Source organism: Microcebus murinus, chromosome 8, assembly GCF_040939455.1.
Source record: "Microcebus murinus isolate Inina chromosome 8, M.murinus_Inina_mat1.0, whole genome shotgun sequence".
NCBI lineage: Eukaryota > Metazoa > Chordata > Mammalia > Primates > Cheirogaleidae > Microcebus > Microcebus murinus.
In genome coordinates this window covers 62,438,257-62,510,345 of record NC_134111.1, presented here as the reverse complement: position 1 = coordinate 62,510,345, position 72,089 = coordinate 62,438,257, and the positions used below count along the sequence as shown (strand labels likewise).

At 37.4% G+C, this 72,089-nt stretch overlaps 1 protein-coding gene across 1 annotated transcript; it reads right to left on the bottom strand.

The window, feature by feature from the left end:
- Window positions 1–45,127: 45,127 nt before the first annotated feature.
- ZC3H15 (zinc finger CCCH-type containing 15) lies at window positions 45,128–68,449 on the bottom strand. Its single transcript, XM_012779482.2, has 10 exons — window positions 68,173–68,449; window positions 58,092–58,193; window positions 53,528–53,639; window positions 52,707–52,859; window positions 52,178–52,269; window positions 50,738–50,920; window positions 49,245–49,391; window positions 48,979–49,080; window positions 47,781–47,904; window positions 45,128–45,952 (listed from the first exon to the last, which is right to left on the bottom strand). Exons 1-10 carry the CDS (start codon window positions 68,245–68,247, stop codon window positions 45,762–45,764), a joined length of 1,281 nt encoding a protein of 426 aa, XP_012634936.2. The 5' UTR covers window positions 68,248–68,449; the 3' UTR covers window positions 45,128–45,761.
- Between the last annotated feature and the right edge of the window lie 3,640 nt (window positions 68,450–72,089).

Here is a 72,089-nt window from a genome sequence, read left to right as displayed (position 1 = left end):
AATCCCAAGCATAAATTGTTGGACTTTTACCAGAAGTGGGGTAAGTAGATGTTGGACAAGTTTACTACATTTCCCATTATTTTATCTTTCCATGTGTTGTAAGCACTGTTGAAATGCTACTATATTATACATGGTGGGAATCTTGAGAAAACATACTTTTGCTTTGGCATTAGATGTGAAATTTCCTTATGGTTAAAAGCGTAGATATTCCTAGCAGGACTGGCTATTCTACTTATATAATGCAGGTTGTTTTTAGTGTTCATCGTCTCACACACACACACACACACACACACACACACATACACACCCCTCTCCTATCTCCCCATTACTCTACAAGCTGCTACAAGGCTACAAGGTAAAGGTCTAGCTGGGTTCTCTACATAATGTCAGTATTAATAAATGATTTTGTTCAATGATTCATTCTCTTAAGGGCTTTTTTCCAGTCAAATTGGACACAGTCAGAAGCATTTGAACTTCCATTGGCTTCAAAACAGGAATTATAATTCTTTGGCAAGTGTGAAATCATCATAACTCATGTTCCTTAGAAACACATTTTGAACAACATCCTGCTGATGGGAAAGATGTATATAATTCCCCAATGGAGCAATTGCTCATTCAACACTTAACGTTTTAAATGGAAATAGAATTTCAGGTAATTAAGTTTGATCATTTAGCAGGTAGGCCTATACTATTACTCTTTTCAACATAGACAATTTTTCAGAACAAGACAGTGACATTTTTTGCGCTTTCAGTTGTAACCAATGTGTAAATTCGCCAGTTGAGAAGTATCCTCCATATTCAAATCCTCCATATTTAAATCCCAGGCAGTGAACCTGAGCTCCGATCCTGAAGGCAGGAGGGTGTGTGTCTGGAGAGGGGTCTGGGAGTTAAGAAAGAGAGAGACAGACAGAGAGACAAGCAGAGGACGACAAAAAAGGACCAATTGTCTGGGGGATGTGGAGTTCAGCTGATATAAGAAAGTGTCGGCCGGGCGCTGTGGCTCACGCCTGTAATCCTAGCTCTTGGGAGGCCGAGGCGGGCGGATTGCTCAAGGTCAGGAGTTCAAAACCAGCCTGAGCAAGAGCGAGACCCTGTCTCTACTATAAATAGAAAGAAATTAATTGGCCAACTGATATATATATAAAAAATTAGCCGGGCATGGTGGCGCATGCCTGTAGTCCCAGCTACCTGGGAGGCTGAGGCAGAAGGATCACTTGAGCCCAGGAGTTTGAGGTTGCTGTGAGCTAGGCTGACGCCACGGCACTCACTCTAGCCTGGGCAACAAAGTGAGACTCTGTCTCAAAAAAAAAAAAAAAAAAAAAAGAAAGTGTCAAGGAGCAAACTCAGGTATGAATTTAAGAAGAATAAGCAGAAAGACTGATTCTAGATAAGAGGCAATAGCAAGTAAAATAATAGGAAATATTATTGTTATTAATATCTGTATAGCACTCATTGTACACTAAGCATAATGTAAGTGCTTTATACAGAAAAGTGTATTCTTCTTTCTTAGACTACACTGTAATGAGGGTAGCAACTGTGTTTATTTTACATAAAGCCCTTGCTCAATAAGTATTGTCAAATAATGACGACACTGGATTTGACAAAACAAAGCAGATAGGGTAAGGGATGGCAGGTTGGTGGCAGATAGAGAGAGTTCCCTGAGCAGCCCGGTGAAACTGCTGACGCTTCATATCGGGTGCCCCAGGTCTTGGTTGAGGCTGAGGAGGGGTGTTGGAGACTAAGACCCTCCACATTCCAACGACTTGTCCTGACTTGTCCTATGCACGGAAAATAGCCTAAGACGAAAATAGCACCCAGCCCCCCAGCTATAGTTCCGAGAAGAATGCATTCCATGATGTGCTTGCTCCAGGGCATGCTACCTGCAATTGTTCCCAACCCCCTGCCAGGTTGGGGTTGAGTGATCCATCACAAACAGCTTTCAGTGCCATTGAGATGCTGATTGGGGCTGATTAGCCCACACCCAAGCCTCATCATCCCCCCACTCTATTTTTCTGTTTCTACTTCCTTGTTTCTGTATATAAAACCTACTAAAAATCCAAGTAAAGTAGACCTTGACAACCCTTTGCTTGGTCTCGCTCCTTTCTCTCGCCCATCTCTTTCAGGCACGGTCCCCCTCGCCCCCGAGAGTAACAGAAGGTCCCGCGGGCCAGGACAAGTGGCGCCCAACGTGGGGCCCAAGGTACGGACCTTTGTCGGGTGACGCCGCGGAGTGCTCTTCGGCCGAAGGAAACCCTACAGAGACCCTCGTTCTGCCGCTCACAGAGTCAACGGTCTGGTGAGTAAATTTTTACATTGTCGCCCCATCGAGATGGGCCATTCATTGTCTAAAGAGGCCGTTTTTATCAAGGATCTTAAGGCCTCACTCAGAGAGAGAGGAATTAGAGTTAAGAAAAAAGACTTAGTAAAGTTTTTTGTGTTCATTGATCGTGCTTGTCCTTGGTTTATTATTGGTGGACCTGAGATTCACCCACACAAATGGCAAAAAGTAGGTAGAGATTTAAATGATTTACTTCTAAATCAGGGCCCAGATGCCGTCCCTGTATCTGTTTTTTCGTACTGGGGACTAATCAGAGATATTGTTAAAGGGGCAGATTCAGACCCCAATAAAAAGCAGCTGCTCTCAGTAGCAGAATTCTGCCTCTGACCCGTGTCGAGGTCCGCTTCGAGAACGTCTTTAAAGACGGCCGAAGGGCCAGCTTCTCCTAATAATTTCAAGAGACCAACATGCCCTTCCCCTTGCCCCTCAGTTTGTATTAATATGCCCCCTCAGGACCCCTCAGTTGAGCTCCAAACATCTAGAGAGGAGCCCCCGATTAGTAGGCAAGACACCAAGACCCTCTATCCTCCCTTACTCGAGGGTACAGCCCCTCATGCATTTAATTACCCGGTATTCAAAAAACAACCCCTCCGAGAGTCCCTCGACCCCGCAGAAGAGGCAACCCTCAGAGAGGAAGCGGCCCAATATCACGATCCCAAATGGCCGCCTCCTTACATGCCCCAGATTTACGCACCTTCATTAATGCCTCCCCTTACAATGCCCTTGCTTTTGCGTGCCAAAAAAGACTTAAGTCAAAGGGTTACACAATTAAGAGATGTTTTACAACTTCAAAAAGAGTTTGCCGAGCTTTCCAAAGACTTGTCCTCCCTCCAAGATACGCTTAAAGATTCCATCTTCATTAGCCACCCACATCATGAGACCGCCCAGTCACATGCCACCTTAAATAAAAAATCCTTAAAGTCCTCCCATAAAGCCCTAGCATTCCCGGTAGTTACCAGGTCTAATAGGCGAGGAGACCTTACCGCCCCTTCTTCTAGCCAGTCCCCGCCCCAAGATTCAGATAATGAGGATACGGAAGGGAGAGAAAGGGAAAGTGAAGGTGATGACCCCCCGGAGGAGGCAGTCCCGGGGCCCACTGCAGAGCTCACTGAGTTCCGCAGACTAAAACTTAAGACTTTAAAAGAACTGAATTCTGCTGTTAGGACGTATGGGCCCAATGCACCCTTTACCTACTCCCTCCTAGAGGCAGCCTCGGGAGGCGGCTACCTGCTCCCCGGAGAATGGGTCAAACTAGTACAGGCGGTCCTTTCACGCAGATAGTTCCTCTCATGGAAAGCCGACTTTCTCGACCGCTGTCAAACTACGGCTGCTAATAATTTAAAAAACCCCAATTCTGCCTCTTGGACCCTTGAAAAACTTAGCGGACAAGGGAAGTTTGCCACTGAACAGCGCCAAAGGAGACTCCCGATAGGGCTTTTGTCTCAGACCGCCGCAGCCGCTTTCGGCGCCTGGCGAACACTTCCCTCTAAGGGATCTGTCCTTACTCCTCTGACAAAAATCACCCAGAGAGCTCAAGAGGGCTTTAGTGAATTTGTAGGTAGGTTTTTAGAATCTGCTGAGAGGACCCTCAGGCAGGAGGATGGCGATAATAAACTCATTAAACAATTGGCCTATGAAAATGCCAACAGCACCTGTAAGGCCATCCTCAGGGGCAAACTTAAAAATAAAGACCTTAATGACATGATTAGGATGTGTAATGATGCTGACCCCTTCGCCCATAAGGTGTCGCAGGCTGTGCAGCTTGCGGTCGGGGCTGCCATTCAAGGCACTGCGGCACAGAGAGGCCGTTTTAAGTGCGGTCAGCCAGGCACTTTGTGAGACAGTGTCCCTTAGCCACCTCCTCTGCTGCCCCTGACCTTAGTGGACCACCAGGCAGGCCAACTTGGCCCCCTTCCCTCTGTCCTCGCTGCAAGAGGGGATACCATTGGGCTAATGAGTGCCGTTCTAAGACCAATGCCCATGGAAATCCCTTGCCCCCCCTTTCGGGAAACGGCCTGAGGGGCCAGCCCCGGGCCCCTCGCCCTATTCAATTTCAGTCGGCCTTGGGGAACAGCCGACAAGAGGATCCCCAGCCCCTAGACTCCTCCGAGCAACCAAAGGGAGCGCAGGAGTGGACTTGTGTGCCTCCTCCGACACAATATTGAGACCTGAGGATGGTGTTCAAATTTTGCCTACTGGCTCCTTTGGACCCCCACCGGCTAACATGTTCTTTTTTATTTTGGGCCGAGCCTCCTCCACTCTTGCAGGGCTCATAGTCCACCCTTCCATAGTAGATGGTGACTTTACCGGGGAGATTAACATCTTAGCCAGAGCGCTTACAGGCCCTGTGTGTGTCTCTAAGGGACAGCGCTTAGCTCAGGCGTTACCCTTGCCCCTTAATACATCCTTCCCAGCCATCGCCTTTAACCGAGGTGCTTCCTGCCCTGGCTCTTCTGGTCTCTATTGGGTCCAAGCTATCACCAAGGAACGGCCCACCCTGCGGCTAAAATTAGATGGTAAACTTTTTGAGGGCCTTCTTGATTCTGGCGCTGATTCCACAGTTATTGCCCAGGATGCCTGGCCCCAATCATGGCCACTGCAGCCTTCCCTTACGCACTTACAAGGTATAGGACAGTCTAGAGATACTCTCCAGAGCTCAAAAATTCTGACATGGGCAGACTCTGAGGGAAACAAAGGCACCATTCAACCCTTTGTAGTCCCAAACCTGCCTGTTAACTTATGGGGGCGTGATATCCTTGCACAAATGAATGTCATTATGTGCAGCCCCAATGAAGTTGTAGCCAGCCAAATGCTTAAGCAGGGATTCCTCCCAGGGCAGGGCTTAGGCAAAGAAGGTCAGGGACTAAGAGCACCCCTGACCACCCGCCCTAGGTCAGACAGATCAGGACTAGGGTTCAAAGAACATTTTTTGTAAGGGCCACTGATCCCCCTGCACTTCAGGCAGATAAAATCACTTGGAAAAGTGACTCACCTGTCTGGATCGATCAGTGGCCCCTCCCATCTAACAAGCTAGCCGCAGCTACAGCATTGGTGCAGGGACAATTAGCTGCCGGACACATAGAGCCCTCTACTTCACCATGGAACACCCCCATTTTTGTCATTCAAAAAAGGACTGGCAAATGGCGGCTGCTACAAGACTTACGGGCTGTTAATCAAGCAATGGTTCCCATGGGGGCACTCCAGCCTGGTTTGCCTTCACCTGTAGCTATCCCCAAAGGCTACTATAAGATAGTCATTGACCTGAAAGACTGCTTTTTCTCCATACCATTGCACCCAGATGACTGTAAGCGCTTCGCCTTCAGTCTTCCGGTAGTAAATTGTATAGGACCCTCCCTGCGTTTCCAGTGGCGAGTATTGCCTCAAGGCATGGCCAACAGCCTTTGCCAAAAATATGTAGCTCAGACAATTGATTCTTTTAGAATTCAACATCCTCAAATATATATAATTCATTATATGGATGACATTCTTTTTGCCGGAGCCGACGAGGCAAACTTACATCAAGTTACTATGCAGGTTGTCTCGGCCTTACAAGCTCGAGGCCTCTGCCTGTCCTCTGAAAAGATTCAGGTCTGCCCCCCTCACCTGTTCCTAGGTTTTGAATTATTCCCCAATAAGGTCCTCTCCCAAAAAGTACAGATCAGGAAAGACTCTCTTCAATGCCTTAATGATTTTCAGCGTCTTCTAGGCGACATTAATTGGCTTCGCCCATATTTAAAACTCACCACAGGACAGTTAAAACCCCTATTTGATATCCTGCAGGGAGATACTGATCCAACCTCTCCCCGCTCCCTAACTAAAGGGCAGCAAGCACTTGATTTAGTCGAGCAGGCCATAAATGCCCAGGCCATTGGCTACTTCTCTGATTCCCCCTTGTACTTCATTGTCCTCCCCACCCCCTTTTCGCCCACGGGACTCTTTTGGCAGGGCAAGCCTCTTTTTTGGGTTCACCTATCGGCTTCCTCCCCTAAAGTCCTTCCCACCTACCCTTACTTAGTAGCTAAGATTATTTGCTTGGGGCAAGAAAACTCCCTTAAGCTCTTTGGAAAGGATCCAGATATCATAATACTCCCTTATAATGCTTCTCAAATTCGGTGGCTAATACAAAATGATGATGATTGGGCGGTTAACTGTACGTCTTTCCAGGGCAAACTAGATAATCATTACCCCCCTGATAAACTAATCCAGTTCCTCTATCGGACACCTGTAATATTTCCCAAAAAAACAAGAGTCTCCCCCATTCCAGGAGCTATCTTAGTCTTTACCGACGGCTCCTCCTCAGGCACCGCGGCCTATAGCATTAATGGCCAGGTCCACAGTTTTCCCACCAGATTCTCCTCTGCTCAACTTGTTGAGTTAGCAGCCTTAGTCGCAGTCTTCAAATACGTAGATCAGTCACCATTTAACTTGTATACTGATAGTTCTTATGTTGCTCATGCTGTCACCACTTTGGAAACTATGCCTCATATTCGGCCCTCCAACAATACCACTCAAATGTTCCAGCAACTACAAGGACTCATTCACTCCCGTTCTGCGCCCTTTTTCATAGGCCATATTCGCGCCCACACTGGCCTTCCTGGGCCTCTAGTAGCTGGACATAATCTTGATCAGGCGACTCGCGTTGCAGGCGCTGTTCACAATATCACTGTTGATCCTGTCTGGCTGCACGCCAGGCTCATGATTTACACCATCTCAATGCCCATACCCTCAGGCTTAAATTCTCCATTACTAGAGAACAGGCCAGAGAAATCGTCCGCCAATGCAGGGCTTGTTTTACCCTTCTCCCTGAGCCACACCTAGGAGTCAACCCTCTCGGCCTGATCCCTGGGGAGCTCTGACAGATGGATGTCACTCATTACCCCTCTTTCGGAAAGCTTAAATATGTACATGTCTCTATAGATACTTGCAGTGGATTTATCTTTGCTTCCCTACAAACAGGCGAGGCCACCCGCCACGTTATTAGTCTTATGATAGCCTGTCTCACCTCCCTCCCTCAGCCTAAAGTTATTAAGACTGACAATGGCCCGGGATATGTCAGCTCCAATTTCAAAAGTTTTTGTGCTCAGTTAGGCATTAAGCATGTTACAGGCATTCCATACAACCCTCAGGGCCAAGGTATTGTAGAGAGAGCTCATCAGACGTTAAAAAATACGCTCTCCAAACTACAATCGGGAGGAGGAATTTTGTACCCTTTGACAGGTAATTCCAAAACCCTGCTTAATCATGCCCTGTTCATTTTAAACTTTCTCACCTTTGACACTGCCGGTAAAACGGCCGCCGACCGCCTTTGGCACCCATCCACCACAGATACTTATGCACAGGCCTTATGGAAGGAGCCGCTTACAGGCAAATGGCTGGGGCCTGACCCTGTCCTCATATGGGGAAAAGGACATGCCTGCATCTACGATACCCAGGCAGGAAACGCCAGATGGCTACCCGAGAGAGCGATTAAGTTATATAACCCACCCAGGGAATCCCCTGAGAAGAATTCTTAATTCTGTTCTCTTCCAGAAATACAATGACTCCCCGAGAGAAGACGCTGATCCTCCTGTGCCTAGTTTTGGCCACGGTCAAGAACACCGCCGCAGCCAACATCCACCAGGTCTACAACTATACATGGCAAATAATTAATGAGGCAGGAGACATTGCCAATTCCTCCTCGCACCTCTCCGCCACTACACCATGGGATCCACTAGAAGTCGACCTATGCGTGTTGGCCCTTGGAGCCCATGACTATTGGGGCACGCCCTCACATTTTGCACCACAGGTAAAACCCATTAACACAGGAGAACGAGACACCAGTTCTCGGCCAGGCTGTAGCTCTGGGGTTCGAAGAACCTATCTAACCATGGCCCCTATATATGTTTGCCCTGGGGCTCATCGAGACCGCTCTCTTGCTGCAGCCTGTGGCTATGCCCCTGACTTCTTTTGTGCCTCCTGGGGCTGTGAGACTACGGGCATACCTACTGGAGCCCCTCCTCCTCCTGGGACTATATAACAGTCAAAAGAAAATCCCCTTCCCCATACCACCTCAACAGCAGTCCGGTCCCCTTTAAGAAAGAGTGTAGGCCGGGCGCGGTGGCTCACGCCTGTAATCCTAGCTCTCTGGGAGGCCGAGGCGGGTGGATTGCTCGAGGTCAGGAGTTCGAAACCAGCCTGAGCAAGAGCGAGACCCCGTCTCTACTATAAATAGAAAGAAATTAATTGGCCAGCTAATATATAGAGAAAAAATTAGCCGGGCATGGTGGCGCATGCCTGTAGTCCCAGCTACTTGGGAGGCTGAGGCAGGAGGATTGCTTGAGCCAGGAGTTTGAGGTTGCTGTGAGCTAGGCTGACGCCATGGCACTCACTCTAGCCTGGGCAACAAAGTGAGACTCTGTCTCAAAAAAAAAAAAAAAAAAAAAAGAGTGTAGCAACCAATGGTGCAACCCCCTGTTAATTTCATTCACCGAAGCTGGAAAAAAGGCTTCTTGGGACCAGTCCAGGGAATTTGAATGGGGGCTCAGACTTTACATATCTGGGAGAGACATTGGTCTCACATTTAAAATCAAGTTAATTAAAAGCCTCCCCAGAGGTCCTACGGTCGCATTAGGCCCTAATAACAACCTACACCCACCACGGCCTCGCGGTCCCTCCAGGGGCCTACCCTCCTCCCCAACTGTGTCCCCTCCTCTGCTCAGCACCTCCCTATACCAACCTACCCTGCCCGAGGGGCCCCCTTCCTCGGCAGAACTAATTCTCTCCTTAGTCTACGCCTCTGTCAGGACCATCCGAGAGGCCAATAATTCAGAATATCAGGAGTGTTGGGTATGCTACTCCCCCCGGCCTCCCTTCTATGAAGGCGTCGCTACTTTTGGTGAGCCATTATTTACTAATGACACCAGCAGACTCAGATGGGGTCTAGAGACCCATGATGGCCTGATGCTCAGCCAAGTCACAGGCCTAGGTCTTTGCCTTCTTAGCCCAAAAATGCTCCCTCCCGCACCCTTAGAAAAAATATGTAATCAGTCAATTACTGTCAACTCCACTTTTCAGTATATTCAGGCATCTAACACCTCTTATTTTGCTTGTTCCTCCGGCCTTACCCCGTATGTAGTCTCTGCAACGTTTCTTGAGCATAGAGAGTATTGTGTGTTAGTCATGCTCTTTCCCAGACTCACTGTACATCCTGCTAATGAGTTACTTCAGTTTTGGGAGTGCGGCACCACAATGCCCCGGGTAAAGAGAGAACCCATCACGGCCATAACACTCGCAGTTGTTCTAGGCCTTGGTGCCACAGGGGCTGGAACAGGCATAGCCTCTCTAGTCACCTCCAACCAGCAATACCTGCAGCTCTCTGCTGCCATCGATAATAATCTCCGAGAGCTACAGCAGGGCCTAAAATATCTCAAAGAATCCCTCGCTTCGCTTTCTGAGATAGTGTTGCAAAATAGAAGAGGTCTAGACTTAGTGTTCCTCCAAGAGGGAGGCTTGTGCGCAACACTCAAAGAAGAATGTTGCTTTTACGCAGACAAAACAGGTCTGGTAAAAGATAGCATTAGAGAGTTAGACAGAGCCTAGAAGATAGAAAAAAACGGAGAGAACAAAGTGAGGCATGGTATCAAAATTGGTTTTCCACATCTCCCTGGCTATCCATATTGCTTCCCAGTGTCTTAGGGCCGTTTGTAGGTTTCTTGTTGCTTCTCACTTTTGGGCCTTGGGCATTCAAAAAATAGCGCCCGGCCAGAATGAAGCTTTAACTCACTGTAAAATTTAGTATATGTTGCCACCACTACCACTACAACCATCATTATTATATTCTTGTACAGTTCTACATTCCTCTATATTCAATCAATTCTCATCTATTCTTATTTATTTATTTTTGGAGACAGAGTCTCACTCTGTCACCTGGCTAGAGTGTAGTGGTATCATGGCAGCTCACTGCAACCTCAAATTCCTGGGCTTAAGCAATCCTCCTGTTTCAGCCTCCTGAGTTGCTGGAACTACAGACACGCACCACCACGCTTGGCTAAGTTTTCTATTTGTGGTAGAGATGGAGGTCTCTCTTTTCCTCAGGCTGGTCTCAAACTCCTAAGCTCAAGCAATCTTCCCACCTTACCCTCCCAGAGTGCTAGGATTACAGGCATGAGCCACAGCACACGGCCTACTTTCCATCTATTCTTTGTTTCATAAATCTGGTTGATTATTAGTTGAAGACAGATTATCCTTTCAGCTTTCATGATTTTCTTTAAGGTCAATCCTCATGTGCCCACATAAAAGGACTTTGGCTGGAATAACACTTCAGATCTCTCTGTCCTTTCACTTCTTTCCTGGAGGAAGGGTGACTTATTTGATTGGTGGGTTTTGGAAAAGACACTGGGTCTTTTCCAAAGACCACAGACAGTGGATCTGTCACTGTCCTGAGCAGGTACATTCTGGTCTGGATCTCCACCATGCAGTCAGGCCTGGCCCTTGAGGAAGACTTTAGCTTGTCTAGTTCTTCCATGACAGGGTAGATGATAAGCCTACTGTTTTAGAGGTAAACCATCAAGTCCTTTGGTCATATTTTCAAATCTAGTTTTGATCAGTAATAAAGCTGATATTTCTCTAGAAAATTGACTATGATAGTATTTTTCAGCTGGTTTTAACTTAGAAGAAAAATAATATTTTATTTATCAGATTTCCAAATTCTCAAAACCTATTTTGTGTAAAGTTCTGGGAGGTTACTGTTAGGTTATTAAGTATGAAATGTCCAATTTCCTTAAGCACTAAGTTTGACAGTTGGTATTTCTGACATTTCACTTTGAGACTTCTTGTTTTATTTTTACTGTGAAGGTATATCCTCAGTCTTTCAAATACATGGTTTGGCTTGTTGATTATATTTCAAAAAATTTTTAGAGCAATTTTTGTGAAAGTATGGGTAAATAAAAAATCTGTGTTATTTTCAAATATAAGTTCTGTTGTGGAACCAGTGCAAAGCAGACAGCTTGAAATATCAACCAGGTGTTTGGGAAGGATGTGGCTAAGGAATGCACAGTACATCGATGCTTGGGGAAGTTCCATTCTGGTGATTTTAATCTTGAAAATGAGCCACATGGGTGACCTGAGATAATGATGAACTGAAAGCTATAGTGGAAGCAAATCCATCTTAACCTACACATGAATTAGCAGCAAGGTTTGACTTTCCTATTCCAACAATATGGGACCATTTGAAACAAATCGGCAAGGTAAAGAAGCTAGATAGATGGGTTCTGCATGAATTAAATGAGTGTCAGAAGAGAAATCTCGAAGTTTGCCTTTCTTTGCTGTCATGACATAAAGGCAAACCATTTCTACACCATATTGTTTCATGTGAAGAAAAATTGATTCTTTTTGAAAATTGCAAGCATTCAGCACAATGGTTGGATAAAGATGAAGTGTGGAAACACAATCCCAAACCGAATATTCATCAAAAAAAAAAAAAAACTAATTCAATTCTGAGGTTGAGGGATGAAAGTAATTAGGGTAGAGATTCAGTTCCAGGGTTTGATTCTAAGGAGAGATTAGTGATCCAGCAGTAGGTGTAGAACGATACTAGTCACAGTACCAAGGAAGGTGAAAATTACAAGAAAGGGGGGAATGTTCAATAGTCTTAAATGGTACATAAAGGCCTGAGAAGAATTGTAGGCTTTGCCAATTACGAGGTAATGGGTGACCTTTGAGAGAACAGTTTTAGAAAGAAAACCAAGGGTGGAATTGAAATTCCAAGAATCTGAGGAATGAGTGGGTGGTAGGAAAAATGGAACTATGATGGTAGCCTACTTTTTAAAGCTGTTTTCCAAAGAAGAGAATAAAAAACAGAGCAGAAGCTGAGAGGGTAGCAAGGTCAAAGGTAGAATCATTATAAGGAGGGAGAATATTCGTAGAAACTCAAACAGGCAGAGCAAATAAAGACACCACGCAGAGAGGTCCTTGGTGGAATAAGATCCTAGAGGAAGCTGGGAAGCCTGGAATAGAGCCCACAGTCTCTCATCTACCATGGAGGCAAGACTAAAGGAAAGGGGAGAGCAAAACTAAAATTATCAAGAGATATTGAGGTAGAGAAAATGAAATTGCACAAAGCCTACATCAGCTGTCTTGGCTCTTACTGGTAAATGAGAAAGTGACTAGTATATTCTGAGAGAGCACTAGGAATAGGGTAAGAGCCGAAAGACAGGAGAACCATAAGGAAGGCTGAGTGTTGACTATGGCTGGATATAATCACTTCTGGGCAGTAAGGAGAGCTGAGCTGAAATTAGACAAATTAAATTGCTATAGACCCAAAGTACTGACTTTCTTTAGAAATGTTAGGTGTCGAGGGAGTAAGAGCAGGGAAGGCATATTTTTCTTTACATTGACCCTAAAAATGCTAAGACGATGAGAACAGAGAAAAATGGCAAGGGATGCTGTGTGGTAGTGAAGAGCATATTATTGACATGACAAATGTGCTCAGAAAAGAGAGAATAAACTGAAGAAAAGAGAGAGTTCAAGGCATAAATGAACACCATTAGGATTAAAAATAGGTTCAGTGATCATGAAGAAAGGGAGGATTTGAAGTTGAGGTCAGCATGTGGATTTTCAAGGGTCAAAATTTTGGAAATGAACCCACATCAAGTAAGACTTCAGTCTAAGGTGGTCTTTCCAGGGGGTAACCTAGGAGAGTGGAGTTTCTGCTTCAGGAGGTCCAAAAAGCAGTGAGGAAAGGCATGTAGGAACACGAGCCACTCGGTATTATTACCACATCAGCTTTGCAGTCAGAAGGTTGGCTCCAAGTCTCAGCTCTACCACTCTCTCTAGTTGGGTTACCCTGTGCAAGTTACTAAATTTTTGCACGTCTGTTTTCTCATCCACAAAATGGAGGTCATATTAGTTCCTACATTTTATAACTGCTGTGAGGATTAAATGGGATATTATATGTAAAGTGCTTTGCATTCGACACCTAATAAGGGCTCCAAGTATAGTTTTTATTAATATTTAGTGTTGTTTTCAGTATCCTCAGTACCTCAGTGTTTACCCTTGGGAGGGTGACATGGGTTAAGGTGGAGGGGAAGACTGTGCATGGGTTACATACATCTATGAAGATATCAGGTTTAGAGGGTAGCAGATGACTGGGTAAGGAAGGTTAGAAAACCTAATAAAAATGCCTGCAACAACAGACATCAATAATCTTGGGAAAAGAAATCCTCAGGTAGAATTGCTCCAAAGTTTATGGCTATTGGCTGAATGATATCCTGATAGATGTCAGATTCCTTCTCTGCATGTTGCTTGTCTTCTTAGGCTATTTCCTGTCATGGCTCCAATGTTGTGCCTGCAGTTTTAGGTGTCCTTAGGGAACAAATTTGGAAGATCATTAGCAGCTCTCTCTACAATATGAGTAGGCTAGCACCTACTGACTTCAGTTTGGGGAATAAGGCAGCAGAGAAGTATTATTCCATATGTTGTCATACAAATGATGCCACCATAGGTGCCCTTGTAGGTACCTCATTATGCATACGTGAAGTATTTTCTGGGACGAATAGGGAGATTGAAGAACTGCTTCCAAAGAGTGTACATTTTAAACGTCGTAGATACTTTCAAAAGACATTATCACTTTACGCTCTAGTTGGTAGTATATATATAAAAAATATGGATTTTCTAACTTCCTACCCAAATTTTGATAATATCAAACTTATAAATATTTTAAAATCTGGCAGATGAAAAATCTATCTCATTGTTTTTTCAATGTGCATTTTTCTGGTTACAAATGAAGTTTAATATCTTTTCAAATGTTTGTGAATCATTTGCATTTAGTTTTTAATTTAAATTTTAAAAATTTAAGTTTTTATTGTTTCCTGCTCATAAATTTTGCTTGTTTTCTATTGGATTTTTCTGTTTTCTTAATTTGTAGAAATTCTTCATACAGAGTCTGAGCACTAATCCTTTGATTGCTATCTATGTCCATCCTTTGTGTTTAGCTTTGTGGAAGATGTTTATTGTAGGAGACAACTTTTAATTTGCATAAAATTTTTGCACTTTTGGATTCTTGGGCTTTTTTTACTGACTAACTGGTAGATCAAACTAGTTGTTTAATCTCCAGGGTTGACTTTTACCAAAGTCAATTATATGAAGCTCTTTAAACATTTAAAGGATGAGATGAAAAATCCTCAGCTGCTCAAATATATTCCAACCCATGAGTCTGATGTCATACTTGAAATCCCCCACATCAGTCATTCCTGAAGGACTTTCTGGGAAGTTGGATTTTAACTAGGGTGTTATTATCTTGTTGAGAGAGGATATGAGCCTATTGACACATTAACAGTGATTATGTTCTTTGATTAAGTGTTTTTCCATTCTTTTTTAGCGAGCAGAGAAAGAACATGGAAAGAATGAGATATACAGGTACAGTAAGGAATGTTTGAGACACAGCACAAGGTCCATGTTATTGAAGAAATGTTATGGAGGGCTCTGGGCAGTGAGGAGGCAGTTTCAGGGAAAATTTTCCCTTTTTCAGGAAGAAAGAAAAAGAGACAAAAAGGGAAGATGATTAAAACAAACTTTGATTCCTACACCCCAACACAGAGTTCTGTTAGTCCTCTAATATTTGGGTTATATGATATCAACATCAAAATGTGGTAGTTTTCCACTGAAATAAGATGGTACTTTGATTATTCCCTTACTAAGCAAGCTTAAATGAGCAGTTCTACAGCTGTGATTCAATAGATCCTTTTGAACATTCCTCATAAGAGAGTCCTGTGATAGAGAACGTCAAGTAGATTAAAAATGAGGAAATTACAAAGAAAGTGGCATAAACGGCTGGTCCTTTGCCATGTGTTCAGTTGCGAGTATTTATTCCATTTTTGTAAGTGGTTCTAGTCTCTGAGAGAAAAATATTTAAAGAAAGCAGATGTTGATGAGTCACATTTAAGCTCTTATAGTTTGAAACACATTTTTTATTTGCACACGAAGTAGTTGCTTAGAAGGTGACTGGCTAAAGTCCTCAATCAAAACACCAAATGATGGATTTTCTTGTGTTGTCAATACCAAAGAAGCTGGATTATATAATCTCTATCTAATTTTTGTATTCTGCACTTTTTTAAATGAGCTTTATGCCTTTTTTTTTTTTTTTTTTTTTTTTTTTTTGCTTTCTTCCCTGGATATATAGCCCTAAGTGATATAACCCCTAGCTTCTTTCCCTGCTGACTACTTCATTTAGTCACTGTTCAACCATTCACTGTGAAGAAGTTAGGGAGCAGATAAAACTTTGAAACTGTAAGAATGGGAGCAATATTCATTTATCATTTAATATATATTTACAGATTGTTTACTGTGTATCAGACTAACCACAAGTAGGCAGACTAACCAAACAATCATAAACACAATCACAAAGTTCAGTGCTATGAAGTTTCTGTATAACAAAGGACTGAAGACCTGATTTAGCAGTCAAAAAAACCTATCTCAGAAAGAACCAACATCTCGTTGAGATCTGAAGGAGGAAGAGGGGTTTTAAAAAAAAGAGTGGGTCGTTTGGCCATGGTAAAAGTCTTCCAGGCAGAACCACAAGCACTCACAGGGCTCCTATAGCTGTAGGGAGCAGAGTGTGTTCAGGAAACTTGGAGGCAGGGTGATGCAACCCAAGGTAGTTAGGAGGGCTTGGCAATGATTTGGATAACTAGAGATAGTTCTCCCTCAGATTCCTTGCCCTTCCCTTCCTCCAGCCCCCTTTCTCCTAGTAGATAAGAAACACTTCAACTAGGCATGGTTTTAAGCACTTTCCACGTATTAACTCAACTCCAAGTCAACAACAACCCAGCTAGTATATAGCAGAAAATGTGAGCTTATGATCTTCCTTGAGACATCTCTGCTTTGCCTTTTTTCCACCACTCAGATACTGGCTATCCTTAAGACAGTGGAGAGTTTTTGTAGGGATAAGCCCAGAGTCATGTAAAGAAAAAAAAAAAAGGATGGGGTATACAATCCATTCATGTGTTATTTATTTAATTGTGGTGTATAATATTTGTTGAGTACATATTATGTCAAATATTTTTATAAACATTTTATATATTACTTTATTTAATCCTCACATCCAACCCTATTATGCTTATTTTACAAATGAGAAAACCAAGAGAAAAATCCAAGAATGTACAGCTAGTAGTAGTGAAGGGAGGTGGGAGCTGATCCTGGCAGTCTGGCTGCAGGGGCCATGCTTTCAAGCATCAGACTTCACTTGCTCGTTTGTATGCCTGGTAAATGCCTTGTTACCTCGTACCTATTCTCGCCTTCCTTCTCCAATAAAGTTTTTTTTTTTGAGACAGAGTCTCACTTTGTTGCCCAGGCTAGAGTGAGTGCTGTGGCGTCAGCCTAGCTCACAGCAACCTCAAACTCCTGGACTCAAGTGATCCTCTTGCCTCAGTCTCCTGAGTAGCTGGGACTACAGGCATGTGCCACCATGCCTTGCTAATTTTTTCTATATGTATTAGTTGGGCAATTAATTTCTTTCTATTTATAGTAGAGACGGGGTCTCGCTCTTGCCTCCCAGAGTGCTAGGATTACAGGCATGAGCCACCACGCCCGGCCTCCAATAAAGTATCAATACCTTATGATACGGTATGAAAGAAAGATTTTCATGACAAACATGAGATAGTCGCTGAGTTAACAGGAAAATAGAGAAACTCTGATGGAACTCTGTAAGGGCAATAAACACTGAGGCTGCCTTTCTTTTGACCAAAAAAAAAAATGCGAGTGAGAATATGGAAGTAATTTTGTGGCCAATGAACACGGAACACTTAAGAGATGCAGCAAGCTGCCATGTAACTCGAGACTCCTGAAACTAGTAGTATGAAAACAGCTCTCAGGCTGCTTTTGAACAGGGATTATAGTCAATCCTACAGCACTAAACTAATTATAGCAGAAAAAAAAAAAGAAACCAATTTCAACAAAGTTACAGAATTTTTCTGATTTGCAGTAAGTATTTGTCATTTTCTTGGCATATGTTTTTCCTTTCATCGTTGAAAAATCGTATGAGAGATGACGTGTTTCAAGTCTGCCTCACTCTCATTTGGATTCAAATCAAATTCCACAGTGTTCTTTTGGATAAAGCAGTTTCCTTGAAATTAAAAGGAGTTTCCTTTACTTTTATTGTGACCTAAAGAAGCAGGGTTTCAGTTCGTTAATCATCACCCTAATCACTGCTTTGTATCTATCCCCAACTTTCCTGAAACTTTCTTCCTCTATCTTACTGTCTTAGCAGATAACAAATCACTCCTATTGAACTTTCTATTGGCCAACCACTGGTCTAAGCACTTTACACCTATTAACTCAACAACTCTCCATGAATGTATGGCAGAGTGCATGGGCCCAGATGCAGGAAGGTTGGGAGAGAGAGTGGTGGAAGCGCTTTCTCTTCTTAAATGTTTCTAATCTCTCTGTAAATTGGAAACAAGTCTGTACTCATTTTACAGATGAGGAATTTGAAGCACAGAGGATAAAGTTTGTATAAGACCATGCAGCTGCTATGTGGCAGACCTGGGATTTAAACCTGGGCTGTCTGCCTTCAGAAACTGTGCTCTTAGCCATCATGTACTGCTACAAAATCCTCCCTGGTCCAATTCAACTCTGTCCCTCCCCTTGCCTGTACCTGGGCAGCTGAACATAATGGAAGAAAAACAACGATGTTGATTGTTCTCACTTGAAATTCATGGATTGGCATAGCCCTGGGAGCCTACTGTCAGGCTCCAAGTCAATTTCCAACTCAATTAATTTGTTGATTATCTTACACCTTTCCCCTCCTCAAACCTCTGCTGCCATGTCTCCCATCCTTATTCTGCTGATGACTTGTTTCCCATTTTGTTGAGAAAATGGAAGCAATCAGGAGAGAATTTCCACGTGCTTCCACCACCATGTCTACTAACCTACTTGCACTGGGTCCCATATCCCATATATTCTGCCTACCCTTTTACTATGGATGAATGTCTATGCTCCCATCTAAATTCAACAGCTTCTTATGCACCGGATCCCACCCTCTTACCATCTCCAGGATATTTCCCTCCCTTTCTCTCTCTCTCTCTCTCTCTCTCTTATTAATCCTTTCTCCTATATCATCAATTTTCCTACCCCTAATAAATCATTCCCAATCAGTATACAGATACACTGTAATATCTCTTATCTTAAAATAAGAACAGACTCTGGTTTCTGGTCCAGCATGTAAGGGACTTGAAAGTTGTCACTCTGTCCTACAACAAGTGGAAAGCCACACAAACTGAAAAATAAACAACTCTTCTTAGATCCATCAGAGAAATGTGGTCACAGGGCAACTGCTACCCCCAAAATTGGAGAGACAGACAGGTGAATACACAGAATCACAACTTACCAGAACAGAATTCCCAAAGCAGACACCTCGAAGGGAAGCAATGCCTGTGTAGAACCTGAACTGTCATTGATGAATTGCTGGAGGCTCAGTACAGTAGACAATTTGAAAATTCCAAGAGGACTCAGTAATAGAAAGGTCCCTACACTTTTGGTAGTTTTACCTCCAGGAGCTCAATCTGGTTCTTTGAGCAAATATTGAAGAAAAATTACCTCGTGCTTCAAGCAGGGCGAAGAGAAAAGGAGCCATTTTTAAATATGCTAGAGCATTCTGTTCTTAACTGCAAGACAAATTATTTTACCAGAGTTTAACCTCAGGGGGCTTTAATCAGAGCATAACTCACCTACGGGAAGAGAAATACTCAACTCCAGCTAACTCTAGCCATCCTATCCCACCTAAGGAAGAAAAACTGTGACACACTTGTTAAATATATAGTTCAGAGGTGCAGGCTTTCTAAAAGACCTAATCACAGGGCTGTTGAATGCTGCCCCTCCCCCCCTACTTCACATCACATTATTCAAGGCCTTTACTTCAGCTCCTTTAACCCAGTACATCCTGTACAGCTACCAAGAAAAAAAAATTACAAAATATGTTAAATGGCAAAACAAACAAAAAACAATTGAACAAATAAAGCAAGCCTCAGAACTAGACTCAGAAACGGCAGAGATGTTGAAATTACTGGGTCAGGAATTTAAAGAAACTGTGATTAATATGATAAGAGCTCTAATGCATAAAGTTGATAGTATTTTAAAAAAAATGGGTAAAGGCCAGGCATGGTGGCTCACGCCTGTAATCCTAGCACTCTGGGAGGCTGAGGTGGGAGGATCGTTTGAGCTCTGGAGTTCGACACCAGCCTAAGCAAGAGTGAAACCCTGTCTCTATTAAAAATAGAAAGAAATTAGCTGGACAACTAAAAATATATAGAAAAAACTAGCTGAGCATGGTGGTGCATGCCTGTAGTCCCAGCTACTCGGGAGGCTGAGGCAGTAGGATTGCTTGAGCCCAGGAATTTGATGTTGCTGTGAGCTAGGCTGATGCTATGACACTCTAGCCCCATGCAACAGAGTGACTCTGCCTCAAAAAAAAAGAAAAAAAAAAAAAAGATAGGCAATATAATCAGAGAGATGGAAATTCTAAGGATAAAAAAATCCAAGAGATCAAAAACACTTAAACAGGACTGATGAATGCTTTTGATGAGCTATTTAGTAGATTGGACATGGCTGAAAAAAAACTCTGTGATCTTAAGGATTTGTCAATAGAAACTTCTAAAATGGAAAAATAAAAAGAAGAAAAAAAAGACTGGAAAAAAACAAACAGAATATCCAAGAACTTATGGGACAACTATAAAAGGTGTAACATATTTGTAATGGGAATACAAGAAGAAGAAAGAAGGAACAGAAGAAATAGCTAAAACAATAATGACTTAGAATTTCCCTAAATTAATATCAGACACCAAACCACAGACCTAAGAAACCCAGAGAACACAGTAGATTAAATGCCAAAAAACAAATAAGCAGAGAAAAACCCAAAACTACAACTGGTCATATATTCAAACTGCAGAGAATCAAAGGTAAAGAAGAAGTCTTGAAGGAAGCCAGAGGAAAAAATACCTTCTCTATAAAGGAGCAAAGATAAGAATCACATCTAACTGATCAAAAACCATGCAAACAAGAAAAGAGAGGAGTAAATATTTAAAATGTTGATGGATGAATGTTTATCGCACCACAATTCACAATTGCAAAGATATGGAATCAAGCTAAGTGCTCATCAATTCATGAGTGGATAAAGAAAATGTAGTGTGTATAAACACACACACTGTATGTATATATTAACACACACACACAGAGACACACCATGGAGTACTACTCAGCCATAAAATGGAATAAAATAATGTCTTTTGCAACAACGCGGATGGAACAGGAGACCATTATTCTAGGTAATATATCTTAGGAATGAGAAAACCACCACCACATGTTCTTTTCTCTGTGTACACTTAACTTTCTTGGTGATCTCATCTAGTCTTGTGGTTTTAAATACTATCAAGAACTGAGGCTACACCACTTCAAAATACCTCATTTACTGGGTTGAAGTAAGGATTAAATAAATTAATATAGATTAGGAACTTGAAACTGCCTGGAATAGAGTACTTTATATAATCAGTTATAAACTTGCAAGCTGCCTAATAGGTATTTCAAATGTCACAAGTTCAAAACCAAACTTCCAATTTTTCTCCCTTAAGCTCCTTCTCCTGAACACTTTCCTCACATACTTAACTATTGCTTCCTATCATGTTCCCTATCTAGTCTACGAGAAAATCCTGGTGGTTCTACTATCAAAATATATTCAGAATCCAAATTCTTCCCAATACTTTCATCCTTGTCCAAGGTACAAATATCTTCTACCTTCTCTATTGCAAACGTACTAAACAGTCTCCCTGCTTTCTCCTGTTTTCCTTTGGTCTCATTCAACACAGCAACCAGAGTAATCTTTATAAAGTGGGGGATCATGTGACTCCTTGTCCAAAATCCTCCAATGACTGCCCATCTTACCTGGGGCAATAGCTAATGCCCTATAAGGCCCTGTCTGTATTAGTTGGCCTTGTGCTCATTTTCTGATCATACCTCTTACCACACTCTGTGTAGTTCACTCTTTCTTTAGCCATACTAGCCTTCTTGCTGCTTCTCAAATATACCAAGTGTGCTCCTTCCTCTATTACTTCTGCTTCTGATTTACCTCTGCCTGGAATGTTTTTCCCCCAGATAAGCTGCTCAAATGTCTGCTTATCCCTGCTTGCCTTTTCCAGTATCTCTCCCTCAAAGAATTTTCCTCCCTCCTGCATCATCAGAGCCACTAGGAGACGACCTAGCCTGTGGATAAGCCAAAACCACAAAACCAGGTTCTTGGTGAGATCTTTTGAGCATCTAGATCAAGCCTTGCCTAATGGTAGTTCTACTCTTGGACTCAGTTATATAAGTAATCATTCCCTTTAGAGTTTATGATGCAAGTTCTTCAAACAACTGGGAAGGTGTGTATGAAAAATATTATTATTAGTATATTTTAATCATTTATTATGTTGATATTAATGTGGTAGACCACATAATGATTTATATTAGAAAGAAAAGTATAATTTATGTAAATGAAGGATAGAGAAATGTATGGCTTAATCTTTTCTTCTGGCAACGTTATTATGTATTAGAACATCAAGGAAAGAAGAGGGCAAGGAGACAAAAGAAAAGGGAACAGACAGTTATAAATGGTACATGCTAAGTGCTTCACATACATTTTCTTTTTCAAAACCAAGCATCCCTGGGGTGAATTTTTTTTCTCTACATTTTACAAATGAAGAAGGTCAGAAGGCTAACGTCATCCAGCTATTAAGGGGAGGAGTCAGGATTTGTGACTTAGGGCTGTTACTCCAAAATCTATCCTCTTGCCATGTCACCATGCTGGGTTTGCTCTTTAAATCTTTCTACAATAAATAAGTGTTGTTTATTGAGTCAGTGAGTGAAGCCAGAAACCAAGTGGAAAAAAGAGTTCTTTTCAGTCTGCAAATGTCAAGGGTGATAATATGTAGTTGTATTCTTACCACTGAGCTTAAAATCTTGCAACTCAGCCTTTTGTAAAAATGAGAGGGAAGAAATTTTCCACCCGTTCTTCTAACTAATTAAAGAATGATAAAATGTTACTGCACACAGTCGCAATATCTCACCTCTTTCCTGGAACCCATTCTATGAGAGAGAGGAATATGAATCAACTATAAATAGAATATATTAGCTCATCTGTTCTAACCAAAAGCAATGAAATTTAGTATCGTGGGTAAGGGGAAGTTTAAAGGTATCCCTGAATTTGCTTTCTGGTGGGAAAGAATTTTGAAATAGTATATGTTTAAGAAATTATGATTATTTACTCTGACATTGTGGTTTAAAGTGTATATCATATTAGAAATATTTAAAGAAAGACGGTTTGATATTTGTTCCAGGAGAGATTAACCTTAAGCTACAGGAAAAAAAAAATCTAGTTAATTCGTTCAAGTCAACATTATTTATTACGCGTCTATTTGTACTTTGAACTCTGCTGGAGGCTATATACAAAGAAAGCATGATGCACTCAAACTACTCCATAGGCCTAGAAATCCTTGTGGGACCCCTCCCCCTCCTTCCTTCGTGAGTTCCCAGGCAATGCAAAAGCTATTTGGGATGACCTATATCCTGGGCACAAAGAAGTCATTTAAGTTGACCAGTTCACACTGGTTCTTGGAGCAAGGAGAACCACAATAAGAGCACGGTATTCTTTTTCAATCCTTTGCATAACCAACCTACATTTAATCCTTTAAATATCTTCCAAATTAATGTCTTACACATTAATTGCTTTTTGAATCTGTGCCAAAATACTTTACATATTTCCATTACTTAGAGGTATTTAGAAATGGATATAAAAATCTTCCGATAATTTTTCTGAATACATGTATATTTAAGAAGTCAACATTCTGGTTTTTTTGTTGGCACAGCTGTTCTACAGGTTTATTGTTGACATTCTAGCTACTTTAATTTGATATCCACGTTTTCCTTTAAGGCTCAATGTTTTGTTCATTTGTTGTTGAAAATGTTCTCGCCCCCATTCAACTTTGGTGCTATGCCAAGAACATGTTTTAATCTATATAAATCTTTTGTTTGTTTTTGTTTTTGCTCTCTCAAGAATTTGCAATTGTAGTCAATCTCCATTTGGGGCCACTAGTGTGCTGTACTTTCCTTTCATGTAACAAGGAAGTTGTTCATGGTATTATATCATACAGTTAGAAGATTCCAAGAAAAAGTTTATTCAAGTCCAAATCAACCACACCTTTCAATACACATATACAGCAACATCTGTACATGGACGGGAAAAACACTTGGAAAATAAGACTACAATACAGTTTCGGGAGAAGGGATTTCACATAAGCTATGAATTTTTACTTCTGAGGCCAAAAGGGCCCTTCTGCCTGCACTTCTATACTCCAATCCACTTTGGGCTTTTGAGGGCCCAGAGTGAAGAAACTCTTATCAGTGCTGGCAGCCAAGCCTTGATTGTATGGTTTCTGGAATTTGGGTGGAGCATCTATGCTTGTTGTGAATGTGCCAAGACATGAGGCAATTTTTAGGCACTCTAAGAAACAAGGAATCATGACTACTAGGTAATTTTATTTTTTCTTCTTTATCACAGGACATGCAACTTTTGTCAATTTGTGGTCTGTGTAGAAGTTGGATGGCCCAGATAAAGAGTGTAAGGAGAGAGAAACCTTTCTTATTCCTATGTTCAAACATGGAACTCCAAAATATATTTATAGTAATACCTTCCACTTTAGTGAGAAATATTAAACTCCAATATGTCATTTTACTACTTTTCAGAAAGAAAAACCTCAGGTAATGGTCGAAAGAACTAGACAGTTGATAGAAATTAACTTGAAATTAAGGTGAACTCTGGAAATAAGTTTTTTCATTTTCAGAGTGAATACATAAAATAATTAAAGAATAAATTTTCTGTATTAATACTGAACATTTGTAGCTTACTCTGTTGTTTCAAATATTTGATTAAACAAATTGGTATTAATTCTTTTTTCTGGGTTATTTAAATCAATAAATATAAGAGGATTTGGTCGATGCAGTTAACTAAATCTATTTAATAACTTATGTTCTAAGTATGGGCTAATATCTATCAAATTATAAGCATATTAGACTGAGATGTTATTAATAACAATTAGGTTTGAAAGTTATTGCTGAATAATTCATTAAGGATCAGGGGAAGTTGAGGCAGTGGGATATGTCCACCTTTTAGGAATCAAACTCAGGCCCTTTCTAAAGACATAAGAGTCAATAATAGAATTAACTCAAGTTATTGCTGGGCTTGATGAAATTGATTGCTAAAGATCACCATTTCTAGTAACTCTGGAGACTCAGTAGGCAGCAGGGGCTTTGCAGCCACTGGAGCATTTTAAGAAGCAAGAGCTGACTAGCTCTTTCTTTGTTGTGTGAACTATTTCTTGAAATATCTCAGAAATGAGCTCTACTGCAGTCTTCATTTCCCTGCTCAAGCCACCTCAGGACTTCAAATCTCACTTCTAGCTTTACTTAAAGGCCAGAAGTATGAGATTTATTTGTCATTAAAAGCCTTAGTAGAATTCAAGATTCCGCTTGGTCATTATAATTGATCATTTTGGAAAGAATGCCACGCCAAGAATATTCCTTTAATTTTAGCAATATTATTTGACTGAGAAAGCTTGCTTTTCGATTTTTAAGGTCTTGAATCTTAATTACAGTTTCCTTATGCCTAGAATGTTTTTAACCGTTAAATCAGAAATCTCTCACCACTCCTCCTATCTTCATGTTCCAACTATACTGAAATAGTTTCAGGCTCTTCAAATGAACTGTGCTCACTCACACTTCTGTACCTCTGCTAATGCTGCTCAAATACCAACCCTCACTTATTCATTTGACCAATTTTAACTTGCATTTCAAGTTTTAAAGTATTATTTCATCTTGATCCTCCTTGTTTTGGTTAGGTGCTCCTCTTACATGCTCTCACAATACATGTGTGTATCATTTTATTATACTGTATTAAAACCATCAATTTTTCTGTATTCCCCATTAGACTGGGGCCTCCTAGAGACAGCATTTTGTTTCTAATTCCTGTTATCCTCAATATCTAGTATAGTGCTTGGCACATGGTAGCTGTATAAACAGTGTTTGTTAAATAAATGAAAAGAAATAAGGCTGGGTGCTACAGTGCATGCCTGTAATCCTAGCACTTTGGGAGGCTGAGATGGGAGGATTGCTTGAGGCCGGGAGTTTGAGGCCAGCCTGAGCAAGAGAGCCTGTCTCTACAAAAAAACAGAAAAATCAGCCAGGTGTGGTGGTGCATGTGCCCGTAGTCCCAGCTACTCAGGAAACCAAGGCAGGAGGATCACTTGCACCCAGGAGTTTGAGGTGCCCAGGCAACAGAGTGAGACCCAGTCCCAAAAAACAAAACAAAAAAACCCCCAAACAACAACAAAAAACAAGAAATAAGTTGAGATGTTTAACAAAGGAACAAAACTGTAGGAATTTGACTTTTTCTTCTCCATGTTTGACAAAATGAACTAGAATCATTGCTAAGTAGACACAGCACCCAAATAGCCAGTAAATCCCTTCTCTTATAATGATTTCAAGCGAATTACTCTCTGTACCAACAAGTTTTCCATGTGAAGCACACGTTAGCTTCACACAGTTAACACTGCATATAATAATAGTACATTATTATTATATTTTAAAAATCAGCTGACTTTAAGATCCAAATAGTACATTATTAATAGGAGCATTTTGATCATTATAATTAAAAAGTTCTAGTTATAAGACCTGCTGTAAAGATATTAACACCAAGAAGGAAGGAATAAGTAGATAGAGGAATGTAATGAATGGATTCATTCAATGGCTAATCTGGCTTGCTTTAGGAGTTCACTGGTATCATTCATTACACAATCCTTTTGCTCACCGAGAGTTTGGAATTCATTTTGAATGAATCTGTTGTGCCTTGGTCCAACTAATTCGTCTTGAAGATACATTGTTCAGAAGTGAGTAGTTGAATAGACTCAGATATTCTTCTAATCAAATCATAGTAATATTGATTTTTATATTGGTAATCACAATAGCCCCACAGTATACTAGCTAAGGGTAAGAGCTACTCATAAAATAATGTCTTTATCAAAGGTCTTAAGACCAATTGGGATTTGAATTCTGCTTCTGACATTTACTATGTGATCTTGGGTCATTTTCTTAATCTTTCTGGGACTCATTTACCTTTTATGTAAAATGGGGATAATGGGACTCAGATCATATGGTTGTTGTGAGGAACACATGAGATTATCATGTAAAAAATTTAGCATGGTGCCTGGGACACAGTAAGTGCTCTATTATAGATATAAAGTGCTTCTATCATTATCAACATCATCATCATCATCACTACTGCTGCTTCTACATGTGACTATTATTCCTCCTCAATTCTATAGGGTTTGAACCCCAAATAAAGAAAAATCCAATCTAAACTTAATAATTAAGCAAATCCAAAAAAAAAAACCAACAACAAAAAACCCCAAAAACCTTTCAAAGTACTTTCATTTAAGTATCTAGTAATTCTAGTTTTTGGGGTTTTTTTCCTCTGATTTTGTCCTCAGAATAATTTTTAGTTTATTTCTTCGTAATTAATTCTAGTATCTTCAGTTTTCATAATTATGATGTATTTATAATAAAATATAAATCTAAATATATTTACTTATATATATGCTATAGAAATATTTCAATAATTTAGGCATGAAGTCATATTTTAAGAATTTAGGCATGGTGCCATTCTCTATTAAAATGATGTGAATATAGTTTTTAAGACAGAAAAATATTTATGTTATAATGTTGAGTAAAAAAAAACTGTAGTCATAATGGATAAAAAATATTAACTGGTTATTTATAAGTTGTGGGATTTGGTGGTTTTTATTTTCTTTTTTATACTTTCTATATGTTTCAAATTATATACAATAAACACATTTTAAGCTTTTAAGACTTTTTTAGGTAGTAAAGATATTCATCTTGTCTTTCATGTGTACATATATACATATATGATTTTTTCATATTTTAGAATATATACTCCTTCTAAAAATGATACAAAAAAGAGGTATAAAACAAAAAGTCAATTCAGCATATAAAATCAATAAATGTAATACACCATATTAACAGAATGAAGAAACATAAACCACATGATCATTTTGATTGATGCAGTAAAAGCTTTTGACAAAATTCAATACTCTTTAATAATAAAAATACTCAACAAACAAGGAATAGAAGAAGACTACCTCAGGATAATAAAAGTCATATATGAAAAGCTCCCAGTTAACATCATACTCAGTGGTGAAGGACTGAAAGATCTTCCTCTAAGATCAGGAACAAGGGAAAGATGCCTACTCTCAACTATTCAACACAGTATTGAAGTCGTAGCCACAGCAATTAAACAAACAAACAAAAAGAAATAAAAGGCATGTAACTTGGAAAGGAAGAAGTAAAATTATCTCTTTTCACAGGTGACATGATCTTATATGTAGAAAACTAAAGATTCCACAAAAAATTATTTAAAAAACGTAGTAAACAAATTCAGTAAAGTTGCAGTATACAAAATCAACATGCAAAATCCAGCTGCATTTCTATATGCTTGCAATGACCAGTCCAAAAAAGAAATTAAGAAAACAGTCCTATTTGCTATAGCAGCAAAAAGGATAAAATACTTAGCAATAAAACTTAAACACAGAGGTGAAAGATTTGTACGTTGAGAGTTATAAAATAACATTGCCAAAATAAATTAAAGAAGATTCAAATAAATGGAAAGACATATGGATTGAAAGATTTAGTATTGTTAAAATGTCCATACTATCCAAAGCCATTTACAGATTCAATCCAATACTTATCAAAATCCCAATGGCAAGTTGGGTGAGGTAGTCTGTTCAGTAGTTCCAGCTACTTGGGAGGTTGAGGCAGGAGGACCTCTTGAGCCCAGGATTTCATGGTCAGTCTGGGCAATATAGTGAGAATCTGCCTCTAAAGAAAAAAATCCAATGGCATTCTTTGCAGAAACAGAAAATTAATATAGACTCTTAAGAGATCCTGAATAGCCAAAATAATCTAGAAAAAGAAAAACAAATCTGGAGGACTCACACTTCTGATTTTAAAATATACTACACAGTAACAGTAATCAAGATGATGTGGTATTGGCATAAAGGCAAATATATATAGACCAATGGAACAAAATAGAGAGCTCAGAAATAAACCTTTGTGTATACAGCCAAATGATTTTCCACAAGGGTGCCAGGACTATACAAGAAAGGACAGTCTCTTCAACAAATGGTGTTGGGAGAACTGGATATCCATATGCAAAAAATGAAGTTGGACCCTTATCTTACACTATATTCAAAAATTAACTCAAAATAGATTAAAGACCTAAATAAAGACCTAAAACTATACAAATTCTAGAGGAAACACATGGGAAAAACTTCAGGATGTGGCAAAGATTTCTTTGATATGACACCAAAAGCAAAAATAGACAACTATGACTATATCAGACAAAAATGTCTGTGCATCAAAGGAAACAACCAACAGAGTGAAAAGGCAAGCTGTAGAATAGGAGAAAATGTTTGCAAATCATGTATCAGATAAGGGGCTGATACACAGAATATAAAAGGAACTTTTACAACTCAAAAACAAAAAAACAAATAACCCATCTAAAAAATGGGCAAAGGACTAAAAAAGATATCTAAATGAGCAACAAGGACATGAAAGGATGCTCAACATTATTATTCATATGAGGAATGCAAATCAAAACCACATTGAGAGTCACTTCAAACCTATTAGAATGGTCACCATCAAAGGGACAGAAAATAACGAGTGTTGGAGAGGATGTGGAGAAAATGGAACCCTCGTGCACTGTTGTTGGGAATGTAAAATGGTGCATTATGGAAAACAGTATGAAAGTTCCTCAAAAACTTGAAAACAGAATCACCATAATATAATCTGGCAATTCCACTTCTGGGTACATATTCAAAAGAATTCAAAGCAAGGATATTTGCACACCCATGTTCACTGCAGCACTATTCATAATAGCCAACAGGTGGAAGCAGCCCAAATGTTCATTGACAGATGAATGAATACAGAAAATGTGGTATATACATATATATAATGGAATACTGTGCAACCTTAAGAAAGGAAATTCTGTCACATAACACGACATGGATGAACCTCAAGGACATTATGCCCCCAAATAAACCAGTCACAAAAGGACAAATACTATATGATTTCATTCATGTGAAGTACCTAAAAGAGTCAAAATCATAGAAACAAAAAGTAGAAAGGTGCTTGCCCAGGGCTGGGGGCGGGGAGGGAAATTAGTGTTTTATGAGTTCAGAGGCAGGAGGATCACTTTGCAAGATGAAACAGTTCTATAGGTCTATTGCACAACAATGTGAATATACTTAGCATACTGAACTTTATATTTAGAAATGGTTAAGATAGTAAATTTAATATTATTTGCTTTTTGCAATAAAAAACCTTAAACAACAAAAACACAAAAATCAATATTCTTGGTAATTATTCTTCCCTGCTCTAAACACCAAAGACAACTACTGTCAACAGGCCTATAACTTCTAAACCTTTTTAAAAAACAAATATATAGATACACACATACACCATACACTCATACATACTTTCACAATACAGTTTTCATACTTGCCTGTTTAGAAAGTACTCAATAATATCCTGGTCATCTTTCCATGTCAGTACATGGAAAATATACTTCATTTTTTTTAAGTAGCTGCACATTATATTATTGTTTGGATGTACTCTATCTGGAAAAGGTAGTACCATAGGTCTCAGTCTTAATATTTCCAAAAGAAAGCCCTTTAAAGATAAAAATTTTAATAATTAAATTAATGAATATTCATTGCCTAAATGCACAACACTGTGGGAGAGGGCACTACAATGAATTACACAGTTTCTGCCTTCAGTGAAACAACAGTCTATTATAGGACCTAAGATATGTACATAAACAAGGTAGAAAGACAGACACACATTATTGTCGTGTGAATTTTGGATTCCCACTTTTGGGGAATCAAAGAAGGCCTCATGGGAATGCATCTTCCAAATATTCAAGAATAGGAAGGATTTAGGAATGTGGACATGTGGAAACTAGGGAAGTGAGAGAGAATATTTTACAGAATAGAAACAAGTAGGTAAGACATAAACAACTACAGCATTATGTCATAATATAATAACTACCAGTTCCTCAGTGCCTATGTACTTACTAAGTAAGTACTTGCTACTAGTTGTACCTATGTGCCAGTCTACATTCTTTATATATAATACTCCATTTCAGCCCCACAACAGAAGAATAGACATTTTAATTTTCACCTTACTAATGAGGTAACTCAGGATCAAAAAAGTTAAGTAATATATCATGAGTTACTTGATTAAAGAAATCAGGGAGGTAAGGGAAGATGGGACTATCAAAGAAGATTTTGAAAATCATGCCTGAATATTTAGATTCTATTTGGTAGGCAATTTAAAGCCACTGAAGAATTAAGTGGAAGACCTCATGATTAAAACTATGCTTTAAGAAGATAAATCTAGCAGTGGTTTGGATGGACTAGTTACATACAGGAAGGAAAGAAAACAGGTTAGATTAATGCTGAGTACAGTGACCAGGTTTGCAAGGGACAGTGTCAATGTATATCAGTGGTCTAGTGTAGGTACTAAAAGAGCCTTCTTCAATTTTCATAGTGTCCCTTCCACACTCAAAAACATCCCAGTTTGGAAGATAAATTATATGTGACTAATTATGAAGGGAGATGATAGTCTGAGAAATATAGGATAGTGGCTACATGGATAGAAAATGAATATGGGTATTTTTTAGTCTAAGTGGCTGGATAATAAAATCTCAATAGGGGGCAAACAAGAAAGAAAAAAAGGAAGAAAAGATTTAGGAAAGAAAATGATGACTCGTTTGTAATCTGAGGTACTGGCAGGATATTCATGTTGAACTGTGCAGTAGCTTATTGGAAATGTGAAGCTGGAGATATAATTGCTTACATGGAAATGATTATAGAAATCATGAGGCCGGGCATGGTGGCTCACGTCTGTAATCCTAGCACTCTGGGAAGCTGAGGTGGGAGGATTGCTCAAGGTCAGGAGTTCAAAACCAGCCTGAACAAGACCCCAGCTCTACTAAAAATAGAAAGAAATTAATTGACCAACTAAAAATATACATACAAAAAATTAGCCGGGCATGGTGGTGCATGCCTGTAATCCCAGCTACTCAGGAGGCTGAGGCAGTAGGATCACTTGAGCCCAGGAGATTGAGGTTGCTATGAGCTACGCTGATGCCATGGCACTCACTCTAGCCTGGGCAACAAAGTGAGACTCTGTCTCTAAAAAAAAAATAAATAAAAATAAAAATAAATCATGAAAGTGAATGAGACTGCCAAGGGATAGAGAATAATCAAAGATGGCAAAGAGGCCTAGAGGACAAGGAAGGCCTCTTTAGAAAAACTCTCAAGTAATAAACACTAAATAAGGTTAAAGATTATTCTATAACCTATGATCTTCTCAAGCCCAGTCAAAATTACCAACAACTGCCCACATGAAATACTGAGTTTGAAAGTAGCTGGTTGGGATACCAAAGGACAATTTCAAAACCTGTTTCCTGCTTATCATTTTATGATATTTGTATGACCTTTTTTCTTGTGAATGTGAGCTCCTGAGTATTGTTATAAACATATTCTTAGCCCAGGACTAAAGCCCAGGATATAAGAAGGTAAAGACAGCAAGTGACGTGGGCCACTCAATTATGTACATTTTCTGTCACTTTCCTGTACATTAGTACATCTGTAAGAATAATAATGTAATTGTTTCCCACATAACTTGCCATAGATCGTTAAGCTGAGGTTCTCCCGCAATATCAGTGATGACATGAAGACTAAAGAACAGAATTTATCTCTGCATTATCAGTGTATTCAAAACCACCTGGTACACTGTCAAGTCGCTTAGTGTTCCCATGTGAAAGCCCATTACTTACCGTTCCATTTACATAAAGATTTAAATTTCACCTAGGAAAGCCAAGGTACACCTTAAAATTACAATTTGGAATTGTTAAACATATATAAAAAAGCATTTTGAACTTAACTTTAAGACTGCTGTGAATAAGAAAAAAGTACATTTAAAAATTATAATTTTGTAAGGCAAATTCATATTTTTGTGCTACATGGAAGCAAATCAAATGCAAAACTTCATCTAACTATCTAGGAATTTGAAACTAAACAGCAGGATTATTGGCATGCTTATTATGCTTGTCTCTCTCTTTTTAAACAACTGTGATGCTTCAGTCAGTACCAATAACATCCATAATTTACTACAGTCTAACTGAAAACAGTGACTTCATGATTATTTACCTGTCTTTTTCCTAATTTAAAAATTCATTTTTTGGAGGAAAAAATTTGAAAGTAGACCACATAGTTGTCCATATATCTGAAAACAAATGGTTCAGTCCACTGGGGTTACATTAAGTTTATGGAGGATAAATAGAGCAGTAAAATGAATCTTTTTCAAGCAATTTCAATACATTCCAAACCTTAAACTACTGTCAAAAAGACATAGTGCAGCAACTCAGCTGTAACTGTCTCAAAAGTAGACAATGTGTTTTTAATACCTGCTTGGAAGAGAAATATATATGAATGCAGTTAAGAATTCAGATTCTTTGCCAATGTTGTGAAATGAATTCAGGCAGTTACAGGAATCTGCAAAATGCAGATTTTTTTACTTATCAATGTAACCAATTTTTCCATGTCAGCATTCAGCCTTTCAAATGAACAATTGATAATTTTTAATATGGTCACCAAGGGAAAATTGTTCTTTGAAAGTAAAGCATATTCTGTAATAAACTGTGGAGAGCTTACTGACTCTGGCTTAAATCTTGTCAGATACTATGTTGTTTGACATTATTAATGGTTTGCTTCATCTTTGTTTTCCTGAAATTGGACTGCAACATTCATAGCAGTAAAAAATTGTTACACTTTACTGGCAATATATTTAGTACAGAACAGCCTATGCAGATGCTGAGCAGTTTTTTTCTTTTATTATACAGTTAAATCAGCAGTCCCCAATCTTTTTGGTACCAGGGACTGGGTTCACGGAAGACAATTTTTCCACAGATGGGGTGAGGATGGGTAGGGGGAATGGTTTCAGGATGATTCAAATGCATTACATTTATTGTGCAGTCAAACCTCTCTGGTAATGATAATCTGTATTTGCAGCCACTCCCCCGTGCTAGCATCACCACCTCAGCTCTACCTCCGATCACCAGGCATTAGATTCTCATAAAGACCACACAACCTAGATCCCTCAAATGTGCAGTTCACTGGTAGGGTTCACACTCCTACGAGAATCTACTGCCTCTGCTGATCTGACAGGAGGCAGAGCTTATGCAGGTGATGGGAGGAATGGGGAGTGGCTAAAAACAGATGAATCTCTCACTGCTCACCTCCTGCTGTGCGGCCAGGTCCCTAACATGCCACAGACTGGCACTCTTCCGTGGCCTGGGGGTTGGGGACCACAGAGCTAAATGACTATAACAGTGTTTCAGAGTTGTCTTCAGAGATTTAGTCAAAATAAAATGTCATAGTCCCCGAATTTTTAAGCTTAGCTTTTAAAGTTTAGATCACTTCAAAGTGTTTTCCCATTTTTAGGATGGTGTTAACTTCAGTCTTTGACTTACCAGCAACCAAGAAAATAAAAGTGGTCAAATGTGTCCAAATAGTTTTGAGCTCTAATATCCAATTTAAAGCAAGAGTTTTATTTTATTTTATAGTTTCAGTTATGAAATTTTGCTAGGATTTTTTTTTTTTTAAAGAAATCAATATCATACCCCTATCATAGGCAAAAGAAGGTGCTATCATTTTTCTCTTAAATTGCCTGTAAACAAAAGACTTTCAAGTCTTAGGACAATATTGTACTAACATTTTTTTCTTTTTCTTTTTGAAGTGAACAAGTAAGAATTTTATTGCAATCAGAGGGAATAAGAAAAATGCTGTTCTTCAACAGTAAGCTGTTTTCTCTGAACAATAGCCAAGGACTATAAAAACATGTCCATTGAGGCAATCAAGGAGACAGAATGCTGCTTAGAGAGACACAGGAAAGATAAAGCAAGAGTTTTAATCTAAACATATGAAGACATAATGATATATTTGTATCTTTTTGGAGACTATCCACTGAATATTTTAGCTTCTATAAAGTTCTACAGGGTTTTAAATAATGTTAGTAGTTAATGTGGTTTTTACCTTAAAAGCCTATGTAAAATGCAGCAATTTGCTTGGGGGAACTCTTTCTTGTTTCATAGAATCAATTTAAATATTAATACATAATACATCTTTTTAAAAGTAAATTCAAAGAAAACATGTATTATCACATGATCACTCTTTCAGCAACTCCATAGACCTCTTTATTAATTTCCCCTGAAATTCTTGATATTTATATTATTACACTTGAGTTGTTTTTATGAGGTTTTAATATTTCATACATTCTTATATAAAAAATTTCTATGCAAATGCTTAAAGTATTCATGTTGATCATTAAAAATAATCTTAATAGAAAAAATAAGATTATTCTTTTCAGGCTGTCTTAAAACTCTAATTCTGAGTATGAACATTCTCTATATTAGCAAAGCTAATTTTTATAAGGGTAGAGCAGTATTGACTAAAACCATAAACGACCTGGGAAAACCTGAGGATCTATGGTGAGGAATTAGCTGGGGGTTTTATAGCACTCAATGACTACATTAGATAAGTATCAAATCAATAACTTCAATTGCCATGTTAAGAAACTAAAAGCAAATTAAATCCTAAGTAATCAGAAGAAAAGAAATACAGTGAAAAATCAATGAAACAGAAAACAGCAAAATTATAGAGAAAACTCAGTGAAACCAAAAGCTGGTTTTTAAATTTCTAGCCAGACCATTCAGGAAAATAAGAAGAAACAGATTACTAATATAAAAAGAGAGGTGACATCATTATATATTCTATAGATACTAAAAAGGAAAAATTATAACCTTTATGCCAATATATTCAACAACTTAGGACAGATGACTTGAAAGACATAAACTACGAAAGCTCACTCAAGAAGAAATCAGCCCTGTATCTATTAGAGATACTGAATTTATAATTAAAACCTTCCCACAAAGGAAACTAGAGGTCCAGGTGGTTTCACAGGCGAATTCCACCAAATTTGTTTTACGTTTTTTTGTTTGTTTTTAAGAGATGGGGTCTCGGTATGTTACCCAGACTGGTCTCGAACTCCAGGGCTCAAACAATCCTCCTGCCTCAGCCTCCTGAGAAGCTGGCATTAGGGGCACATGCCACCACACTCAGCTCTACCAAATATTTAAGGAAGAAATAATATTGTACACAAGATCTTCCAGGAAGCTGAAAAGGAAATACTTTCCAACTCATTCTATGTGGACAGCATTACTTGTATACCAAAACTAAAGGCATTAACAAAAAAAAACTACCATTAATCAATTATGAACACTGATACAAGTATTCTAGATTATATCAAATCAAATCCAATAATATATAAAAAGAAAATGCATCAGGCTCAAGTGGAGTTTATCCCAGGAATTCAAGGCTAGTTTCACCATATTAACAAATTTTCTTTTAAAGCCATCTGATCACATCAGATTTAGAAAAAATTTGATAAAACCCAACACCCATTCTTGATTACAACAAAATACAAAGTGAAAAAATCCCAAGTCACAGTAAACTAGGAGTAGAAGGAAACTTCCTCAATCTTACATATGGCATCTATGAAAAAGTCTACAGCTAACATAATTAATGGTGCAAGACTGAATGCTTTCCTCTTGAGATCTTGAACAAGGCAAGAATGTTTGCTCTTATCACCTCTAATTCAACATGAAATATATATAGCACGAAAGAGACATAGACAGTCCATAAAGGAATGGGGATGGATGTGTTTGAATAAAACTTAATCTACAATAGCATGTTTGCTGACTCATGCAGTAACATAAGAAAAGGAAATAAATGCATCCAGATTGGAAAGGAAAAAAAACCATCTTATTTACAGACAAGATTGTCTACGTAGAAAAGACTTGTGAAATCTACAAAAAAGCTACTAGAGTATGTGAATTTAGTAATGTAGCAGGATACAATTAAAGTGCAAAAATCAACTGTTTATCTGTATACTAGAAATGAACAACTGTAAACTGAAATTTAAAAAAAACTACTTGCAATAGCATTAAAAATGTAAAATATTTAATCTGACAAAAGATGTGTAAGATGACCAAACATTGCTGAGAAAAATATAAAAAGACCTAAATAAATGAATATACATATAGGTCAGAAGATTCAATATTGAGATGTCACTTCTTTGCAAATCTGATAGATTTAATGCAAGCCCAATCAAAATTCCAGTTTTTTTCCCCTTTGGTAGAAATCAACACGCTGACTCTGAAATGCACACGGAAATGCAAAGAATCTAGAATAGCCAAAAAAAAAACTCTGAAAAAGATGAACAAAGTTAGAAGATTCATTCTACCTGATTTCAAGATTTCATTATAAAGGTACAGTCATTAAGACAGTATAGTATTAGTGTAAAGACAAATAGATAAATTAAATCAGAGTAGACTTTAAAAAATGGTGTTGGAACAATTAGACTGCTTACCATATGCAAAAAAGTGAACTTTGACCCAAACTTTGAACTACAATTAAAATTAAACCTCAAATGATTACAGACCTAAATTTAAAAAGACCACATCAACTGTTAGTGAAGAAGTGGAGCAATGGGAACACTTAGAAACTGCTGGTGGGAATATAAACTAGTGCAACTACTTTGGAAATTTCTTTCACTGTAAAAATTTCTTAAAAACTTAAAGCATATGAACCAGACATTTCACTCTTACTATTTGCCCAAAAGAAATGAAACTATATGTTCATACAAAGACTTGTACATGAAGGTTCATATTAACTTTATTTGCAATAGCCAAAAACAGGAAACACCACAAGTCTATCAACATATGAATGGATAAACAAATTATGTTAGAGTCATACAAAAGAACAGTTAGCAATTTACAGGAATGTACTATTGATACCTGCAATAACATAGATAAATCTTCAAATAACTATGCTAAGTAAAGCAAAAAAAAGTACTTATTATATGATTCCATTTATATAACATTTTATTTAAAAATAGGTAAATTAATCTATGGTGATCACTGCTTGCCTGGGGATGAGGGTGAGGTGTTTGCTTGGGGAGAAAAGGATCACAAAGGAGCACAACAAATCTTTTGGGGGATGAATATGTACATTATATCTTATTATGATTTCACAGTAAATATACTTGTCAAACATCAAATTGTACACTGTTAGTATAATTGATTATGTCAAATTATATCTTAATATAGCTGTTTAAAAAGTTTAGTAAAGATCTATGACAAACTAATTTTATTGGAGGAATTAATCAGACATAGCTCTCTGAAATTTGGCTTATTTTACATTTTTAGATGTTAATAATTCACAACATAAGCTCGTAGTTTGAAAAAGAAAAATATATTTCAGTTAAAATCATGGCCAAAATCAGTAAAAGAAACTGTACAACAAACTTCAAAATACTGTTCTATTTCTCACAGAAGGGTTCATTCTCATTTCCACAAGAATGTTGACTCTCACATACTTATGCAATTAAATCAGATATAAAAATATAAGTGCAAGAATGAACCCATTAACAGCAATGTACAAGAATAAACCTGTTAGCAGCCTAAGTTTGTTGTCAAAGCCTCTGAAATCCTATTGGCTCACTTTAGTATTTTTCCTATGCTTTTACTATTTGCCTCTGGACAAGTTCTGACAGTCAGTTTTGCATTTGGTCTTCTGATCTTTACCTATCAAAGGGAAGAGATGAAAAAGATGGATAGTCTTTTGAAAACTGTTAGCACCATGCAATTCTGTTCAGGAAGAATGAGCAGTAATACCTTACATTATACATTTAAGAATCTTGTTGAAACCTAAAAATAAAATCTACTTATTTTCATTTGACTTCCAATAAACTGTTAGAGTTAGTTCTGGGAAGCACACAAAGCTTCTTAAATTTGAATAGGTGTATTCCTAATAAAAACTATGTAAAGGCAGATAAAATACTCAATAAAACTTAAGATGACTGGCTACAAAATACTATTAACTTTCAAATGCTAACAGGCTGAATCCAGTCAGGAAAACAAATTACAATTTTGCTGTTTTCCTACTTCCTAAATGGCACTATTTTTTGTGGGCGGTGGTAAATATTTACCATTGTCTCTATCTCCTCATACTACCTACTTTCATTTAATTAAAGTGTCCAGAAATGCTCTGAAAACCATCTTTTGAACATTTAAATACTCAAGAAACAGATTTAAAACACTCAGGGTACTTGTTAAAATGACAATGTATTTATGCAAGTATGACTATCTTATCATGAAAAAAATTCCTTTGACAACTCAAACTATTTCTAAAACACAGCGTTTAAGTGTACTATCTGGTATTGTCTTTTCAACAAAAGCTCACCTTATTTAATCTTTGTTTCTTTGAATAATTGTATTTACATAATCAAGCTGTGAAAGAGGGGAGGCAAAGACATCCGAACAAGGCATACTTGGTTCTTGCAATTTTAAGGATTTTATTATAATTTACCCCACAGCAGAGATAGTTGATTGAAATCAATTGCCAAATGCCTTTGATGAGTGACATTCCTCAAATTTGAAATATGGAGTATAGCTAATTCTTTTATGTGGAAGAAACTGTGCTATTTAAAAAGTGTTATATTTTACATCAATGTATTTAAAGAGAATTAGATGGACTTTAACATGCTTTACCAATATTAATCAAGAAGATTTTGCCATATCTAGCTTTAGAACTCTTCTTTAAAAGAGATTTCTTCCTTTCTTCCTTTTATATGAACATGACACTCACATGTAAAGGTTGAAAGTGATTTTGCACAAATGAGTTAAAGAGAATTGATCCTAAATCATTTTAACTGGCCCCTGCATTCCTATATTTAGATAGCAATATTTTTGTACAGTAGCATGCTGTATATAGACACAGAGGTATATGATTATTGGCATGTTATAGGACTACTGTCCCTGTGAATGCTCTCACAGGCTTCTAAACATTATGAGGTGGTAGCTCAATTTTTCTCATCTTCTTATAGACAACTCATCTGTGTTAATAATTCTGGCACTTCTAATACTGATTCTGCTGTTTTTTGCAAAAAGGATATCAACTTTCACCCTTCAGTCTTGACTTTTATGCGTCATTAATCAGAAACCACCTGTGTAATAAACTACCTATTAAATAATTTTCTTAGTTATTATCCCTAATGTTGAGTTAATTAAATATATACAAATATTTAAATAAAATAATAAAATAATTAAAAAGAATTCTTTGCTGCCAAAAACCTTCCCAGAAAAGAGAGCAGGGGTGAGGTGGGTCTCCAGGGATCGATGCGACCTCCTGTATATAGGATATTCTATGCATCTAAGTAAGGGGTCTTGAAAGCTGAATTTTAGATACTTGAGGCTTTGCCCTTCCAGCTAGAAGACTGCTCTGGGAAAAAATATAAAAAAGACCAATCAAGTAATAAAAAATGGCTATGAATAGCTCAAGCTAGATTATATAATTCTTTTTAGTCCTACTTTTTCTTCAAGATAAACAAGCTAAAGCTATCAGTGATAAATTGTCTTCTCTACAAAAGTGGGAAATAGGTATGGAATGTAAAAGAAGTTAATTAACCACAAATACACACAATTATTATTTGTCAATTAAAAATAAATTTTAAAAAAAGTCAATTAAATTTTCTCTTTTCCTTCTATGGTGGGTAATCAGTACAAGAGGTGTAAGAATGGCTAATAATTCTTAGTATATCAGAAGAAAATGGTCCATGGAGTGTTCACCAATGTGGTTATTAATTAGCTTGTATGCAACTGACAAACAGCATATCTCCACAAATTAACTGGTTTTCAACCACATATTAATTCACAAAATTAATTATCAAAAGCATTTAATTATTTCTCCTCCCTCTCTTTTTTAAGAGACAGGGTCTTGCTATGTTGCCCAGGCAAGAGTGCAGAAGCTATTCACAGGTGCAATCATAGCTCACTGTAGCCTCAAACTCCTGGATTTAAGCAATCCTCTCACCTCAGTCTCTCGAGTAGGTGGAACTACAGGTATGTGCTACCATACCTGGTAGGTTTAGTTAATAAAGTTTTAACTTTCATTACCTATTCAGCACTGTACAAAAATCCAAGGATGAACATTCCTAATGAAGTGGATTCTACTTCTCCGACATTAAATTTATCTAAGTGAAATATCTACAATATATACAATAATACACAGTTCTGAAGTGATCCACACAATTACTATATTATTATACACTATACGTCTAACTTGAGAGGTTTCAATTAAATACTTTCAATTATACATTCTTTGATACTAAATTTCTACACATGCTGTAAAGTTAGAAACAAGATGACTCTAAATCACCAAATATGCTAACATCACAAAATTCTTAAGTTGTATTAATGAACTTTGTCATTAAAATAATTTCCTAACACTTAGATAAAAATACAGTTGAAAGGATTCACAGACAGAATGAAACACATTTGAGATGAAATTGATATATGGTCCTTTGAAAACACCAGTATACTCTAGAGATTAACTGCCAAAACAAGTAGTTAGTATTCACTGTCTTTTGATTTACAGCATAATGCTAACTAGGCAGGTATAAGGAAACTAAGTCCTGGTGTTTAAGTCCCTAATGACTGGTTAATTTCACATACTCTGTTTGAAAACCAGATCAATGATTACAGAAAGGTATGTCTCTGGGGACTAGGTACAAAATAACCATCCTTGCTTGAAAAACGTCCATCACACTACCTTCACAAAGGAAAACTTTCTTTTAAAAAACTCAAATGAAATCAGAATGCAAAATAACTGGAAAGTTTGCCTACAGTCTGATTGAAAAGGCATCCCTATTAATGGTTAGGCCCCTACTACTTCTATCTTGTATTGCTGTGATTTTTCCTGTCTAAAATGTATACTCAAATCTGGCAGAGACCACATCTTAAAATGTCATAAAGTTCATGCTATCTATAGTGCCCAATACAAGTGCTGTGTCTTAGCATAAAAATTGCTATTAATTGAACAAAAACTAATAATCTTTTCTGTTCTTTCCATACTAACATAAAGCAATTAACGATAAAAGAAAATATGTAACAGTAAAATGGGGCAAGTGAAAATGCATTTTGATCTGATGTTTCATTTGGGTTTGTTTCTGAAGATACTATACAGTTTTGCAATATGTGGCCAAATTCCAGAGTTCAGCTTCTAGCAATTTCTAGTTATTGAGAAATGAGGTGTTAGTTTTATTTAAAAAACATTGCTATCATTAGTAGGAGATACACTTTAAAAAAGACAAATTTGCAAAACACAAGATTTTGATAGTCCACCCTCTCAACTGGTATTCCTTGAAATTCATTTATTACAACATATATTTGAATTCATACGATATTAACAGTGTGCTAAGTACCTGGAATCATTAACATAATAGGACAGATATCAGAATCACAGTTCTGCACTTAACACATGGAGTGAGGGATCTGTGATCCTGAAAGTTCTTTATACAAAGTTAACTACCCAGAATAGGAATACAATACTACTACTAATTACCTATATGAACTTCTACCATGAACACCCTTTATTCACTTTATATGTTAAAAGCTGAGAATGGATGCAATGCTTCTTTTTTTTTTTTTGAGACAGTCTTGCTCTGTTGCCCCAGGGAGAGTACAGTGGCAACATTGTAGCTCACTGCAACCTCAAACTCCTGGGCTCAAGCAATCCTCCTGCCTCATCCTCCTGAATAGCTGGGACTACAGGTATGTGCCACAATACCCAGCTAATTTTTCTATTTTTGGTAGAGATGGAGTCTTGCTCTTGGTCACGCTGGTCTCATACTCCGGAGATAAAGCAATCCTTCCACCTTGGCCTCCCAAAGTGCTAGGATTACAGGTGTGAGCCACCATGTCTGGCCTGGATTCAGTGCTATAATGATCTGTTACATCTAAATCTCTGATCCTGCAGTTTCATTACTATCATATTCTAAATAACTTAATGGTCAGAGTTGACTAAATATTAAACATATACTGTACAATTATACATCAGTCCATGTATGGTGTGCTAACAGTATCTGATAAGCCATCTATGCAAAGATAAGGTGAAATTCACAATGTAACTACAGCCATATCTCTTAACTGTAAGCGTATATTCTGAAAAAGGTGTCCTTAGGTGATTTAGTTGTTGTATGAACATCACAGAGTATACTTAAACAAACCTAGATATTATAACCTACTACACACTTAGGCTGTAAGGTGTAGTCTATCGCTCCTAGGCTTCAAACCTGTACAACATGTTACTGTACTGAATACTGTAGGCAATTATAATACAATGGTAAGTATTTGTGTATCTAAACATAGAAATGGTACAGTAAAAATACACTGTTAGAATCTTATAGGACTACCATTGTATGCTGTATATGTGGGTCCTTAGTTGACCAAACTGCATTATGTGGCACATAACTATATTCTGAATTAGAAAGATCTGACAGACATGGGATCATTATAGGCTGCAATGGTTATTAAATATAGAATAGAGGGAGTGTAGGCTAACTGAAACTCATAGATACTAAGGAGAAAACAAAAACCGCTTATGTTTGGGACAATGATCTCATTTTACAGAATATAAGAAAATAAATGCAAAGCCATAGTTCCTGTCTTGTTTCTGAATTTCTACACCACAAACCTTTTAAAATGAAGCTGAGTCACATAACTGAAAACAGATTAAAGATAGCCTATGTTAACAGTAGGAATTACAAAAAAAGAGCAATTTAGAACTATTTAAAATTAAGGTTATGTATATATGGGTTTGAAAAAGTAGAGCCAATTTCAGATTTAACTGTGCTAACACGAGGTAACTACTGTGACCAATACAAAAATTGTTTCTACTGATCTCTGAAATATACTGTTATTTTATTTTATTTATTTATTTTTAAGACAGAGTCTCACTCTGTTGCCCGGGCTAGAGTGCCGTGGTGTCGGCCTAGATCACAGCAAATTCAAACTCCTGGGTTCAAGCGATCCTCCTGCCTCAGTCTCCCAAATAGCTGGGACTACAGGCATGTGCCACCACTGCCTGGCTTATTTTTTCTATTTGTAGGTTTTTTTTTCTATTGTTTAGTAGAGATAGGGTCTTGCTCTTGCTCAGGCTGGTCCTGAACTCCTGACCACAAGCGATCCTCCTGCCTGAGCCTCCCAGAGTGCTAGGATTACAGGCGTGAGCCACTGCGCCCGGCTTGTACTGTTATTTTGGAAGTAGACTTAATTTTACATTTTGATTTTCTGAGATTAAAATGTTTTTGCATTCTCTGAGCATGTATTGTCTTCATAATGGAAGAAATCTCAGGGAAAAATAGATGAAAGCTACCCAAGAATTAAAGACTTGTTGGTATCAAAAATTATCTCCACAATGAAGTATTTTCCCATTGACACACTTACTAAAGAAAATTTGGGTTTCAAAATCATATACTTGCTGTAAGGTAGTAACACTTTAAATACCCAAAAGCCTTCAGCATACTTATATGCAAAAAAAAAAAAAAGCCCCAAACTTAGGATATAAAGTAAATAGTCTTTACTTATGAGATAAGTTCTTAGAAAAAAATTTAGATGGTTTCAAAAATATCAAAAACAAAAAACAAAACAAAACAAAAAAACCCCACAACAGATTGCCTGGGTTATATAGCTTTAAAGGTTTAAGCTCTTTAGACTATTCTGAAAATGGTTCATTATTAAATAATATAATAAATAACATTTAAGCTTTTTCATAAAAAGAACAAATCTTTCATTGATATAAACTTTAAAAGTCAATCAGGTTTTTTTAATATACAAAGTATTAAGTACACTTTCACTGTAGATGGGAAATAAACTTAACTCATGATGTTCAATAATTGAAAAACATCAATTATAGCACTAGTACTGAACAGCTAGGAAGTCAATTTATCAACTTTGATCTTATTTGATAAAATTTACAATCATGTTTTCTTAGGTTTTACAATTCAGATGCAATTTAGAGATCACTCATCTTAACTTACATATGCAAATGAAGAAACTAAGATTCAGAAATTTAAAAATCATAAAATTTATCTGAGGCAGAAACGAGATTAGAGCCCAGTTGACCTGACACTTCAGTGCTATTATCTCAGTTGCCTTAAAATCCATCTATATTTGCAAATAACAAAAGCACTATATTTGAAAATACACAATGATAAAAAGGTATAGCGATTACTATATATGTCATTAGTAAATTATGTCAATTTTAAATGTATTATCACCCTAATTTCTCAGGGGATCTCAGTGCAAAAGACCCTCACAGCCCAAAGTTTTCTGGTTAATTTGTTTATGCTCTTCCAAATGGAGTAATGATATGTTGGTATATGCTATTTTAATACCATGGATTCCAAGAATGATTTTTAAGTAGTATTTGGTTCAACTGTAGATGACATTTAATTAGGTTGATGGATCAATTCCAAAATTACCTTTCCAGATAACATCACCTACAGTTTCTCTTTGGAAGCTAAGTATTAGTGTTATTAACTCATAGTAGGACTGATAGTACTCAGAATGGTTCTATAAATAAGTATTAAGGGAATTGTGCCTTGTGTAATAATACTACAACAGACATTTAATTAAAATCCTCAAGCTAGAAATGTTAAAATTTTCATAGAAAAGCTTTTTTAAAAAAAAGGCCCATATTTGGAATTTAATGTATGATGGTCTTTATTTACAACTTTATTGGCAGAAAAGAGAAAACTTTTAAACAGTTTAACACAGGGCATCGTAGCTGATTCTGTCAGATAAAAGTAGTTCCATTTTAAACACCCATCTAATTGCCTAAACATATACAATACTGAATCTGCATATGCAGTTTCCTTTTATGAAGTACAGCCGCTCTTGTTTTAGGCAGTCTTTTTAACATATAAATACAAAAGAAATTAAATCACTCATTAAAAACTGTGTCAAATGAAGGGTATTTTAAATGTAAATTTATGTTGCTCTTGGTAGTAACACATGCCCAATGAAAACCAAAAGCTGGAAAAGCAGTTACACTTTCTACTTGAGTGGACGGTTACAACGATCAATCATTTTCTGCAATAACCATTATATTTTCAATTTATCATGAACTACTCTGAACTTACTATGAGATGTAGCCAAAATCAGAAGAGAAGACGTAGGGAGAGTATTCCTTTTTTTTTGGAGGAGGCTAAGCCCTCCAGAATCAGCATGAGAAATAAACATCCTTCTTGTTCATTCTAGGCAGAAAAAAATTAATGCAGTCAATTTCAACTCATGCTGAGCTGACAATTTTTTCATTGACTTGGTTTGATGTCATTCTTCTAAATCAAGTGTGTTTAATTCTTCTTCTAGTTCATCCAAATCTTCTCCAGTAAAAAGATTTTCATCAACAGGAACAGCATCGATGGCTCCATTTTCCTGTCCCTCACCTTCGTCATCCTCTTCCAAATCACTTCTTTCACCATTTTCAGCCCTACCTCCAGAGGCTTCACTTAATTTATTTTCTAAAAAAAAAAAAAAAAGAAATCAATAAAGCCTAGAAGCAGAAAACACTATTCTGTAAATAACTGACTGACAGCACGGACTGATACTACACTTCCTCTTATCCTTTTTCCATGAAAGCTTTTCTTGGAATTACTCCAGCAAGAACTGCTCTGTCTTTTTCTGAGCTTATTTGTACCAATTATCTATACCACTATAAAATAATCTTTCTTACCATAAACATTTGACCGGTTAATGGTTTATACTCGAGGGAAGGATCAATCTTCTACAACTGTTTCCTACATGACCTAGCAACTAAGTTTTTAAATAGTCAATTTCTACATAATATACTTTTTGAATATGAATTAATGGTTGTGTCACCAAAAAATGTTTGTAATATAAGTAGCTACTCGGTTTTTCAAATAGTATTTACATCACACTAGTTGTAATGCTGTTGAGTGTGACAGAAAAATTTCACCATGTAATCAAATTGTTAAAAAAAAAGAACCCAGTGCTTGCTATGCAGCTACTTTTCCTTAAAGACTAAAACTGATTGAGAAAACAAAAATGCTGCCTTTTCTTGTTCAATGACATCAACATTCACACAAAGACAATTTTTAAAAGTCTAATTTATATTTTAGCTATTTCAAACATTTCTGATAACAAGAGGATTATAACCCCTGAAGTATTCACCATTGTGCCTATTGTCACCAAATTCCTACTTTAAAAGGAGCAAATCAATCAGAATATTGGCAAGACAATAATTAGTCTGACAGCATTCTCAAATCTTGGGAGGGCAGGCCAGTTTTACAAGTCATAACTTGTGTGCTTTTACAGTAAAAATATGGCTTACCTTTTCTCTCTTAGTCTGTACCTTAATTAGTATTCTTTCTGCCTTTTTCTCCTATAGCAAGCACGCTAAAACTTTTACCTCTCTTCCAACCCCTCACTCAAGGCACAATTAGACATAAATTATATCAGCAATCCTCATCTCCAAATATACCTGGACAGTCTTGACTCCATTCTCACACTTAACTCATTATTTACACTTCCAGAGTTTGCTTCTATAACTAACACTGTTTCATCTTCAATGTTTTCCTCTTTTACCAGGTCCATTTTCCCTGGCCTGCAGATATATTTAGGTTTCCCATATCCTAATATGCCATTCCCATGACCATGTCTTCCCCCTCAAAGTTAGGAGTGAATGGTCTGCACTCATTTTTCTCCTCATTCCTCAAATGCAGTCTTGATGAAAACTGGCACCCTATTCCTACAACTCCTTTCTTAATAGCAACTAATAACTTACTTGTAATTCTCAATCAACTTGATCTTTCTGAAACTCTTGTTTCTTCATTTTTCTCTGATCTTCTCAGTGTCTCAGTATCTTTCCTAAGCATTTCTTCTTTCGCCTAACCTAAAACAGTTTGCAGTGTGTTCTAGAATGTTCTCTATGTACTGATTCTGGGTGAGCTCATTCACTGTCAGCTACCAATGCAGATGACTTTCAAACTGTTTTCTCCTGCAAAAGTCCACACAATATCCTAGACTATGTCACTTCTGATAATCAAAAAATAAAATAAAAATCTCAAACTTCTGAGGTCCCAAACTCAACTCATCAGCTATATCTCCAAATTCATTTCTGTCCCCTTGTAGTTTCAGCTAATGGTTTTAATATATACCCAGCTACTAATGTCTGCATCCTCCACTATTCACTATTACTTTTATACATGGCCGAACCACACATTTATGTTCCAAACTGGTACCTACAGATATCTGACTTTGCCAAGCCTGGTCTAACCCCATTTAGATAGCTTCCTAGTTCTTAACATTATGCAAAATTAGCATACTTACCATCTTTATCTGAAGTATATGTGCTGAATCTTTCAAGACTGGCTACAGTAATACCTGTCTCATCTACATCTCTTGGGATATACAGGCTTAAATCTATGTCATTTACGCTCACTGAATCATCAACCTTTAACAACAAATAGAGAAGAAAGTTGTTATAAGTAAGTACAATTTTCATAAATAGTACCCTGACATTCATCTGAATGAAAAAATTATCACTGATGCCAAGTAAAAGCACAAGATCATCTATCATCAAAACCTTTTGCCAAACTTCTTGAAAAAAGTATAGTAACATCTTATATAAAACTTCATCCTCTGGCATGTAAAGTATGACATTCTCTTTCAACTCTGAGGCCAGAATTTTATAATTACACAAAAAATGAACAGTAAGTTATGTGCTATTACTAAATTTGCCAACAACCAAATGACTGTGCTACTGTCTCATGCTCCCTACTTTAAACATTTTAATTAGTACCTGTTCCATGATTGTTATTTTTGCACAAAATATTAAACAAGATTTTTTTGTTTCAGAGGGAAGATACAATATACTTTTTATAGTTAATACATATAGCAATTAACCATATATAAGGAACTGTCTGAGGTTCTATTAAAAATTATAAATATAAATTCATGAACTCATTTAATTTCATAAGCACCCTCTGATGCAGGGACTGTCATTATATCCGTACAATAGATGAAGATAGAGGCCTAGAGGAAGTAGGTTGGAATAAGGATTTTTTTTTTTTTTTTTTTTTTGAGACAGAGTCTCACTTTGTTGCCTAGGCTAGAGTGAGTGCCATGGCGTCAGCATAGCTCACAGCAACCTCAAACTCCTGGGCTCAAGTGATCCTCCTGCCTCAGCCTCCTGAGTAGCTGGGACTACAGGCATGCGCCACCATGCCCGGCTAATTTTTTCTATGTATATTAGTTGGCCAATTAATTTCTTTTTTATTTATAGTAGAGACGAGGTCTCGCTCTTGCTCAGGCTGGTTTCGAACTCCTGACCTTGAGCAATCCGCCCGCCTCGGCCTCCCAGAGTGCTAGGATTACAGGCGTGAGCCACCGCGCCCGGCCCTGGAATAAGGATTTGAAGTGAGACATGCTAGCTTCAGTGTTGGTGGCTCTTACCCATGCTGCTCTATTCTTTCTGTTGTTTATTTTAATTAACATAAGGAGATGAGGCACAGAAGCTTCCTCTTACCTCATCACCACCTGTTCCCTGGGTATAGTGGGTATCATCTGCTTCCTCGTCATCATCATTGACCAGTTCAGGACGAAATTCAAACACCTCTCGGCCACTTATCTATTCAGACACATAAATATACCAACTCAGGACAAAATTCAAACATTCCTTGGTCGATGATTTTAGACATACACATGATTAAATAAGAACAAAATCCCACATAACACAGAAATTAAAAATGGAAGAAAGAATAAAAAAATCAATTTGGGCGATCTAGGACATACCACTAGTGCTTTCCCTGCTTTGAAGTCAGCTTTCCTTCTTTCCATATCTTGTTCAAGTTTATCAATCTTTTCTTGTCTTTTCCTTTTCTTCCATGCAAGAAAAGACTCTAGAGTGATTTTGGTAACATTTGGACCTAGGGCAGAACGCTGCAAAGATAAAGAGTCAATTTTTTCCCCAAAGGTCTTTTATAATAGTGATTAGTAGCACTTTTCCCTTAAACCAACAAAAACCACTATGATTACCCTGAAGACATTCCATTTGAAATAAACTAATTTATTTTTAAATTACATGGCAGTGAGCAAAATTGTCCAGAGATACAAACATTTAAAATACATTGTTCTGAGCTAGATTTCTTAGCATTGAAGATGAGTAAAACTAACTTGTCATTAGAAACTGTTTCCATGAACCAATTGCTGAAAACAATAAATATAAAAATCACCATAAGAATATCCAAGTTTCGTTTGTCTTCCTCAGGAGATGAGAAACAAAATGAACCAAAAAAACCCACCACCTGCTCCTCAGGGCCAATAATCAGGTAGTAAATATATAGAAAAATAAATATTTGCTAAATATCTGCCAGGTAAGCTATATTAAATGCTTTATACATGTATGCTAACTCATTGATCTCCACAAATAAGCAAATAAAAGGGAATGGTAAATTTGCCAAAGATTAATGACAAATAAGTGTTGACCTAATATACAAAAAATCCCAAATATACCTGATTCTAAAGTCTACATTTTCTATCATAGTATAATGTATTCTGTGGGTGACACCAAATGATAGATCTGTGGTGACACCAAGTGACACCACTTAAGAAAAAGTGTGCATAATCCCAACATTAGGCATTTATTCAACATATTTAAATTATCCAAGATGAGGCAAAATGGATATAGTTTGAAACATAAAGCCCTAAATGTTAACAGTTCCAATAATCTTAACATTTCATGTCACCCTCAGTAGCTGTATCAGCTAACTCACAGAATGAAACTGTCTTTTGTGCTGAACCAAACATGAGTACCAAAGGGCCTCTTCAATCAGACCCATTCCCTTCTATCAGCAGAGTGAGTGTCCAGGGATAACAATAAAATGTGTAACTGAAAAACTGGAGTGGAGTGGTCTCCTTTCATACATATGTTAATGACCAGTCTAATGGTGAAATAAAAAGACACCAGAGAAAAAATTAAAAACTACAAGTTCAATCGATCTGAGAACTAAGCATTTTTAATACCTCAATCGCTTGGAAACAATTTGACAAGCTAGTAGCTAGTACTTAATAAACTGTTTCATAATCCTAATATTAACGTCATGATTGGCTGTTTATGACTAGGTTTACATTATAGACATATGAGAATAATTAAAGTAGGGCAACTTTGGGAAAGGTCACAATAATTTTTTCCCTTTCATAAACAACATGCTGTTGCCCCCAAGTGGTAAATATTAGAATTTCACAATAAATACCAAAGATTTTTTATGGTAGGAAAAGACAGTTACCTCTCTCTCAATTAGATCTTCTAATGAAATTTCATCTTCTTTCTCTTCTTTCTTTTTATCTTTTTTCAACACAAATCCAGGAGGAAGTGCATGACGATACATGCAAATATCACCCCCTCCAGGGCAAACCCAAAACCAGCCATACTTGTTGTTTTCAATAGCTTCAAGGAAATGCTTGCATACCTACAGAGACAATATTATTCACAAGTAGTGGCTCAGTATAGGCCATTTCCAAGGTAAATGCTTAAGTATATGCAACAATTACACTCCATTCACATCCTGCACCCTTATGTGCAGAAATGCACATAAAAATTTATCTTAAGATACTTAATACAATGGTAAATTCCCTTTAGAGAGGATCTACATTAAGCTTCCATTTTAGACATTGTTCTAAATTCTGAATTCAAAAAGGACTAGCTTCAGTTAGCCTTTGTAAATATAATCCCAAAGTCTGATTTTTAAACAAATCAGAATATATAAATGGGTATAAAAAATAAAATTAATGATTTTCTTTTGGTTTGATCTTTCCTAAAAACTAACCACATGCAGTAATGATATAAACACTATTTGAATTACCTGACATTATAGGCAATTTCTTGTATCTGAGTCAAAGGGATCAAGGTACAAAAGGAACACAAAGGACAGTGACCCTTCAAAACATGAATGAGTGCAAGATAAAATCGTATTAATGAAGCCTCAAGTAATAAGCTGTGCAAATAACAAGGAAAATTTAACTAAAAAACAGTATTCCTATCTCCCAAATATCAAACGTGTGCAACTAGTAATTAGAATTTTTCTAGCACAGCAAAATTTTTCACTGTAATTGCACTATAAATAAATGTCAACATAAATGTAGAATCTGAGAAAAAAAGGAACCAATTTTTAAGGGTACATTCCTGGAATACTAGAGCTACTACCTACCAAAACTTCATTTTGAAACTCAAACATAATAATATTTTTAACCTTGTAATTTAAAAAGTGCTATTATTAAATAATAGTGCATTATTAAATAATTATTTAATACAATTATTAAATAATTGTAATTCAAAAAGTGCTCCCTAGTATTAAATCAAATAAAGTTTTTAAATGCGTTATTTTAACAGGTCTCTTTCCATTCATTATGCATAAAAACAAGAAAAGAATTCTTATTTGAATATGACTGTTCATTCATATTGTAAAAAGTAAGATTACCTCAGAAAATGGCATTTAAAAGGACTTTGGTCACATGGTTTTTTTCCAAAGATTTTTTGAATAAGAATCTAATTTTGTAAAACATAACTTGTAAATTCCAAAACAAAGCTCAATGCACCTTATTTTGATGAAATGAAATTTTCCAATAACTTAAAGAATAATCCAGTAGAAAACAGCAGCAAATACCTTGCCACATAATTCTCCCTAATGATAAATATCACAGCAACTCAATTCAAGAAAAGGACATACTATTTGAGTTTTTGGTTTTTTCTTTTCCGCCTCACCGTGCTTCTTGTTTACTACTTCCTCCAGCTTTTTCTCATCCCAATTATCCATAGTATCTAAATAAAAAGAGACATGAAGATTAAGTACTGTAATTTTATCTACTGCTCCCATGACACATTTTCTTAAACAGATAGTTATTGTGGCCTAACACATTTTTCTTTAGAACACCAAATATAGGAATAAACAGTGTTGTGAGATTATTCAGCAAAGCTTCCTAAGTAGTTTAGGCAAATGAGAAGGTAGTACTGGAGGAAAGGGTGATAGACAAATTCAAAATAAATCTCTGTTTTTTAACTATCTTCATTTACTTAAACAAAGGGTGCAACTTGGTAAATGTAGATGTTATAAAAAATAATAAACCCAATTAATCAATTTTTATAAACACAATCCTACTGAGACTAAAATGCTCTTTAAGTTACTAAATATCTTAGAAGCAAACCAAAAGTAATAGATATTTATTTTCAAGAGAATGCTAAAAAAAAAAAAAAAATACCTTTTTCAAGTTCTTCATCTCTTGCATCAATGTAAACACTTCTCTTTTCACATTTTCTCTCCAGAGTCAAGTCATGAGAAAACTTACACTTATCTCCTTTAGTGCACTGTCCTTGCTTGAAGAATGCACATACCACAGATTTGGGATCTGCACCTATGTCAAATGGCATATGGTATTTGTATTATAATCTGCCAGACCATAAAGTATAGCCTGTATCTGAAATATAATTACTTCTGCTTAACCTGTTATTTTCTATTCACTGATGTGAGAGGAAAATATCACTTAAAGGGGATTATTAAGACATTTCTTTGAAGTTCTTTCTGTAGCATTTTATATTATTTTTTTGTTTCTTTTATTTTTAATAAAAAAAGGTGGCAGGGGTGTGAAACCGAACAAATACACAGGTTATTCCATAGTTATCTGTCTAGTTGGTATCAATGAGACAGGAAGCAAAGAAGAAAAAAATATAAATGGAAGAAATGTGCCCCAAATTTGGGATTTACAGTTTATACAACTATAGCTTTGCCCTGGCTACTACCAAAGATTGAATATTGTAAACCAAGCAGTAGACTGTCTAAATCCTTAATTTTGCCTTAGGTGTGGGACTAATGGCTAGAGTTACAGTTGTCCAATGACATAGCTGCATACACACATACAGAAACCATAAGCAAGCCATTGATATAATTCTGACAAAGGGAGTACCATTTTCATAGCAAACACAATTGGCTTATAATCTAAAAAAATAAACATCAAAACAAATTAGGAGTTTTTAGCATGAATTATATTTGACAAAAATAACACCACTGAAATTTAAAGTTTACCTTTACTTATTTTTTGAGCAGCAACTACAGGTTTGAACAGCTCATTTAGTTCCTGCAATTCTTTCTTCTTGTCATCTTTCTTCAATTTCTTTTCAGCTTCACTCTGTGCTACCTATAATATTCCCAGGTTTAAAATATAAATTTGATGGTTTACAGAATTGTTTTTGATACTCAGTAATCATTAATGTAACAAAGACATTTGTATATTTATATGGATGTAACCCTTACATTTTATTATCAGTGTTACAATGGCCTTCCAATATTAAATGTTGTGGTTAAACTATTAAATAAAATTATTAAACTTTGTAATGTAATTTTTTGTCTATAAGTGGTACCATGCCTAGTTAAAAGCATATTTAAAAGCTTATGGCAACAAGCATTTATTAAGCACTTACTACATGCCCAGCATTTTTAGCACATGGTTTTTACCTGGGATATTCTTCCTGTGAAAACAAGCCACCCCAGAAATGTATGGGTGCATCTTGAAGACAGAGATACAAACACCCAGAAATGTAAAGTCTCATACAACAAATGAATTGTACCACCCCAAATACCTATAGTGCTCTTGTGGAAAAACACTGGGTTAGGTCAATGTAAAAGATTAAACAAAACAAAACAAAAAACATGGCACATAACATAGTTCCAGGCACATAATTTACATACCTAATATGATTAGAGGATTCATCCAAACATTTATATGTCAGGTCCTATGTTAGATGACAGGAAATACAAAGATGAAAAGACAAAGATTCTTATTTAAAGAAGCTCAGAATCTAGTGGGAAGACAGACATGTCAACAACTATATTATACATGGTGCTCTGGGAACAAATGCCCATATGCCTAAGAAAATTAAATTGAGTTGATAACCTTACAGATAAGTTCTTCTGATGGGCAAGAAGAAATGCAGAAAGAGCCAGCCAATGCAAAGTTACAGGGACCAGAGAAACAAAGTATGAGAAATATCAATAAGAAGTTTGGACTGTATCAGTAGGCGACAGAGTTTGACTCAAGTGTTTAAAGTAAGCCAGTGACAAGATGAAGTATTTTATAAAGATCACGTTGGCAGCTTTGTGGAGGATGGACCAGGAAACCAAGAATGAAAGCAAGAGGCTGTTGTAATTGCTGCAGGCAAGAAAACATAAGAGCTTAAAATAGACATTAGAGGTGAGGATGGAGAAAATAAGACACAGAAAACTCTTTAGGAGGCAGAAGTGATAGGACTAAATGATTTATTGAACATGAAGTATAAAGGAGGAGTCATCTAGGATTATCGTATGTATGGTTAGTGTTGTTAAACAAGACAGGGAACACAGGAGGAACAGGTTTTGGGGTAGGAGGTAGAGATGAGCTCAGTTTTGGACATACTGAGTGCAAGATGCTTACAGAACATCTGGGTGGAGCTACTTAGAAGGCAGCTGGACACAGATATTCATTCCACTGAAACCAGAGAAGGTCTGGTTTGAGATAGATTTTAGACACAGCAGCTTACAAATAATAACTGATTAAACTTTGGGTGTGTATGAAATTACTCAAGGACAGCAAAAAAAAAAAAAAAAAAAAAAAAGCACCAGAACAATTCCTTGAAGAATATCAATATTAAATAGGTCAAAAGAACCTAAAAAAGCCCTTATTAAAAAGAGATCTAGAAATATCAAAGTAGGCAGAAAACCAGGACAAAAAAGATTTAAGACTGAGGAAATTTTAGGAAAGGAATGGCCAGATGCTATAATTAGGTCAAAGACATCCCATATCCTAACTTTGACCATATCATGGATTTGTTTAAACAGAAAAATGTTTTAAAAAGAAAAAATTTAAGTTACTTTATTTCTAATAAAAATATCCTTTGCTCATTGGGCCCCTCTCAAACATTTGTGGGCCACAGAGCAAGAGTAGAATGGAGGCCTACAAACCATTTATTTAAATATTTAAAAGTTATAATTCAAGCTAATGTTGAATAAAATGTGGTTTATAATCCTCCTTGACAAATATATCTTATGACCTGGAAGGATGGGAGTCAGCCCCTGGCTTCTCTCCCTCTTCTTATCCCTAGTTTCATCCCACCTTGTGTGTGGGGAGAGGTGGAAGGTGCAGGGGAAGAAATGTTATGGACCCAGGCTTTGTTCACACTCCTAGCACACATCCTTCTTTTGCCACCTCAAGCACACTGGCAGCACAGGGTACCCAAGATGGAAATGGGCACAGGGAAGAGGCCTTTGCAGGCCCTGGAAGCTGGTTCAGAACTGTTGTAAGGAGGGGTGGTGCTAAATCTGGGCGGGGGTGGGGGGGGGAGGGCACATGTCCTTGGTCTGACTCCTTACCTATGGAGAGATACATATCTGGAGAAGACAGAGTATGGTTGTCTACTACAGCACAGTGCCTAGGGTAGGACACCTCATGTCCAGCTCTAACAGCAGGACTGCTGCTCATGTCCAAAGTTTACATATAATGGTGGTTAGGTACTCCATGTAGACAGATAAAAGCCCAGTTACCCAAATAAGTATCAAAATATACTGCTAGACATACTATCATACCTAAATACTGTCACAAATTTTATCTACGAAATCTAAATCATTACTGAGAATACTTCCCACTACAAGAAAAAGTTGAAGAAGAGAAAACAGGCTTGAAAAAGGAGCCTAAATAAAGAAAGTGAACTCTTCTTACATACCAATATTCATCAGAAGATTTACATTATCTTCTCATTTAACCACCAGAGGAACCCTACAAGAATAACTGCACTTCCATTATACAGATAAAAACCAGTGGCACTAAATAACTTAAGACCATGTAACAAAAAATATAGGGAGATTCACACTTTAGTCTATGTGACTCCAAGGTCTGAGCACTAACTTTTATTAAACCAGGTTATTAAATCAACAACTTGGAAGAGCAATAGGCTTTGGCTTTAGAAACAAGCTGGGGTGCGTGTGTGTCTGAAAGGAAAGTGTTAGGGTACTGATTTGTAGACAGCACGAGTAAGAAAAACTTATTTCAGACAGGTGTCAACCATCTTACACATATTCTGATATTTTCAGATGAAAAAAAGTCTGTAAACACTTGAGAAATTCTTCTCTCCTACATTAAAAGAAGTGTTTCCAGAAGTAAAGGAAAAGAAGAGAAGTGGTGGAAAAAGTGTATTTTTTTAAAAAAAAATCCATGTTTATAAAATGCTAAGGAATGAAAAGTCTAAAGAAGGGGCATTATTTTTTTTTGAATAAGTTGCTAATAGATAAAATAACTACCAAATTCATAGGGAAGAATAAATGCCTCAGAACAGCCAAGAAAATAGAAAAGTAGTAACATTTTAGAGAAAGGACTTGCCTTAATAGCTAATAGAATATATTACTAGGCCACTATGATAAAAATCAGTGTAATATTGGTTTAGGGACAGACAATAAATAGAAAAGAGAATCTAGAAATAGATCTCTACTAACATATTTGAGAAGACCTTAATATACAATTATGTGCTAAATAATGCTGTTTAGGCCAATGACAAGAGTACATACATGATTGTTGTCCCATAAGATTATAATACCATTTTTTTACTGTACCTTTTCTACATTTAGGTATGTTTAGATACACAAATATTTATCATTGCGTTACAACCTTTTATAGTATTTAGTACAGTAACACACTGTATATAGGTTTGTAGCCTAGGAGTAACAGGCTATACCACACAGCCTACGTGTGTAGTAGGCTGTAGTTTATCTAGGTTTCCTGAATGTATATTTCTCTAGAATGTACCCCTGTCGTTCGTTAAGCAAAGCATGACCGTTATGTCAACAATGGTATTTCAATTCAGTGGGATAAATGATACTGGTGTATCTGGCTATTTACAAAACTATATATATAAAAACTAAAAATTGTTGCATGGCAAAACATTACAAATTATTTGTAATGTAGACAAAAGGTACCGCTTGTAAACCAACAAGAAAAAGACAAACAACCAAGAAAGCAAAGGATTTGAATAGGCAAGCCATAGAAGTGCAAACTCAAACAACTGACATGTATAGGAGAAGATAGTAGTGAGGGAAACACTCTAACAATAAGATATCACTTTATACTTATCAGACTCAAACGCATTAATAAGAACTTAAGAACCTACTACTTATGCACTGTAAATGAAAATGTTAAGCATTACAGCCTCTAAGGAAAGAGATTGGGCAAATTTATTAAAATTAGAAATTCATTTCCCTTGATAGAAAGTCTGTTAGCACATGTAACAGAAAAGCACAAACACATGTAAGAACATATGTACAAGCATATTTCAAGTGTTCTTAGTGTCAGAAAGCTGGAAATAAAGTGATCATTTATGAATAGTAAAATGGATGGGTATAACATACCCATACTGTAGAATGGTATGCAGCCATTACTAGAATAAATGAGAGCTGTATCAAAATGACTTGGAGGAATATCCAAGAGGTATTGCTGAGTAAGGCAAGATGCAAAAACATTTAGAGTAGGATTTCATTTTGAACTACAACACCAAATATTTTTACCTGTAACAGATGCTGTATAATATTACATTAATGAGAAGAAAATATGAACATTTAAATTATTTACCTGACGTGGATTTTGTTGACCAAATTTAACTTGATGTGTGACAGCCTTGATAAACTTTTGTTGCTTCGCTCCTTTCTTATTCTTTAAACCAAAAGTTTTGTCCTAATTGAGAAAGAGCATACAAATATCTTAACACTTTATATTAATATTTATTTTCTAATGACATCTAAAAATCATTCCTTCATTTATAAGAATGATAAGTAGAAAAGTATTCTTCCTTATGCTATATATAAAGACGTACAAAACACTAAAACTTCAAGTTAAGGCAATATATGACCTTAAAACACCATCCAGATTCTTTACAACTAATACATACTTGTAACTATCACCATTAAACTTATTACTCTATGATACTTTTCCCATAGTGCATTTTGAAATACCACTTCTATGGAATGTGCAGAGTTTTGTTACACTGGAATAAGAAGTCCTACAGTGAAATAAGTTTAGGAAAATGCTTGATTAAATAGGACTCTTAATTCTTAAGCATAACATACAGCCTTTATCAGTGGGGATATAGTATGCAGCACTTCCAAATCTTCTTTTATCTCAGAATGCATTTTTATCAGAGTATTCTGAGGGCTTATATATTACTGAACACATTTTGGGGAATAAGTACATCAGAGGAAGATACATTAACTTCTGGACTGTTTTCTTGGGTAATAAAGTTATTTTCTCAAAAACAAATTTAATAAAGAGTGATCTCTTTATTAAATTTGTTTTTGAGAAAATAACTTTATTTCAAACTACTGAATTGTATACATTCCTAGCTGTTGCTAATATGGAAACATTAAAATTGAAATATAACTAAAAAGCAATACTTTATTAAATTTGGAATATCATTAATAATTTGGCAATACTATTAATATAATACCAGCTATCAGTTATGGAATGCTTATTATGTGCTAGGCACTAATGGTGATCCTTGGCTATCTATGCATATTTAGTAAGTATGTAGTACCAAACATTTAGAAGCCACTGCACAAGTATGTGCAAGTGTGGGGGGTATGGGGGGGCTGTAGTGGGTTGTCCCCCAAATTCAAGTCCACCTAAACTTAAACGTGACTTAAATTGGAAATAGGTCTTTACAGATGTAATGAGTTAAGGTGAGGTCATACTAGATTAGGGTGAGCCCTAAATCCAATGAGTAGAGTCTACCTAAGAGGAAAAGACACAAAGACACAAAGAGAAGGCAATGTGAAGACAGAGACTGGAATACACTAGAGCTATAAGCCAAAGAATGACAAGGATTGTGAGATACCACCAAACACTAGGAAAAGGCAAGGAAGAATTCTTCCCTATAGCCTTTAGAGGGAGCATGGCCTCGCCAACACCTAGCCAACAGAATTGGGAGAATAAATTTCTGTTGTTGTAGATGACCCAGTTTGTAGTCATTTATTACAGCAGCCCTAAGAATCTAATAAAGCAGGCTTGACTAGTGAGCTTCACCTTAAGGTGGGTGGCAAATCTGACGGGAAACCACCATATACTGAAATTTTTTTCTCCCCCCGCTCTATCTTTTCTGCTTCTCTGGAGAAGAGTCTTCTAGCTGGGAAGACAAAACGTCTGGCTATAAGAAAGGAGAAAAGAACAGGTGGGGAGAAGGGGGCTCTTAGTTTACTGCAGACCCCCTCAGAGCCATTTTCAGGCCTCCAATTGTGCTTGGTGTTCCAGAACCAGAGAGGTTGCTGACCCCCAACCCCTGCAGAGAATACACCTCCTGTTTCTTGCAGAAATAGTCATCTGGCTGAGTTGTAGTAGGTAAGAATTATTAGCTACTTCTAACACTTTTAACCCCCAATTTTCAGCCTCTCACCTTCAACATTACCTAGTGCTTCCTATTGTTGAATTTTTCCAGAATTTTGCAGAGCAAATTCACTTGCTTCTCACTGGCACACTCCTAGGCAGGCACTCAGACATGAACGCTCTACTAAATCAGTTACCAACTCATCCATCCACTGTCAATCTTCACATACTCAGGTTCAAGATTATAAACGTCTCCTAATTTCAAAACAATTTGTATTTCTTTCTTATTCTGGTTGTTTATGGGTGGTTTCAAAGAGGATAAGAGGCAAAAAAGGTCTCTAAAAGTAATCTGGGGTCAGGCACTGTGGCTTGAGCCAGTAAACTCAGCACTTTGGTGGACCCAAGTGGGAGAGAATTGCTGGAGACCAGAAGTTCCAGACTAGCCTATGCAACAGTAAGAACCCATCTCTACAAAAAATAAATTAAAAAACAAACAACGACAACAAAAAAACAAAAACAAAATAAAAAACCCCAGCCAGGCATGATGGCATGCACCTGTAGTCCTCACTACTCAGGAGGCTGAGGCAGCAGGATGGCTTGAGCTCAGGAAATCGAGGCTGCAGTAGGCTATGACCATAACACTGTACCCAGCCTGGACAACTGAGGCAGACCCTATCTCTTAATTAAAAAAACAAACAACAACAAAAAACCCTGAGAGGCATTTAGTATGAAATATATTAGGTGACCATTTTAATTCTACAGGAAGGGAAAGAGTAATGAGAAGAAAGTATTACAGATATAGAATACCACCTATTTTGACAAGCTGGAAATGGAAAACAACAGTATTAAGAGAATTTGTATTTGAAAACATCCAAAATGATGTAATCTTTATAGCATTTCAAAACCAATAAAAGATCTTTCAATATTCTTAAGATCAAAAAGCTCAATAGGTTTTTGTTGCTAAAGGCTCTATCTCATCAGGAAATCTCTCTTTATCTGTGACATCTATATCCATCCATATACCAAAACTTTGTTTTCTCCTACTTAAATGCCTGCCTCATGTTCTACTATCTCAAACATGATAGTACAAAATTCTACATGAATTTTCTGTAGCCTACATATATGCAAGAAGGTAGCAGGAAGTACATACAAGTTGAAATTCTCTGCAATGTATGGATAGCTTCCCTTGTTTCTACAGAAAAGGAGGTTTAAAACAACCCAATTCCAAGGAAAGATGATCAAGGGTAATGTGACATATGGAGAGAGATGATCACAGAGTAGCAACCAAGTATAAAATGCCATACTTTCCTTTTATGAGTGAGCTCTCATGGGAGGGAGGGGAAATTCTAACTAAAAATATGGTCAGGATTAAAGTGCAACAGCATCTACAGATACTTTGCCAGGGAAGAATCAACTGGGCTTCAACCTATGCACCATATCTAACTATGGAGAAGAAGCAAACAATGAATAAACAAGGCCAAATAGCAAACTAAAGACTGACATTGAAAGACTTAGGAAAGAAACTAAGGGGACTTGGCCAGTTAGAAAAGAAAGTATTAACAATAGCAGTTTCTGGTAAAGGTGTATAAGCTCCAGATCCCAGAAGAAAAAAAATTTTCAGGTTTAATTACACTGCTTTAGCACATAATTAACCAGTTTAAAGAGATAATGAATGAGTTCTGTTTTAAAAGTCTCTAATTAGGTTAAGAACTCAGAAATTTTTTTCCCCAGAGAAAGGGGACACTTATTTATTTAGCATTCACTAAACTTAAACTCCTGAATATATACTTCAATAAATCCTCAAAACAATCCTATGATATACAATTATCTCATTCTGTAAATGTCGATACAGAAACTCAGAAATGGTCAACAATTCATTTGATGTTAAATTGCTAATAAGGGGCTGGCTGCACAGTATAAAGATTTAAGAGTATAAACTCTGGAGTCAGACTGCCCAGGCTCTAATCCCCAATAGAGCTGGGTAAATTACTCTCTTGGCCAGTTTTTTTAAAAATTTATAAAGTAGGTCTTACTCTAACCCCTTAGGGTTGTTCTGAAAGCTAAAACATTTAACTCAGAGAGACAGTATATAGCACATCGGTTGACAGCCAGGACTGTGGGGCCAGATTTCCTGGATTTGAATCCCTGGCTCTGCCACTTGTCAGGTTAGTAACCTTGGGAAAGTTATTAACCCCTGTGCTTGTTTCTGTAATTTTAAAAAGGGTAATAATGCATATACCACTGAGGGAATTGGAGGAGCTATGTAATTTTTATCACCTGTAGATGGCATGCATGTCTCTCTTCTCTCCTTTCCCCCCAAATGCTGAGAACTGTGTCTGGGCCAGTAAGTATTGACTAAGTATTAACTATTAAGTGACAGATGATATATGAACTAAGGTATAATTGACTCCAAGCAAATTTCTTTCTCTTTCCACCACAAAAAACTACTTCCCAGAGAAATCTGGTTAAGTTATTGGACTGGCTAGTACACAGAAAGCTTCCTAAATACCACATTGTGGATCTGGGTATCAACACTACCTCTTGACAATAGGATGGTTTACAATTTGGAATACTTCAAAAAGGCTTATTCCCTCTTTCTTGACCTTACAACAGACCCTTACCCAAACATTAACCTAAATTATGAGATGGAAAAAGAGGAGGTTAAAGTCAATCCTAAATCATGGTTAAAATTAGGGAAACAGTGGTCCTCACTGGATAAATAAGGTCCAGAGAGTTAGGTTACAGGGAAGGAACTCTGTGTGTATGTTTCAGAAGACAATCTGGGAAACGAATACAAAGGAGTTTACAAGGCAGGAAGAAATGCCCCCCTAGGCTTCAAGAGCCTTAACACTCAGTGAATTCCAGAACTTAAAACTCTTTTCACTTAAACCCTCCCTCCCTTAAATTTGTGGTCCCCAAACCCAGGACTGCGTGTGAGGGACTAAGCTGCAGAGCTCCACCCCCATGGAAAAATTATCTTCTGAAATGCGCCCCCTCCCACGTAAGTAAGATGTTTGGGAAAAAGAGAGGCAGTGGGAGAGCAAGTCAACACTGACCTATGTGCTTGTAACTGGGGTCTACCTCAAGGGACACTAGGATAAGCAGAGACCAGCATTAGTTTTACCTCATTAGTTTTTCCCTAAACATACTTATCTAACATATTTTTGTTATCTATCCATGCAATAGATATTTTGCAATTGATAATCCAGCTTAGAGCAATCAACAGTTGACCTTGGCTGTTGGCTGAAGTTCTTCACTGACAATTTCTCTTTTTCTCCATCCTTTACACACCTGGATCCTGTCTCTATAGGTCCTTATTATTACTTTGCTGCTACAAGTCCTTAGCTGGATATCTTTTATCTGCTTGTCCTAAATCCAAAGATTATTTTCCCTTTTCTATAATCAACCTTCTACAGCTCAATGCAGACTTCAATTTGTTACTAAATTTTAGCTCTAAGAAAGCAAATGGTATATGCCATTTGCCACTAATGTGTTAATGTCTAGCAGAACCATAATCCTCTTTGATACATCCATTTCAGGAAAAAATATTAATACAAATGAATTCATAAAGTTTGGGGGGGGGAGGTAAAGAAAAGAGGGAAGAAGGAAAGAAAAAAAAATGAAGGCAATATAAAGAAATTATTTCAAATAGGCAAGAAGTAAAGCACCATATAGACAGTGCAGGTAAGCTGTGTTTATTTCCCCTAGTTCTTAGCTCTGTACTATGAATAATAATGAATGAATAATGGCAATTAAGCTACTCTGGAGGCTGAGGCAGAAGGATCGCTTGAGCCCAGGAGTTGGAGGTTGCTGTGAGCTAGGCTGATACCACGGCACTCTAGCACAGGCAACAGAGTGAGACTCTGTCTCAAAAATAAATAAATAAATAATACGGCAATTAGCTGCATTTTGCAGATGAGAATTGTGGTTCAAACAGACCAGTAACTTGCTTACAACTACACAGTTAGCAATTTGAAACATGGGCCTCAAACCTCGGTCTACCTGACTCCAAAGCTGGTACTCAAAGCTGAAAGCCATTAAATTATGCTACCTGATGCCTCTTTTTACTTGCTTTATTTAGCATTCTCAAAAACTAAATGTTGTTGTTTTTCCACAGTGGTGGCAGTGGAAGCAACAGAGGTCCATAAGACGAAAGAGGTCCATAAGGCAACCATGTATTTTAATGTCTACTGAAAAGTGCTGCTTAAAAGCATATGCTGTACACTATTAATTCTGAACAATTTAGAATTTCAGGTTATGTATCTATAAAACCTTTCAAAGTTAACAAGACTCTGAAGTAAGTTAGTCTTTACATGTCAAAATAGACTATAAAGAAGTACTTTTTCCAAAACAAAAAAATTACAGAGATCAATAACCAGTTTGAACCAGGTTTCAATTATGTTCATTATGAGTTTTTCATAAAATGCATTTTACTTTAGCCGGGCACAGTGGCTCATGCCTGTAATCCTAGCACTCTGGGAGGTCCAGGTGGGTGGATCGCTCAAGGTCAGGAGTTCAAAACCAGCCTGAACAAGAGCGAGACCCCGTCTCTACTAAAAATAGAAAGAAATTAATTGGCCAACTAAAAATACATAGAAAAAAGTTAGTCGGGCATGGTGGCACATGCCTGTAGTCCCAGCTATTTGGAAGGCTGAGGCAGGAGGACTGCTTGAGCCCAGGAGTTTAAGGTTGCTGTGAGCTAGGCTGAAGCCACGGCACTCTAACCCAGGCAACAGAGTGAGACTCTGTCTTAAAAAAAAAATGTATTTTACTTTAACTTTGAAATGTTTTGGTAATAACCCTTGTTAGTTGAAATTTCACAAATCTACACAAAAAATGATAAAGTGCTGTTCTGGATGAAACCTGACTGATGAGCTGGGAGCTAAGCCTATTCTACCTCTCCTTATCCAATTGCAACAGTCATTGAGACATGCTTTGGGTATTCAGGGAAGCTAAAAAAAAAAAAAAAAGGTTGCCTATAGTATTTAATAAAGCAGAATATATCATTTCCAAACCAGGCTGAACAACAGAGTATTCTCTATATACCTAATTTCATAAACTTTAACTTAACACTACAATTCACAACATTGTTGTACCTCTCCAGTAGTAGCAAACATCAATGCAACATCCATGAGTTTGCAAAACTTTACTACCTTTTTTTTTTAAAGAAAATTCATCAGGTCTTTGGATTTGAACAAAGGATCACATCTGGATTACAAGATGTCAGGCTCGGAGGATCTTCCTAAAGGCTAGCACCAGATACATTAACAAGGGAAATGAACTACATTCACTGAGAAACAATTGAAAGATTCGAACATGTTGTTCAATAAGAACCCATACCCAAAGCCAAGCTTTCAGAAAGAAATGGCCTCAAACCTGGACATACATTCAATATTACTGTATTCTTGGTTCAAGAACCACTGAGCAAAACTCAACTAAGCAAAATTACAAGCATATTCAGCAAAAACAAGAAGCTCAACAGTAATTCCCTGACAGTAAAGACTAGTCTTTCTCAGACACACCACCCAGATCCCCTAATGATACCTACCCTGTAGTTCTAATTTATACAGGTCATAAGGACATCCTTGTTCCACCTCAGTTTATGCCCCAACATTAAGGTCCCTACAGATGATGGCACTGGCTACAAAATACCATATTGTATACTGCCAAGATCCTAACATATGGTGCCTCTACCCCATTTTGGAATCCTGAGTTCATTCTCCAAAATTCAATTATAATTCTTTTGTCTCTTCATCTCTACAAAGGAGAAATACTAGATACAAAAGGTCATATACTTAATGATTTCTATACAAGAGAATACTTTTCAGCAATAAGGAACTAGACAGATATATACAACATGGATGGATTTCAAAAACATGTGATGTGAAAGGGAAAAACACAAAAAAGGCTACAGCCTGTATAATTCTATTTATACAAGTTCCTAGAGCAGGAAAAGCTACTCTTTGGTGGCAAAAAGATTAGTGGCTGTCTATGTATAAAGAATTGAATATGAATAGAAAGAAGCACAAAACACATTTATTGGGATGATGGAAATGTTTCATGTCTTAATTAGGGTGGCAGTTTCTGGGTGTATAAATTCATCAAAACAACTGTACAACTAAAATTAATGCAATTTATTTTACATAAATTACACTTCAATTAAAAGTTTAAAAACTCATATATATTAAATATGGAAAAAACAAAAGTAGGCTTAATTTCATCACTCTGTTAGGCTATTTTTTTTGTCAATTAAAGAACTCAGTTATCTTATTTTGCATTTTTCTTTGGTGATATCTTCATTAATGAAACTAAAGTTGCCTTCTCTTTACCTTAAATATAATCTTGTTCCAAGATGAATGGAACCATAGCATATGTATCATTTTTAGAGTTGATGGGATACTATGAACTTTTGTGTACAATTCCTTAAAACAAAAATTCCAGTCCTACCAATTAAAAATAAAACTATAGTTAAAGCTCTACAATGCATAAAGTGTACTTTCAATTGTCATGTAATAATTTCACATCTATATGGGAGTTTTAGTTTGTATCATGATATACTGTATTAACTCAATCTCAGTACAGAAAACTTACAAGTAAAATGACACCTTAAAAATGTCCACTGCACTGAATGCCATCATATCACCAACTCCAGAGATCAAGGTAAGTGCCAGGACTCCAGATTCAAAAAGGAGATAGTAAACACAGGTGTGAGAATTTATCATTTTGTTTGGGTACAGTATTTCATGACAGTTTTAAATAGTACAAATAAGCAGTAAGAATACATGTTCTGCTTGAGTTGGAAGTTGGCCCAAGGTTGCTAGAATTCTTCATAGACATTTTACTTAAATCAGGAGACTTTAAAATATTATGTGAAATTTGACAAAGATAAGATCTGATTAGGTTTGCAAAACAAAACCCTGAGCTTTCACTGCTATTTTTCAAGGCTGTAGTAACTAAGTATTACAATACAATAATCATTTATAACAGATGTCATTTCAAAACACCCAATACCTATTTGGGTTGTGTTTTAATAAAAAGTATTCCATAAAAAGCTGTCATTCAGATATACCTTATGCAGTACAACAACCATGGCTTTTTCATATTACATCCAAAGTATACGAGGTACAATTTATTTTAATTATGAGGAAGAATAATAGCAGAAATCGAGAGAAGAAATAACTCGGGACTATATATGTTTATGTAATATCAAATACGGTTCACTCTCTTAAGGAAACTCACTGATGCAGTCTTTGGAAAACAAGTGTAGAACATGTAAGATCGTCAATAGTGTTCCTCAGCCATTAAAGGGCTGGCTACAAGCTCAATGTGCTAATATATATCAAAATCAAATTTGCAGGCCGGGTGTGGTGGCTCACACCTCTAATCCTAGCACTCTGGGAGGCCCAGGCGGGCGGAATGCTCGAGGTCAGGAGTTCGAAACCATCCTGAGCAAGAGCGAGACCCTCGTCTCTACTATAAATAGAAATAAATTAATTGGCCACCTAATATATTAAAAAAAATTAGCTGGGCATGGTGGCACATGCCTCTAGTCCCAGCCTCTCGGGAGGCTGAGGCAGCAGGATTGCTTGAGCCCAGGAGTTTGAGGTTGCTGTGAGCTAGGCTGACACCACAGCACTCACTCTAGCCTGGGCAAGACTCTGTCTCAAACAAAACAAAACAAAAAAACCAAATTTGGGTATGGTACGTAACACAGCTAGTAACACTGCAACCTCTTCTCTTTTAAAGCGTTATTGTATTTAATCGAATTTAGAATATGTATATCAAGCGCTATGTACAGGATTCTGGGCTGTGACCTGACAGAATGAGATTTTAAACAGTTTAGAGGTGAATCAAAAACGCCACCAAATAGAAATTTGCTGGCTCCAAAGAATTAACTGTATTACCCCTGGGTAATGGGTAAAGAAATAAGAAACAGAAAGATTCGTCATAAGTCTGCGTTCCAGAAAGATCCTGGCCCGGGCCCGCTCATCGTATTTTTTTTTTTAACACAATCCCAGAAATGTCTCCACTTCTGAGAGGACGAGCGAAGCACAAGACCCTGTGTAAGGCCCAGGGAGTCATTTCGCGGCCGGGTGGGCTCGGGGCGGGCGAGTGGGCGGAGAAGCAAAGCCCAGGTGCGGGGGCGCCAGCAACGTCACTATAGCAATGAGAGGCAGCGAACGTCATCAGGGGGCTGGTGAAGGGGCAGTGGGCCAGACAGACCAAAGGGAGAGACACGTGGCCCCAGAAGACGCGAGCGAGAGCCCCGGCGAGCCGGGAGCTGGGAGGCTGCTTCTCCGAGGTCTCGCGGCGTGTGGGGGAGGGGGCGGGTACTCACTTCGATAATCTTCTCCTTCTTTTTCTGCTCCGCCTTTTTGCTGCCCCCGGCCTGAGCCTGTTTCTTGGGGGGCATTGCGGAGACAGATGACACCGGCCACAGTTAGGCGCAGCTGGATACCGTCCGGGGATCCGGCCCTGCGGCAGGAGGCGGAGGAAGACCAGAGCCGCCGCCGCCGCACCGCACGGAAAGCGACTCGCTCATTCGCCCCCTAAACGCGGCCTTTGCGACAGGTCGGTGCCGCAGAGCATTTTGGGTAGTGAGGAGAGGCGCCCGGAAGCGAAACTGCGCGTGCGCGTCTGCTGCGTCCCACCAGGAGGGGGCAGGGACGGGACGTGGGAAAATGACTTCGCGTCACACGTGGTGTTGCACACCCACCCGGCTTTTTCTGGGTGGCTGCTGGCCTGAGAATGAGTTTGGTCCAGCGGGTTAAGGCCCATGTGCGTCTGTGGTCTCTCGGCGTCCTCTCTTACTAAGAATGGACGATTCTTTTTGCCCTTCTTTGCCTCAGCTATAGACTTCCTGCCGGCCGAGTTAATGGTCGCCTGTACCACCCCATACTGAGTGACCACCGAGCAGCCGCAGCAACTAGGGGCTGCCTCGTGGGCCAGGTTTCTCAGCTACCTTCTTGAGCCTTGGTGAGGAAGGGCAGGACAACCCGCGAGTGCAGCGTGCTTCAGATTCCTACGAAGGATTATGAAGAAATGAGAAAGATTTCATTTGAAGGCTCTCTTTTGTTTGAAGAGCGCTAGGCTAGGGATGGGGGGGGGGTCCCTGAAAAGGGAACACTTGAATTTCTTTGAAGTACTACGTGTATCAAGTTATTTTAAGTCTTTAGGAAAGTGCCTAGATGATTCCTAAAAACCACTTTATGTGAAAGTAACCAAACTTAGTTTGAGCCAAATTTAGTTGGAGCTTAGTTTAAGTGTTAGGTAAGTCCAGACACTGCTTGGACTTAACACACAGTATTTCATTAAATGACCACAAGGACATTTAGGTGGGAATTGTTACTGTTCCAGTTTTAAAGACGAAGCACAAAAAAGAAGAAAGATGCCCAAGGATATTTTAAAGGCTGAGCCAGGGATTCTAACCTTGGCAGTTTGACTTCAGCCTAGGTCTGTAACCTAACATTACAAAAGTAGATCTTGTTTGAAGAGGTACTTGAAGTTAATATTTGCACAAACCAAAATATTATCTTAACAATAGCTATTTTTAAAAATGATTGTTTTAACTCTATGTTAGGAAGCATTGAGAAGCCAATAATCATTTGTATAGATTAAGACTTTTTAATCTTTTTTATTAATTTGCATAGGGAGAAAACTATACGCCTCCTTAATTATGCAGTTGATTATTTGCTTAGTAACTTTCCACGTAAGATAATGTCAGTGAATCCCAAGTATGGTGGGTGAGTGTACACTTCATTTGGGCTCCTGTCGCAGGTTAATGGACTCTTCCCTCTTCTACTTATTTTCATCCTTGTTTATATTTTGTTATCGTCGTAGTTCTTGTCAGAAGACGGGAATGCAGTATTATAGTTGATTCTTTGGGGATCCTCTTCCTTTAAGATTTGTGGGGGTGGAATGTAGTTGCCTTAACTTCCTCTTTTTAGTGCCCATAACGATAAGTTTTGGGCCTTTGGGTTTTTTTAAAGAATTTTATTGGTAATTATAAAGCCATTGAATTATAAATAACAAATATAGGGAAGTTAGTATCTAGAATCTCATATTGTTATAATGGTGGCTCTGGATTCTTATTTCATAACTTCTTTATACCCCTCTCTCATCTTTGATTTTCTTTCTTCCCAGAAGTGTAATCCAGGTAGACAGCAAAGATTCTTCCTTGCCTCAAATGGAAAATATACATTTCTAAATATACTACCTGTTCTGATAGCCCTTTCCCCTTATACATTCATTTCTTCATAGACTTTGGAAATAGACATTCATTTCTTCATAGACTTTAGAAATAATGAAGTACAACTTACTGAATTCAGTAAGGTAAACGCTCTTTTGTGGTCTCCAAAAGCAAATGAAAGCAGGACTGGGAATTTTATACCTTGTCCTATTTTTACTGTCTTTGTAATTCAAACTAAAATTTCACAAAACAAAGCTTAGAAGGTGTAGTCCAAGGGTTATAGAGTCAATACTGAAGAAAGCAAGGATATAAACTCGAGTGTCAGAATAAGTGAAATACCTTAGGAAATAGTGGGAACAGAGTTAAACCTGGGGTAAATGCCCTCCATGAAAGAAAAATAGTGCCAATCCAAACCTTACTGGGTTGATTTGGTAGACAGGCTGTGAATTTACTACCTTGTATATAGCAATTTTGTTAACTATATCTACTAGGCTATATCACATGTAATAGATTAGGGCAGTAGATTTAATATTGAAATAGAAATTACTCATGGCTAGTCAGCATCCTAAAGTCCTTCCTGTGTGTATGGTTGGGGGTGGAAGGGAGATTACCCATTAAGTTAAAATTTCCACTTTAAAAGCAAAGCTGCAAAGTTTCTCCCTCTTCCTTATCCCAGCAGAGCCACATTCTAAGTACATAATTTAGGATTGAGCAGGTAGATTCTCCCTGCCATTTCCCCATTGTGCCTAGGGCTTTTGAATCCAGGGAAAATAAAGCAAAGACTCAGAAAGAGTATAGGAGTTTTTCAGGTCATTAGAAGAATACACATACAGTATTACAAGGCCAGTGGGGAGTGGGGGTGGGGGTGGGGGTGGGGGGGTGGGAGGGGTGGGGAGCAGGCTGGTGACAAGCCAGTGGCAGGATCCATATTAATCCTTAGTTTCATTCTTTGATATTTTCTCTTGCTGCTTTTATTTTCCAAGCCTGATTTGCTAGCCTTCCTATATAGTCTGTGAGCAATTGTCACAATAAATTCATTTTCTACTTAAAGTTGGTTTTAGTTGTTTGCAACCAAGAACTCTGTTATGGGCTAAATTATGATCTCCCAAATTCATGTTTGAGTCCTAGCCCCTATTAACTCACATTGTGCTTGTATTTGGAGATAGGGCCTTTCAAGTGATTAAGTTACAGTGGGGCCATTTGTATGGGCCCTAATCCAGTCTGGTGGCCTTATAAGAAGAGGGAATTTGAACACACAAAGAGACAACTAGAGATGCATGTGTACAGAGGAAAGAGACATAGCCAGGAGGCAGCAGATAGAAGCCTAAGAAAAGACCATCCCTCCTGAGACCTTGATCTTGAACTTCTAGCCTCCAGAATTATGAGAAAATAAATTTTTGTTAAGACACCCATTCTATGGTACTTAGTTATGGCAGCCCTAGCAAACTAATACAAACTCTGACTGATAAAGGGCCAAACTATGCTGCTTGGTAGTGAGCAGAAGTAAGACTCATAGTTTATCTAAATAAATTCTGTCATAAAAGTGAGACTAATTTGGCCATATAAATTGCTGATCCATTTTAGGGGTTGAGGTAGTACATATTAGAAAGTATTTCAATTTAAATATTGAATGCTTAAAAATTCTTCTGACATGTCGGCAGTCTTCTTTAAGACATTTTCCCTCTAAAATACACTATTATAAAAGATTAGCCAATGTTTCAGTAGAGCATGTAAAATCTCCTTTCCCTTGTCAGTTTGAGTTTGAGTACTGTAAACTTTCACTTCAAGCTACACTGACAAAATTTTAAGTGGGTGACTTAAGTGGGTGATTCTATTTGAAATATTTCTTGGTGCCATTATGATAATAGTTATTATGGCATTTGTCAATAAATCAAGATGTACAATTTCCAAATATTTTTTGCTTCACTGAAGCTAAGATCATTTCCATGATTCCAATCATGGAAATGATTGGATTCCAACCATGTCATTTCCCTAATAATAATTTTCTGATGGTTTCACATGTCTTTTTGCATTCAACACAGGGGTTCCATGACTTCCTCAGGCCA

What these genes read in the sequence shown, in the direction of transcription:
- ZC3H15 (XM_012779482.2), bottom strand. Translation starts at nt 68,247, where the DNA reads ATGCCCCCCAAGAAACAGGCTCAGGCCGGGGGCAGCAAAAAGGCGGAG. An exon ending in AGAAGGAGAAGATTATCGAA is followed by an intron (nt 58,194 to 68,172) that starts GTGAGTACCCGC and finishes TTTCTCAATTAG; the next exon opens with GACAAAACTTTTGGTTTAAA. An exon ending in AGATGAAGAACTTGAAAAAG is followed by an intron (nt 52,270 to 52,706) that starts GTATTTTTTTTT and finishes CTTTTTATTTAG; the next exon opens with ATACTATGGATAATTGGGAT.